Source organism: Elaeis guineensis, chromosome 1 (genome assembly GCF_000442705.2).
Source record: "Elaeis guineensis isolate ETL-2024a chromosome 1, EG11, whole genome shotgun sequence".
NCBI classification, from domain to species: domain Eukaryota; kingdom Viridiplantae; phylum Streptophyta; class Magnoliopsida; order Arecales; family Arecaceae; genus Elaeis; species Elaeis guineensis.
The window spans coordinates 161,926,371-161,998,459 of record NC_025993.2 but is presented as its reverse complement, the minus strand read 5'-3'; the positions used below and the strand labels follow the sequence as shown (position 1 = coordinate 161,998,459).

Genomic DNA, 72,089 nt, shown 5'->3' with positions numbered 1-72,089 from the left:
CCCCGGACTACTCCCAGTAGAGGAAGCCGACTCCGGCGAGTAGTCGGAGCTTGTTCTATCTTTTTATTTTTGTTTAGTATACTTGTAATCAGGTTCGGTCCAATTTTGTAAACTTAGTTCAAATTTAAATGATATTGAAAATCTTTCAAGTCTTCTTTCTCTTTGTGTGTCTGAAATGTGTCTCGCATGTTTCGCCGAAACACCCTTAGGCGTATAAGTCGCAGGCCCGACGTAGCTAGCTAGGACGTTCGGTAGGATCCCGGATAACGATCCAGAATAGTCGGTAGCATGCCATGGTAAAGGCAAAGCGAGCTCCGCTTTAGATCGGCCTCCCGATGGTCGTATGACCCGACGGTCGAGAGCTTATGTCGAGCGCTCGTTGCCCAGACTAAGTCGGGCATGTTCGTCAAGTCGGACGTCGTTCGTCGAGTCGGGCGACGTTCGTCGAGTCGAGCGTCGTTCGTCTTTCGGGCGTAGCTCTTTGACCGATCATTGTCGGGTCCAATAGTTGGACAATGTCTGGCATGTTTAGTAGATGACAAGTCGGTCACCCTGTGCCCGATTCTCTGTCGGGCATATGCATCGCGACGTGCGATAAACGGTGGCAAGCCGAATACCCTTCGACCGATCGAGACCTGGTCGGTGTGTTGCAAACGCGACATTGGTCGCATTGACTTTTTGCCTTTCTTGGCCGGAGCCAAGTCGGCAAGTTAGCCAGTCACCTTGCTCGAGTGCTGGCTATGGAAGAGGCATGGCTTAGACTTAGGGAGTTCCATCGCCATCGCGGCCTTCCACCAACATAGATATTTCGATCGTCGCAAGAGTCCGACGTGCCATCGGCGATCGATCCGTAGAATTCCAGTGGAATGCTGGGCCCAAGTCGTGGCATCGGGGTTCGTACTACTAGCAAGCACCGACGCACCGCTGGAGGGTTGAGATTCTAGACTCCGAAGTTTTGAAGCTGAGTTTGCATTCCGAACAAGGGCACACAGAGTTTACTGGTAGTACAACTTCAGATTATCAGCATTCCAATTCGGGAATGGCGCTCCCTTCTAGAGTCTCCAGTCGGTAAGCTCTCAGCCGTAGGTGTCCGCTACTTGTAGGGTCCTTCCCTGTTCGGAGCCAACTTTCCCTGGTCTAGGAGATTCGAAACTTTGCCTTCTTAAGACCAAGTCCCGGGCCTGAAAAGCTTCGGCTTAACCTTGGTGTTATAGTATCGGGCCACCCTCTATCGGTAGGAAGCCATGCGGAGTTGAGCCTCGCACCGGAGTTCGAGTAGGAGGTCCATGTCGGCTCTCCGACACTCGGAGTTGCCCGGCTCTTGGTACTGCTCGACTCTAGTCGATGGTAGCCCGATCTCGAGCGGGATCATCGCCTCCATTCCATAGGCCAAGTTGAAAGGAGATTCTCCGGTCGGGAACGGGGTGTCGTCCGGTACGCCCATAGGACGGAATTCAATTCTTCGATCCATAGGCCTTTGGCTTCATTCAGTCGGGCTTTAGTCCATGCAGAATAGTCGGTTGGTCACCTCAACCTCGCCATTGGACTGTGGGTGCCCGATCGAGGTCAGTCGGTGCGTGATATGAAATCTCGTGCAGAACTCCTGAAAGTCTCGGTTGTCGAATTGTCGTCCATTGTCGGTGATGATGGTATGCGGTAGTCCGAACCTGAAGATGATAGACTTCTGAACGAAGTCTTCCATCTTCCGCTCAGTGATCTGCGCAGAGTTCGGCTTCCACCCATTTAGTGAAGTAGTCAATTGCGACGACTATGAACATCCTTTGGCCGGATGTCGGAGGGAAAGGATCGAGTATGTCGATCCCCACTGGGCGAAGGGCCATTAGGCGACAATAGGAGTGATTTGGTTGGTCGGTCGGTGTTGTAGGTTAGCATACCTTTGACATGGCTCACACCTCCGAACCAACTCGACCGCATCTTTTCTCATGGTGGGCCAGTAGTAACCCTGCCGTAAAATTTGTAGGCCAAGGATTTACCCCCCAAGTGATTTCTAGAGATCCCTTCATACACTTCTCTGAGAGCGTAGTCCACGTCAGTCGGTCCCAAGCACCTAAGCAAGGGAAGGGAGAATGACCTTTTGTAGAGTCGGCCATCCATTATCACATATTGGGAGGCCACCCATCAGAGTCGCTTGGCTTCCGTGGGGTCTTCAGGACTGGTTCGTCGGTCAGATATCAAACGATCGGATCCATCCAGCTTGGTTCGGCGCTAGTTGCAGCACCTCCTCGGTCCTGTCGATGCTCGACTGCTCAAGACTCTCCACCAATGTCCGACCCAAGGCATCGTAGGCTGATGTCGCAAGCCTGGAGAGTGCATCGGCTGAGTGTTCTCCGACCTAAGAATGTGGGAGATCTCGAAATACTTGAGGTGTGTTACGAGATCTCTCACCTTTGGAGATATTTTGCCATGGTCGGGTCTCGCGCCTCAAAGTCACCTTTAACTTGCCCCACGATCAGCTGGAGTCGGAGAAGACTCTGAGGCTGTCGATCCCGAGCTCCTTCACTACTCTCAAGCCAGCGAGGAGCGCCTCATACTCGGCTTGATTATTGGAGGCTTTGAAGTCGAACCGGAGGGCATACTCGGTAACCACACCCTCCGAGTTGGTGAGCAGGAACCCGACCCCGCTCCCTCGAGCGTTGGAAGCTCCATCGATGTGCAACACCCAGGTAGACCCGGGGTCAGGTTCGGAGATTGCAACTTCTCCGGAGCTCCCGCCCTCCGATCCTTGGTCGGTCGTCGGGCACTCCGCAATAAAGTCGGCCAGGACCTGGTCTTTCAAGCAGGTCACGGTCAGTACTGAATGTCGAACTCACTGAGCTTCATTGCTCATTTCGTCAGTCATCCTGATGTGTCAGGCGATGCAATATCGCCTCAGGGGCTGGTCGGTGAGGACACGATAGCGTGCGCTTGAAAATACGGACGGAGTCGTTGTGCAGACACGATCAAGCGAATATCATCTTCTCCATCTTTGAGTATCGAACTTCAGCTCGTGGAGTACTTTACTGGTGTAGTATATGGGTTGGTGAATTCGGCTCTCATTCTCCCGGACAAGCACTGAGCTAACCGCCTCTGGGGAGGTTGCCAAATAGAGGTACAGCATTTCTCCAACTTTCGGCTTTACAAGCAGTGGCGGGGAGGTCAGATACCTTTTCAGGTCCTCGAAGGCCTGCTGGCACTCATCCGACCAAAAGAATCCTTCACCTGTCTCAGGGTCTTGAAGAACGGGAGGCATCTCTCTGCCGATCGGAGATGAATCGGTTGAGCGTGATGATCCTTCCGTTAGCTGCTGTACCTCCTTTTGGTTCCGGTGTCACATGTCGATGATTGCCTTTATCTTCTCAGGTTAGCCTCAATTCCTCACTGAGAAATGAGGAACCCGAGGAACTTCCCCAAATCACCCCGAGGGCATTTAGTCGGATTTAACTTCATCCGATGTCGTCGAAGAGTGTGAAAAGTTTCTTCGAGTCTTGGACATGATCTGAGCCTGCACATTTTTACAAGCATGTCGTCCACGTACACCTCCATGTTGCACCCGATTTGGCCTTTGAAGACCTTATTGATGAGTCGCTGGTAGGTGGCCCCGGATTTTTCAGTCCGAAGGGTATTACCCTGTAGCAGTAAAGGCCCTTGGCGGTTACAAAGGCCGTGTGTCCTCGTCTTTGGGCACCATCCGAATCTGATTATATCTGACAAAGGCGTCCATGAAGCTAAGCAGTCGATGGCCGGACGTCGTGTCTACCAGCTGGTCGATTTTTGGAAGTGGAAGCTGTCCTTCGGGCAGACACGATTTAGGTCGGTATAGTCGATGCAGATCCTCCACCTCCCATTGGCTTTTTTCACCATGACAACATTGGCGAGCCAATCAGGGTACGTGGTTTCTCTGATGAAGCCGTCTCGAGTAGCTTGTCCACTTCCTCGTCGATGGCCTTCTGTCTTTCAGGAGTGAAAGACCGCTTCTTCTGCCTCACCGCCTCATTTCAGGGTTGATGTTGAGTCGGTGAGTCATCATCTCCGGGGGGATGCCGGACATATCTGCTGCCGACCAAGCGAATACGTCGGTATTGGCCTTCAGCAGCTCTACTAGCTGCCGTTGCTCAGGTCGGATAACTGAAATCCGACCTAGACCACTCGTTCGGGATTCCCGCTATCGGGACGAAACCAGCTGTTCGCCGGTTCGCCCCGTTCTTCCTCCCTCCGCTGGTCCAACTTGTCGGCCGTCAGGGAGTCCTTTGCTTCATTACTTCGAGCAAGATTTGGAAGTATCGTCGAGCGAGCTGTTGATCCCCGCGCATCTCCCCACTCCATTTTTGGTCGGAAACCGAACCAGCAGGTGGTAAGTCGAGACTATAGCTTTGAGGGCGTTTAGCCCGGGTCTTCCAAGTATGGCATTGTAGGCCGAAGTACTCGGACGACTGCAAAGATCAGATAGATGGTACTTTTCGTGGTTCGGTTCCTGCCGTCATGGGAAGAGTAACTTCTCCTTCCACCACGACGGCTTCCCCGGCAAAACCCACCGGGGCATGGAGACTCTTTCGAGCCGATCAGCCGACAGTCACATTCGGGAGAAGGTCGAGTAAAAAAAATATTAGTCGAACTTTCATTATCAACAAAGATCCTTCTTACATCATAATTTACAATTATTGCCGAAACAACAACAGTGTCGTCATGGGGAGTTTGGATTCCCTGAGCATCCTCATATGTAAAAGTAATTATATTTCTTGGCGTAGCTTCTTCATCGGCTCTCCTCCATCAGTCGTCCCGGGTCCAGTCGTTTGGAGATCATGTTGATGACCCCAGCCGTGGCCTGATTGTTTGCTACCTCCTCAGTCGGTTGGGGTCGTCGATCGGGACGGTCGAGTCGGCGGTTTCCTTCGAATTTTTTGAGATACCCCGACGTATGAGGGCCTCAATCTCATCCTTGAGTTGGATGCACTACTCGATGTTGTAGCCGTGGCCCCGATGAAATCGACAGTACTTTCACCGGTCGAGCCTTTTGCCTTCAAAGACAGAGGCCGTCGCAAAATTCTTCCCCTTCGATCTCCATCAAAATCTGCGTACGAGGAGCAGAGAGGGAGTGTAGGAGTCATACCTGAGATGCATCGGCCTCGAACTTTGCCGTCGGGGCGATCTCGGGCTCCGTGCTGGGGTGAGACCTGTCTGTTGGTCGGGGGCCTGCTAGGCTGGCAGGGCCCGACCTTTCCTTCGCTTCTCCTTCGGGCCCTTGGCCTCAGTCAGGCCCGGTCGGAAGCTCCTTCGTCTGCACGTATGTATTTATACGCACGCTCTAGCAGTTCGGCGTATGTCCGGGGAGGTCTTGTCCAAGGAGTATGTAAATCGGGACCCCCTTAGCCTCCTCTTCATGGCTGAGACAGCCATGTCTTCATTGAGGTCCCGAACCTCGAGCGTGGCCGCGTTGAATCACGTCATGAAGTTCGGAGCATCTCGTTTTCTCCCTACTTGAGGAAAAAAGGCTGTCCGAAGTTCGTGGGGGCTTCCGGCTGGTGCTGAAATGGGCCACGAAAGCATGCTTGAGCTGTCCGAAGGAGTGGATGCTTCTGAGCGGAGGCGGAGTACCAGGCCCTGCGGCCTTGCGAAGTGTGGGGGGAAGCCGATGCAGAGAAGAGCATCGATTGCCCCTTGAATCGTCATGAGAGCCTTGTAGCTCTAGATAGTCAACTGGGTTGGTGGAGCCGTCATAGGGCTCCACATTAGGCATCTTGAACCGACTAGGGATCGGCTCGTCGAGGATGAGTCGGGAGAGAGGTTGGGCGGTCTGAAAGTTGACATCGTTCGAAGACTTCTGCTGTTCACCTGAAGCTGGACGAGCGACGGTCGATTTCTTCGAACCTGCATTCGTAGTCGTCGGCCCGTCGGCGCTGGGAGACCCCGGGGGTGGAGTCTCCGACGAATCGAGAGAGAGGCAGACGGTGTTTGCGGTCGCTTCTCCTTCCTCGCTCGTTCCAGCTGGGAAGGAGACGGTCGTCGGGACGATGGGTATCATGCCGTGGCCGCCTCTCCTCCTCTTGATGGGAGTACTGTGACAGCTGCTCCCGAGGAGGAGACGGAGACCGACACGGGTGTCGGTGGCTGCTCCTGGAGGGCATCGGGAGTGCCGCGGTTGCCCCATCGGCGAGTGCGGCAACCGAGTTGGTTGTTGTTGAAGGCTCTTGACTGCATCCGTCAGCACAGTCATCTGCCGCACAATCGCCGCGATTTGCACCTCCGTGGTCACCATAGGATGCGGAGAGCTGGCTCGCCATGGAGGGTGGAGGAGAGGTCTCTTCCCGACGGGAAGAGTGCCTCGCCGATCCGGTGGCCCTAGATCGCTGAGCCCTGGTTCTTGTCATTCTGAAAGAATTTTTTCAAGCTCGGTGGAGGTCGGACCAGTACGCGGCGCCCTTCCCCTTCCTGGCGTGCCAGAACCTGTTGCGGCCAATCCCCTCTCGCCTGGTCGCCGGGAATGAGCACCTGCAAGAGAAGTCCACACTGACCGAAGATGCCTCTGGCGGGGACCCTCCAACGGTCAAGTCAGAGAGGAGACTAGGCAACAGTAGAAAAGAATCAGGAGAACTCAGCGAGAGAGGGAGAGAGAGAGAACCAGAGAGAGTGGTTCAGGGATTTCGAAAGAACCTCTTCAGCACTGTTGCCTTCCTCGTTTTATAGTAGAGCATGGCATGGTGCCGTCATTAATGGCGCAGACAACTAGGGAGTTGTCAAATCGTCGGAGGCTGTCAGAGTCACCGCGGGCTGTCAAGTCGCCGTGGGTTGTCAAATCGTTGGGATTAATCTATGTCCTTGACAGGACAATGTCCCAGGCGATTATGCCGCATGCCTTTGTCAGGACGGCGGCCCTCACAGTCGTACGGCGTTTGGAGGAGCCGACCGGTCATACGTCGACATTCGGTCGTGGGATGTCGGGTGAAAACCCAGGGACCTTCCGATGGTCAGTCTGGCGCGTTGCGGGAGTCGGAGAAAACTCTGTCGTTCGACAGTCGGGAACGAAAAGGTCTTCCCGACCGACATACCTTCAGTCGGACGGTGTCGGCAGTCGTCGGTCGGTGCGGTCGGTAGAGTCAAGCCGGTTAGGCGGGCCCGATGGTGAGTCGGCGTGAGAGGGACCGCGGTATATCCCAACAGAGGCAATATAGTTTTGCGTTTGTTGCTCCCCACATCAAACATTCACTTGTGAGGTGGAGACCTCATGGTCACCCCATTTTCTATACAAAAAAAAAAAATCAAATTTTATTAATCAAATCATAAAATCTATTATCAGGATATGGTTATGATTCGATGGTTTCCGGTTTTTTTAATCAAATCATAGCTAGTATGCTCTAAGATTCACTCAAATGCAACAAAGAGATTTCACTAAAACCTATTTAGAGAAGGAATTCAATCACCACAACTTAATCCACTTATCCACATGCAATGTTAGCACAGAACCCAGGCAGTCATAGTAAGTGATGCAAATCCGTTCTGCATGAACTACAAACATCAGACACACAATTGTTATAGCTAAATAATATCTATATTTTGTTGAGACTCTACACTATAAAAGAACATTGATTAATATTACTACAAATCAACTCCAGAGCTTGCTGGCCAACTGACTAAAGTTGATTATTCTGCAGATATTTGTACAAGCAAACCAAACTGAAAGAACAAAGAGTTAGTGGCTGCAGAGTTGACAATAAAGTAAAATGAAATATTAGCCGTAGTGAGGACAAACGATTTATTCTGGATAAAGAATTTCGCAGATTTGGTTTCCAAAATTAGAAAACTAATTAATAGTGAAGAAATCGAGAAGATATAAAATTCATTCAAGGGAAAAGGGCTCCTAAAGACTCCTGACAATCACTACTCACTGCTGTGAAAATCTAATTACTTTAACTCCATGTTGATAGACAGTATAAGAAGTGTGCATAGAATTTTTGATTTCATGGTTCTAGGTACGAGAATAAGAGATGACCCAACAATCCATTGTAAGAGCAGCATAGGCAAAGGAGGGTCTTATCAAAAAAAGATGGTTACAAGAATAGATGAAAGAAGCAGGGGCTTTCTACCTTCCTCTTCTTTTTTTTATTGAGACTTTGGAATGAGAAGAAGAGAACAAGAGATGAGAGATGAGAGATTTGGAGAGGAAATAGATGGAGAGAGTTTTATGAGATGGAATAGTAAGAGATAAAAAAGAAAGGGTGACTATGAAGGGGAGGCGGCAAGGGCAATGGAGGAAAGAAGACTTTTTCTCTTCTTCTTTTTTTCATTAGAATTTTATGGATGAGAAAAATATAAATAGGAAATGACAGATCTAGAGAACAAGATAAAATTAGAGATTTTGGCCATATCAACAATATATTTTTTAAAATATTTTAAATTAATCAGTGTCGGTTTAGCCATTCGAGCAAAAGATATTCCATATAAGCGTCAGAGATTGTTATATTAAATTTTTAAAAAAAAAATCGTCAGAATTGCATCCGAAGATAATATTAAATCGGATCACATAATTTAGAAACTAAATTTTAAATTTTTATAATTTAAAAATTATTTTAAAAAAATTAATTTAATTTAAAAATTAAAAATATAATTTATTTAAAATATATATATTATATTTTTTATTTTATAAATAGATCAAAATTTGACTAAATAGCGCAACCACATCCAACTAAACAGACAACCATAATTGCACCAATACTCAAAAATCCGAACCAAAATGCGGTCATCAATCCTATATGGTCCCGAAAATGTGGAGCTTGAGAGAGAGCTGATCAAATTGTAATAAACCTGGCATAGTTCCGGCATGCTAATATTTAGCCGGTGATCGCTTCCATTCTTCACCATCCCTCCTCCTTGAATTAGACTTTTAGAAGCCTCTGCCTCTCTTTCTCAAGGAAGGAGGTTGACTTAGAAAATGGTTAGATTTCGACCTATTTTTTCTTTTTTGGTAATATGGGATTTCTAGCACTTATTTAAGTATGTTTTCCGTGCCTAGACATCCATCCCCTATCAATTATGCCCCGTTTTTAGGCAAGGGGGTCCCACCAATATTGCAGGCTAACTTATGGAGAAAAGGACGAAAAGGCGGAAACCGCAGGAGAAATAGAGATGGGTGGTGGGCCCGACGACAGTGATGATGATGGGATGCAAGATTAAGCAATCTCCAAAACGACCACCGCGGATCCTTCTCACGAATCCACCGTTGGCACCCACCGGTCGCTTTGAGAGCTGTGCAGACGGATGAGTGACGGATTACGGAGTGTTTTGAGATATGTGCAGTGGATGATCCAACGGTGGATCGGTGCGAAGGAAAGTAGATTTTTAATTTTTTATGCGAAAGATACAACCCTGGTCCCACAGATTGGCCAGCAGGACCCGCCCACGCCGGGCTGCTTCAGAATTTATGTGCGGTTGCCAAGGACTAATTCGTTTCCTGAAATAGAATTTACGTTCGCCCTCCATCGCGCGTCCACCGTCGAACCACCCACCGGTCGCTTTAATGGCTGTGCAGACGGATGAATGATGGCGCAAGGAGATATCTGTGCGATGGGTGATCCAACGGTGGAATGACGCGAAGGGTGGTGGAATAGTTGTGAGAGCCCTTAGAGGGTGGCCCTCCGTTGACGTAACTTCCCAAATAGCATACAAGTTGTGTGTTTCAGGGCAATCTTTGTAGGCTAGCGTTTGTTTAACATTTTCCAAGCCACAATTTCCATCATCCTAATTCACCATCACAAAAAATAGCTCTCAATATCATGAGATGGGCATGGCATTATGGTACCTAATAACAAATGGTTGAAAAACAATTTAGCAAAAAAAAAACAATCTTACAACTTGAGGGGCACCTTCGATCATTTGAAAGAGATGATGTGAAAATTATACTCTCTAGGTACCTCCAAACTTTTGAACCCGAACTCGAGATGCGCACACCATTTCTGTGTTTCAGTTTTGCTGCTTGGTATTCATCAGAGCCAAGGGGAGTGCCGCCCTGGCCAAGTCATGTTCAAGAATTTGAATCATCTTCCCAAACTAGAGAAGTCAAATTTAAATAGCATATTATCCACGTATTGTGAAATGGGTTTATTTGCATGGGGCTTGTCATCCATGATTTGCAGAATAGGTGAGCATCACCTACCTAATCATGATCATTTTTCCATACATAGACAAACTATGATTTAGATACAGAGGTCTTCAGTTCAATCCTGAATTAGAGAGGATCCTACTTCCAACATTTTCTAAATTAATTTATCCAATGTTTTCCTTTTTACACTATTCCAGTTTTAAGGGAAAGATGAGAACGCACCCCGCTTGGATGAATGACTTCTTGAGTGATATTTTTGAGTTACGGAAGCCCTTTTGTTCAAACAATCATCTTGCACCTCAAAGGCCGTGGGCATAACGTCCACCACAAGAATTAAGAGGTGTTTGATTTACGATCAAAATCAAAATAAAAATCGAAATAATTTGAAATTGAAATTAAAATTAAAATGATCAAATTTCTCAAAATATTTGATTCATGATCGAAATCGAAATCGAAATTGGAATGAAAATTTAAATCCATAGAGAAGAATAAAAATTGAGTTCTATATAAATTGAGCCATTCTTATTCTACTCTGAAATCGAAATCAGAATGAAATTCCTCCCAACTAAATGATTAGAATGGAAATCACCCATTCTGATTCCGATTCCAAACCCCCACCCTCTCCAATTAAATACCCCCTAACTGCAAACGCTCCAACCTTACGAGCGTCAAATGGATATTGTTCATGTAGCGGTCGCCATTGTAGCCACTATTAATTGTGAAACACATTTTGAGTGTAATCCCAGCAAGACTCAATTCCATGCGACTCATGACCCTCTTGATCAAGTGTATTCGATGAACAGCAATATTAGCCATTGAGCCTTCACAAATCATAAGTACCCATCTGAGTTATACGTGGGAGGCAAGTTCTATGGCGTCAAACAGGAACTTTTTTTTTTTTTTTAGAACTATTTAGAGAGTGTTTGATCCGTAATCGGAATCAAAATGAGAATGAAAATTGAAATAATCAAATCTCTCAAAGCGTTTGGTTCGTAATCGAAATCGAAATTGAAATAAAAAAATTGAATCCATAGAGGAGAGTAGGGATTGAGTTTTATATAAATTGATCCATTACCATTTCACTCCAGAATCAAAATCGGAATGAAACTCCTTCCAACCAAATGATTGGAATAAAAATCACCCATTTCAATTTCAGACCCCCACTCCTCCAAACCAAACATCCCTTTAGTTGAGTTTTATACTCTTCCAAATATAGCATGCATGTGCGGTATATGATTATACTTTTTGTGCAAAAGAAGAATTCATCTTCCTTCGCACAATCTATCATTGAATCCTACAATTGTTGTTTTGAGATACGTACAAATAGATAAATTGAGCAAGATCCAACCATCGATGTAGTGAAATAAACACCAATCATTATTTTTTCATGTGAAAAAAGAAAGAAAAAAAAAAAAAAAAAAGACCATTCACGGTATGTGGATGCATGCATATACACATATGCATGCTTAGGTGTTTAACTTTTAGTATTGGATTAAAGGGATTATCAAAAAAAGGGTAAAGGCATGTTTCAACCCAAATCAATGATATCCACTACTCCCCTGAGCAGCTCCATAGCTTTTTAACAACTCACTGATCATCTTTGATTTGTTCCCTCTTTGGAGAAAGAAAATCACAATTCGACAATTCCTAACCGTCCATCACTGGTTTCTTAGTTTGAACCTATAATCTAACTACTTTCTCTAATCAAAGCATATCTATACCTTTTTTTTAAGACTAATCTTCATCCGATACCTACCTCAACTTATCTAGCTTAGAGACCTATCTGTACTTTCTTTTTTTTTTTGTGTGTGTGTTTTGCCGAGACGAGGAGGGACTAATCTCCACTTATCACCCCATCTAAGCTAAAGCCTAAGCTCCCAACCAAGCAACAAAGCTAAACGAGCCATCGCTTAGAAACTCTTTAATTAATTGGATAGCAATGTTTAACCTATTTAATTCGATTCAATCCATTGTAAATTAAGTTAGATTATCTATCTAGTAAAATAATCGAGTTCAGATTTAGGCCTTTGACCTGCTGAATTCGAGGTGACAAATTTTTAACCTATTTTGTATCCAACCTATTACCACTCTTACAACAGGGTTGAAATGGGAGGCCGAGGCCAGCCAGTTTCAGAGGTCAAGCAGAAATGGTATCCAAAACTGAGGTAAGGTACCATCATCCATACTTCAACCCCTACTAAATATTAGAAAAGGAAAATTCACTTCTCCTCCTACCCCACTCACCTCCTCGCTCGGTTCCGCGACGGTGGTGTCCTTCCCAACTCATCCTTCGCCTTCTTCGCCGGAGGCGGAGGAGGGGGAGCCGCCGCTCTCTTGGGCGGCCTCCCCACGCTCCTCTTCACGGGAGCACTATTCTCCGCCGCCCGTTTCGATGACCGACGGGAATCACGGTCCTTCCTGCCATCCCCACGCCCTCCCTTCTTCTGCTGCTCGCCCCCTTTCCCACCGCCGGCGCCGGAGGAGGCGCTGCTCCTCAGCGTATTCCTTAGTTTCCCGTTCGACGTCGGCGAGCTCCGCTTCATCCGAATCAGGAACTCCGCCGCTCCCTTTTTCTTTGAGGCGGACACGGCTTCGCCACCTCCGTTCTTCTTCGCTGATTTAGCCGTCGCTTCCGTCGAGTTCTCGACCGCGGTGGATTTAATCCTCGGAGAAGAGATGGAATTGGGACTCTTTGATACTCCGTTGACCCTGTTTCCGCCGTTCCCAGGGGTTTTGTTGCTCCTCAAACCTCTTGGCCTGGACACCGAGAACCCCTCCTTCGTCCTCTTCGTGGTCAGGGTTTCGTCCTCCTCCCGCTCCTTCCGATCTACTCGGTGCTTCTCGTTCTCCTCCTTCCCCTCCTTCCACCCCGCCGCCGCCGCAGCCTTGCCAGAGAGGGAGCTCCGTTTCCGGCAAGCAGTTAAGGGGACCAAGGGGGTCTGCTTCTCAAGCGGCTCGCTCGCACGATCCGGATCCGATTGAAGCTTAGAAACCGGTGGCGGCGGAAATGGTTGCGCTGGTGGGGCGGGTTCCTCCGGTTTCGGTGGTCGGGCCGGCTTCCGGATGGTTTTGGCCATCTCCTTCGTGACAAGCCCGCGGAGATGGACGGCTGCGATTGATTCGGGAGAGCTCTTCGGGTAGAAAACGATGGCGTTGTAGCAAAGGAGCAGCAGATCCCGGAAGACCTCCGCGCGCGTGTACGCCTTCCTGCCCCCTCTCCCTTCCAGCTCCGCCCGCACCATCTCCAGATCCACGTGTCGCCGTATCATGCTCCGGTATCTGACGCTCTTCTGAAACAAATAGATAACCTTTTAAAACAATATAGAGAATATATAAGACGCACCCTTGTGCTCGAGTTCTCCTGACAATCCGTCACTCCCAGGGAGAGACAGGGACAAATGGGTGCACGTATTTAAACAATGATTTGCCGATAAAACCGATTTTGGCAATTGAAATATTTGGAGGGAAATGTTTATACACGTCAGCAGGTGGAGTTAGGCAATCGTCTTCCCGTTTTCTATATTTTAATGTGTGCTCGTGGGTGTAAGTTATTTTTAGCTGTACCCCAACACCATCTTTTCGCGCAACGGCGATATGTAACCACCCAGGAGAAGAGGAGAGACGGCACGGGGGCCAAACGATCCGGGGCTAGCGTAAACTCCTATTGGCCGATGGGTTAATGGCTATGAGTCTCCACCACACGCATCATCCGCGTAAGAAAGAAGAATATACGCGGAGTGTAATGTCAAATATTCCGTTCGTGCAATCTCTTATAACCCCCGTTGCTTCAAGAATTTATGGAATACTCGATAAAATATCGCGATATCTTAAAATTATTTACGATATCCTTATCTTTATTTTTCATCGGGAAAGCTGAAACCATTTCCTAATTCCTACAGAGCTTCTATATAGGCTTTTCGGTCTTTCTACCGTAGTCCCGCGCGAACGACGTGAAATATGGGGTTTTCATTTTTTTATGTTCCTCCTTTTTTCTTCCGTTTCGAGACGGATATCCGATTAATCGCGAAAAGAACGCGAGGAATTGGAGTTACCTGGCTCTCCAGGCGGCGTTCGAAAACGGATCCGAACTTATGCGCCCGGATGAACTCGACAAAGGTGATCAACGGCGGGGATTCAGCGGCAACCCGCTCGCCGCCAGGGGATACGGCGTCGGCCTCCGGCTCGTCTCCGCCGCTGCTACAGCCAGAGAATCCCTTCGTCCGCCCACCCCGCCGCCGCCGCCGACGCTGCCGCCTCGACAGGCTCGCTGAGCTCTGCACGTCGCTGGTCTCCTTCGCCCCTTCCCTTTCCGCCTCCGGCTCGCCGCCTTTCGACTCGGCCATGGACTCGCCAGAGTCGCCCAGAGGCAGCGGTCGAGCCGTGTTGGCCACGACCGCGGCCTTCGCTATTGTGTCGGAGCTCCCGTTATAAGACGCCTCTCCGGCGGACTTTACGTCCCCACCCATGGCCGATCGGCGCTCTTGGTTTCTGCGCCGGGCGCCGCCTCAGCCTCCTCGAGTCCAACACGGGGTTTCTCTTCTACATCTTTCGGATCGGTTGAGTTGGACTCCTCGCACGAGCGGCCGGAATCTCCAGAGATCCGGTTTCCCGGGATGTTCCCGGGAGTAGATCCCGGTGATTCGCGGTTCTTTCTTCCCTCCTTTTCCTTCAGATCTGGTCTTCGCTTCCCATCGTCCCCTTCCAACAGACTCTGTTCGCGCTCTTCCTGTAGCTTTTTTACTTTTAATTGTAAAGACCTAAACAATATTAAATAAATAAAAAACTTATCATTTCCGAAAACATCTAATTGTAAAAAGATCAAGCCGTCAGATCTTCATCCTAGCGCTAATAAAATATAACCGAAAAAAATAAAAAAAATAAACTAAACAAACGGAACACCGATTTCATTACAAAATCGAAACGTCGTGGCGCTGGACCTCGCGACGGAGCTCGGCGACGCGGAGCTTCCGCAGCTCCTCGAGCCAGGGGATTTCCAACCCCGGCCCGCCACCCCCGCCGCCGATCTTTCCGTCGGAGGCGGAGAAGCGGCGCTCGAGATGGCGGTACCGTTCGTTACAACCCTCCGGCGTGAGGAGGAGGTGGTGAGCGGAGGGGCTCCGGCTCCGGACCTCCATGGCCACCGAGTCCCACCTCCGTGTCCCGTGCCGGCTCACGGCGCACGCGAGGAGGAGCTCCTCCAGCGTCCCCCAGATCTCCGACGTCGCCTCCGGATCGCCCGATCTCACCATGGTTCATCTCATCCCACACCCCAAACCCTAGGGTTTTCCCACCCGGTCTCCTCCGTTCCTAAGTTTAGGGTCCATTTCTTGTTACCCTTCTCCCTCTCAGGGGGCTGCGGAGGTATATGCATATAAATAAGGGGGGTCGAGAATGGGCACGCGAGAGAGAGCCATTTCTACTGCCCCTTGGCCAGGGGAATAGGGGTTTCACCAAAATTACCAAATAGCCCATGATCTGGGGCAGTTTTACACGGCCTACCTTATCCTTTTTGAACGATACGTAAAGCGGTTATCCTTCGAAATGACTATATTGCCTCTTGGTAATTATTTGTCGTTTTGTTATGGTAGGTAAAGATGAGCTTATCCATGAGCGGATGCGAAAACCTAACGAACCCGCTTAAGGATTTGGGGGGCCTTGTCGCCGGTGGAGGGATTATGGCCGTCAGATTAGTAGGTTTGTGTTTTGAACCGTTGATATGCTGGCGATAGATATTTGGACATCTGATAGGCTTGGTGATCCCAACGCCGAACATCCAGCGCAGCAAATCTTTACCCCGTTTTTTTTCTTTTTTTTATTATTATTATTTTTTTTTTTTTTGCCGGAAGTGGACCAAGTGGTGCATGGGGTATACCTGGAACGGAGTCGCATTCGTGAACGGTGTAGCTGATATAAACTTTGTAGTCACGTAATCAAACAACGTTATTGGAGAGATAGATAAATTGTTGATGAGAGATTAGACAAACTCTGATGTGGAAAGGAAAGTTAGTGATAATGGAACTCTTCTTATCCATGCATCCTCGTAAATCCGGTAAACAAAGAAATGCATAGACAATTTGATATAAAGAGGAAGAATCCTGATCTTAACATATATAAATATTTAAATGTTATATGATTATCGAAAAATATATCATTGGTATACTGAAATATTATAATTGTTGGTCCCTTTTTTTTTCTGAAAAAAAAAAATTATGATACTGGCAATTATCTAAAACTAGAACAACGCAATTAAATGCATGGAGCTTAAAAGGTAGATTCGAAACATATGTTGTTAAGGAGGATTTGCATAAGTACTTTTGCATTCAACACATACAATGATGGAGAACAATTTGTTATTTAAGTGTGATTGAAATTATTTAATCAGGAAGAAATTTTTCTATATGATTAGTTATGATGAAAATAATCAGCATTTGTACCAGCATTATTATGGAAAAATCACTTGCACCAGGACAGTTGATGTCTTATGCTATGAAAAAATAATACTTCTAAAATGTATTATGTGTCATTTTGAAATAATGATGATATGAGAAGATACAAGTGTAACATGCTAATATATAGAGTTGTATTCAAATATTAATGCATGTCCATTTTAAATGCAAAGAATGATGAAGTAAGATTCAACTTTTTTTGTCATCATAACAAAATCCAAAACAAGTCAAAATAGTTGGTTAAGTTAAAAAAATTAACCATTTGCCTCATGCTTCTTGACGGATCAATCTTAAAGAATCTTGGTTATTTTTTGTATAATAACACAACTTGCAATGTAATCGGTATGACCATGTCCTATCTTTTGCTCAAAAATAGCTTACAATGTAGATCGTTTGATATGCACCTTGTGAAGCATTGAAGCTCATGATATATTACACATAATTGCAGTATTTATTCAGCAAATCAAGCTGACATCGGATCTTAATAATGAAATGGGTCAAAATTTTATATATAAATACTTGGTGACCAAGGATTCATTAAAGTCAATCCTAAATAATTGGGAGAAATAGATAAGATAGATGTATTTGTGTCCATAGAAAATTAGAATATAAATTCTGGATGAATTCTAAAAAATCAGTTTGCACTTCTTTACGCACGCGCGCATAAGCACACTAGAAAAATATGTGTTTTTGCACTCATCCACACAGTACATACATTACACAAACATATTCGTGTGCAAATACATTAATTATCGAAAAATGACATACTAGCAAGCAAAGGATGCACCATGTTGCTTTTTTTTGCTGGAGTTTATATCTAGAAAAACTTAAACATCTCAAGATGAAGAAAACTATTAGATTTACAAGCATATAGTTGGTCAAATATAAAATCTTGTTCCAAAGAATCGTTATGTGAATTGTGTTTTAGAGTTAGTGATATGTATTAACAAAAAGTAGTAACATGGTTTGGTCATGTAGAATAAATACACGTCACTGCAGTAAATTACTATAGTGATTTTGTCATTATTAACCAATCAATGAACCTCAAAGATGAGAATTCTTTGCCGATAATAGATATCAAATTTGGACCAAATTGTGTTGACAAATTTGCAAATATATTAATTATCGAAGCATTACATATTAGTAAACAAAGGATGCACCATGTTGCTTTTTTGCCAGAGTTCATGTTAAGAAAAACTTAGATATCTCGAGACGAAGAAGACTATTAGATTTACAAGCACATGATTGGTCAAATATGAAATCTTGTTCCAAGAAATAGACATGTGAATTGTATGTTTTTAGGGGTGGTGATTATGTTAACAAAAAGTAGTAACATGGTTTGATCAGGTAGAATAAACGCACGTCACTACAGTAAATTACTGTATCAATATAAGTGATTTGGTCATTATTATCCAATCAATGAACCTGAAACATGTGAGTTCTTTGTCGGTAATAGGTGTCAATTTTGGACTAAGTTGCATTGACAAATTCTCGGTGGAATTGATGTTGGCTTAGCTCAATGCAACACTATCTCATGGTCAAGACTAAGAAGCTCGTTTGAGTAACTTAATACAAGTATTGATCCATGAGTCATTATGCTTTCAATTTATAATCAAGAGAAGCTTGGAACACAAACATCTCAAGCTGTCTTGATGATCATCATTCTAAATGGACTGTTAGTGATTAAAGTCTAGATTTCCCTACATCACCAAAAAAAGAAAAAAATCTAGATCTCCCTAATTCAATATCATTAATAGAGAATTCAAACTCTTGCTCGACGTGGCATGCCCAACCATATTAGCTATTTAATGAAAGAATACTTTTGGGATAACGTACTAACGATCACCACTCAATTCATGTAAATATGCGGCAATCAGTGATTGGTGCCAAATACAATAAAGTCTGTGGAGTCAATTGGGTCCTGTTGTACTCCTTCCATATTTATTGGTAAACTTGGTGGTAAGCAGTAGTAGTGATCTGTAGCTTTCTTCTTAACTAAATTTATAACAAGCAATAGAGTTGAACTTGTCTGCAACGTGGTCGAATTCATTAAGTTTTAATTAAGGAGGTTCACGCCTAATTACAAGGCTAAGTACCAGTTTATTATTATGCATTTCATTAGGACGAAAATCAGTTATCTATCTTAAAAGCAGGTTCCAATTGGGCAGTGATGGGTGGGCTATCTTAGCTTCGCAGTTAATAAGACTTTCAATGTTTCAACAAGCTCACATGAAATTTCCTTCCCATCTTTTTGTCGTCATCATCAAATGCCCGATAATTACCGCATGCTTTATTTCTCAAAGCATGTAATTATAAATTTGATCATTATTCTCAGGAAAAATAAGTAATTATAATTTCGATCGGCAGTTACTTCTTCGTGCATGGCCTATCAGGATCCATCAAAGAGGAACACCAATCTATGGTAGATTGCTTTGGCCCATGAAAATCAAAATCTTGCCTGTCGGTCGTAAATCCTGTCATAAAGATTGAATCATTATCATCATGTCGAAATCAGACCTTTCATTTAGATGTATAGCCGTTCAACAAAGAAAATATCAGAATGTTTGACCCACGTTTGTAGGCTATCCTTTTCCCAATAGGACCAACCCACACGCCTTCTACTAGTCTAACACTAGTCACAGACGTTTTACACGGTCAAGTCATTTTGTCACCTCTTCTCAATCTAATAGGTTAGTATAAAAATCCTAATTTTTTTAAGACTCTTCGATTTGAAGAAAATATTTTTTTCTAAAAAATTATTTTTTAAAAATTATTTTTTGATAATAAAATTTTGATTGACCATAAAAAAATAATTTATTACAGAGTAGCTTATGTTTGGTTGAGCATTCATTTTTCTGAAAAAATTATATAAAATACCTATTATATCTTTAATAAATACAAAGTCGTATCTTTTTATTCTTAAACTTTATATAAATATAAATATTATAATAATATTAATATAAATATAATATTAATATATTATAATATAATATTAAATCATAATAATTTATTTTATTAATATAATATTAATTTTTTAATATAATAAATTTATTAATATAGATATAAATATTATATTATATTAATATAAATATTATATTAATATTAATAAAAATATTATATTAGTATAAATATTAAAATAATATTAAAATATAATAAATATTATAATATTAATATTATATTTAGTAAACTAGATAAAAAAAATTTATTTTATATTTACAATTAAAAGCAGCTCTCCACTTGAGTTTAAATTAAAAGTAGCTCCTCATTTCAAATATAAATTAAAAGCAACTCCCTATTTCTAACTGAAATGATTGTTATATCCTTATATTCTCATACGGTTATAGAACAAGACAGTATTATTTTACAATAATGCAGTACTGATTTATAATAAGACAGAACTATTTTCTAATATCACAGTATTATTTTATAATACGTAACTTAGTATTGATTTATAATAACGTAGTATTGTTTTCTAATATCGCAGTATTTTTTATAATATGGCAGTACTATTTTATAATAAAACAGTAATATTTTATAATAGTATTATATTACAATAAGACAATACTATTTTATAATAAGATAGTACTGTATTATAATAAGGAAATACTATTTTGTAATATCCTTACATCATAATAAGATAGTATTGTTTTACAATAAGACAGCATTATTTTATAATAAGACAGTACTATTTTCTAATATCACAGTATTATTTTAGTGTTGGTTTATAACTACAGGAGTAATTTGGTCATTTAAACTAATTGGAGAGCTGCTTTTAAATGAAACTCAATTAGGAAGCTACTTTTAAATTTAAACTCAAACAGAGAGTTTTTACTAGTTTACCCTATTATATTCATATAAATATTAGAATAATATTAATATAATATTATATCATTATTCAGTATTTTATTCTAACCATCTATTGATATTTTGTAAAATTTTAGCCGTGAATCTAAAAAAGTATTTTGAGAAAAAAAAAGTACCATCATTTCCATTGTATGGGAAGTACCAAAATTCACATCCCCATGAGTTTTCACTTCTCATAAAATATAGAAAGTGACTTTTCAGAAAAAAATTATTTTTTATTTTTTTTTTAAATTCTAATCAAATAAGAGACTCCATTTCTACTTCTCAAAAAATATATATTTTTTTTACTTTCTGTCAACCACCCTCAATTTTTCGTCAACTAAACGAGTCTTTGGATTACCATGGAAGTCTAGAGATTCTAAAGCAGGTAGTTTACAACTGGTAATTTACAAATAAAAAATAATTAAATGCAGGACAAAGCGAGGGGAAAAACTATTGAACCCATATTCATCTTGTGAGCTGCTCGCACTCGGAATCCCTGCTTATGGATAACCATTTGGTGTTCCCATGAGGGTAAAATTAGTTTCGATATCCGGCGCCGCCACTCAAGGTTTCCTTAATTAGCTTCTTGCCGTTGTCGTCTGGCTTCCTTGACCGAATTCTCCGACAACTTTTCTTCACTCCGACGATCTCCAACTTCAATTCTCCCTACGTACCTCCATCCCTACGGTACCCTTCTTCGCCATTATCCTTTTCCCAATAGGACCAACCCACACGCCTTCTACTAGTCTAACACTGGTCACAGACGTTTTACACGGTCAAGTCATTTTGTCACCTCTTCTCAATCTAATAGGTTAGTATAAAAATCTTAATTTTTGTAAGACTATTCGGTTCAAAAAAAATATTTTTTTTCTAAAATTTTTTTTTAAAAAAATTATTTTTTGATAATAAAATTTTAGTTGATCATAAAAAAATAATTTATTACAGAGTAGCTTATATTTGGTTGAGCATTTATTTTTCTGAAAAAATTATGTAAAATATCTATTATACCTTTAATAAATACAAGATTGTATATTTTTATTTTAAACTTTATATAAATATAAATATTATATTTATATAATATAAATATAATATAAATATATTATAATATAATATTAAATCATAATAATTTATTTAATTTATATAATATTAATATAATATTAATATTTTAATATAATAAATTTATTAATATAGATATAAATATAATATTATATTAATATAAATATTATATTAATATTAATAAAAATATTATATTAGTATAAATATTAAAATAATATTAAAATATAATAAATATTATAATATTAATATTATATTTAGTAAACTAGATAAAAAATTTTATTTTATATTTAAAATTAAAAATAGCTCTTCACTTGAGTTTAAATTAAAAGTAGCTCCACATTCCAAACATAAATTAAAAACAACTCCCTATTTCTAACTGAAATGATCGTTATATCCTTATATCCTCGTACGGTTATACAACAAGACAGTATTATTTTACAATAATACAGTACTGATTTATAATAAGACAGTACTATTTTCTAATATCGCAGTATTGTTTTATAATACGTAACGTAGTATTGATTTATAATAACGGAGTACTATTTTTTAATATCGCAGTGTTGTTTTATAATATGGCAGTATTGTTTTATAATAAAACAGTAATGTTTTATAATAGTATTATATTACAATAAGACAATACTATTTTATAATAAGATAGTACTGTAGTATAATAAGAAAGTATTGTTTTGTAATATCCTTACATCATAATAAGGCAGTATTGTTTTACAATAAGACAGTATTATTTTATAATAAGACAGTACTATTTTCTAATATCACATTATTGTTTCAGTGTTGGTTTATAACTACAGGAGTAATTTGGTTATTTAAACTAATTGGAGAGCTGCTTTTAAATGAAACTCAATTGGGGAGCTACTTTTAAATTTAAACTCAAATAGAGAGTTTTCACTAGTTTACCCTATTATATTCATATAAATATTAGAATACTATTAATATAATATTATATCATTATTCAGTATTTTATCCTAACCATCCATTGATATTTTGTAAAATTTTAGTCATGAATCTAAAAAAATATTTTGAGAAAAAAAAAGTACCACCATTTCATCGTATGGAAAGTATCAAAATCCACATCCCCATGGGTTTCTACTTCTCATAAAATATGAAAAGTAATTTTTCATGAAATTTTTTTTTATTTTTTTTTCTTTTAAAATTTTAATCAAACAAGAGACTCCATTTTTACTTCTCAAAAAATATATATATATTTTTTTTTACTTTCTGTCAATCACTCTCAATTTTCTGTCAACTAAATGAGTCCTTGGATTACTATGGAAGTCCAGAGATTCTAAAGCAGGTAGTTTACAACTGGTAATTTATAAATAAAAAATAATTAAATGCAGGACAAAGCGAGGGGAAAAACTAGTGAACCCATATTCATCTTGTGAGCTGCTCGCACTCGGAATCGCTGCTTATGGATAACCAATTGGTGTTCCCATGAGGGTAAAATTAGTTTTGATATCCGGCGGCCACCACCACGGCCGGCCCTGGGACGGGTCAAAACGGACGACCGCCCAGGCCCCTATTTTTTTTTTTTTTTATCTGGGTAAACCAAACACCTTCTTCCTCTCCCGAGTCCCAACACCCCCAACAACTTTTTTGGATAAACCAAACGTCTTCTCCCTCTCACAACCTGTAGCTCCTTTCCCCCGCCTCCTCCTCCGTCTCCGATCTTTTCATCCTATTCTACTGTCCATCGGTGATTCTTCTTTATTTTGGACGTCAAAAATCAGATCAAAATCCGTCAAAAAGTCAAGTAAATCTCTTCAATCCTCCTCTTTCAATCTGCTATGAATAATTAATATTTAAAATATATTAATTTTTAATAAATTTTTTTTTATTTGCCTCAGGCCTAAAAAATATCAGGATCGGTCCTGGCCACCACTCAAGGTTTCCTTAATTAGCTTCTTGCCCTTGTCGACTGGCTTCCTTGACCGAATTCTCCGACAACTTTTCTTCACTCCGACGATCTCCAACTTCAATTCTCCCTACGTACCTCCATCCCTACGGTACCCTTCTTCGCCATTATCTTTGTCGGAGCTCCAAATCCCGATAGATGGATTGTTCTTTTTGGCACCGATCTTCAACCGAAGTTGCAATTAGAAAGTTCTTCTTTTAGATTAGGAAGTCTTTTAATTTAATATCACTATCTTATCTTAATGATTTAATAAATGGTTTGCACATTAAGAGCAAATAAAATAAATTAATTATATATTTTATTTGTTCAAGGCATGCCAAGGATTTTTTTTTTTTTTTTTGTTAAGAATAAAACAATGCTCAACGGGCGCACTTGAGTCCGCTTATTTGGTGCTCAATTTACTTTAGCAATTCTCTGATTAGAAATGTTATGTCGTTGAGATCCCCTGCAAGAGGATGAATGTGAATGGGTGTTTATATATTTTTTTATTCGATACTTCTCTTCATCATACGATCCATACAATCATCAAGAGTCGCATCTTCAAGGGATATAAAATGAATACATATGATTTTAAGAGAAGAGGGAGGAATAAAAATAAAAATTGATGCTCATCCACTCAACAAATCAACTGATTTGAATGCACAAAATAATAATTTATATTTTAAGTAAGTTATTGTTTAGTTATATATTCAATATGGAATTATTCTTAAAATATCAAAAAAAAAATATTCTTAACAATGAAAAATTAGTATGCATTGCATGCACTAGCATCGTCGTGCACGCCACCAATCGGATGGGCCAATCACACAAAACGAGCGTGCGATGAATAGAATCCATGCCAAGATGCCATGGTGATTTGGCTGCATGCATGACTTATGATGCCCGGTGCATGCAACATGGGCAATAATTTCTTCTTTCTTTCCTCTCCTCGCGTCTCGCTAGAGTGGTTATTGATTAGACTGGATGGCAGAGTATTCAATATGGATAAAATGGAAAAAAGCGTCACACATATGGCTCCGTACAAGTTGCTTCACAGCTGGCTGGTGGACCTCTCGAACTAAAAACTATACCTCACCAGTGCGCACGCCTCCGCCACGTCAGCATTGAACATCCCCTTTGATCTTCCGTCACGCCTTCTATCTGGTCACAGGCCGTAAAATCTCCAGAGAGACATCCCAGCTGTCGGATGCACGTACCAGGGTGTATGGAGCTCCGCAGGTACCCTTTTTCTGCATTTGAATCTAAAGCCATCAAAAATATGATCCAACCTATCAATTCAAATCATATTCGATTTATTATAAATAAATTTAAATTTATTGAAATAATCAAATCCACTCTCTTCGATTCAAAATTGATCTCTTACTCCACACTTATATAAAAAGAGCTAAAAGATCCTAAGAGGAAAGGTTCTAGAAGGGAATAAACTCCCACGATTCAACTCTCATGAAATAAGGTTCTAACACCTTCATCAGTCATCCCATTTTTTTTCTAAGTTTGCAGGTCATGTCTGAACCAGAGTTGTCATGGCCGAAGTAGAATCATTATAGCCGACTGACACGACCGATTACTATGGCTGACTGACATTGCCGATTGACACAACTGATTGCCATGACTGACTGCCATAGCCGACTAATCATCATGGCCGAAGCAGCATCTTCATGGACAACTGACCATTATGGCTAAAGCAGTGTCTTCATGGCCGACTGACCATCATGGCCAAAGCAACATCTTCATGGCCGACTGACCATCATGATCAAAGCAATAACTTCATAACCGAAGTAGTATCTTCATGACCAACTGATCATCATGACCGAAGTAGTATCTTCATGATCGAACCAACATCATAATGATCGACTGGCTAATGACCGACTGTCTAATTTACAATAACAATATCATGGATAACGACTGCATACTACGATCGTTAGTGGGCATAAACTGCCCACTAACTCTATGATTATGGTCCAATAATAGAGGTTAACTACCCTTTAGTACCATAAAAAGCGAAACTCCACGTGTTCAATGGTTACATCTGAATTGCTTATAAAGGGGAGGTAAGGAGACAGCAATGGTAAGGGACATTTTACGGGGCTAAACACTGTCAAAATTTAATTTTAATTCTACTGTTCATCACTCTTCGTTGACTTAGGCATCGGAGGGTCTTTATTGGATATAACTCCGGTCAGTGGACTTTTTTTGTAGGTTGTTTTCCACCGAAGTTAGGTGCACTCGAGAATTGGCCGCAACAGATTGGCGTGCCTGATAGGGAAAGAAAATCCAATCATCATGGCGAAAATGAAAGCCCGAAACATTTCCACCAGCTCTATCCGGCAATCTTTCCGTCGGAAAGATCTCCCATCTCCACCAGCAGAGCCCAGATCCTTCTTTCTGGTCATCACCGCGGACCCTCAGCAATTTGCTGCTTTAGTGCAGCAGGTGAAAACACTGACGAAGGCAATACACAGCTTTCAGCCTCCAGCAAACACAGCAACAGCAACATCTATTCTCTTCTTGCAAGATAGCAGTCTCAGGACATCTGATCCAAAGTCAAAATCAAACTGAGATAAAACTCAAAGCTGAGGTGAAGACACTCATCGAAGTTGTTCAGTCTTCAACAGACTGTAAAATAGTGACAAGAGCAATCGAAGGAGCTGGTGCCACAAGCTGTACCTCCAAGGCACAATCGTCGTGCCCAACTCCGCATCGATACTACTCTCGACACATAGCGTGCCAACTCCTAGCCCCTAGCATTTATGACATGCCAACTCTCGACATATTCGGCATTCGCAATATGCCGAATTCGAAGAACAGCGATCACCTTCTCCTCAATAAGCACCCAGAAAGGAGAAACATCCACGTTCTCTCTTTAGTTCTTTCAAGGAAGATTCTACGTCCGGATATTTTTGTCATCTTGACAAGTCACAATGATGGTTCGATGACTACGGCCGCAATGAAGTTAAGTCTATCAAAGAACTTTTCATCTACAACATCGTGCTTAAAGAAAAATGATGATGAATCAACAAATGATTCGACGATAAATACGAGCTCTAGCTCAAGCTCCGAAGGGCCAAAACAGAAAAATACTGATCTCCAGATCGAGATGAGTCCCAAAAAGATTTACATATCGACTCGACTATGGTCGGACAGAATAATATACCGACTCGACTACAGTCGAATGGAATAATATGCTGACTCAAGTATGGTCGGACGAAATAATATGCCGACTTGACTACGGTCGATCGAAGGATATTCGATTACTAGTTGACTAAATTAGCAATAGTCATCAACAATGAATAATGATTACATTTAGGAAGAGACAACATTTAAAAAAATTTCTTTCATTATCAACTGAAACAACCGCAAAATCGAGACTCGAAGTCATGGTAGAAAATACATTAACTCCCATCATCCAACGTGTCAAGCCACCTTGGACTTGGGAATAGAGGGTAACTGTTGGGATAATCAGATCTACTCCCCTCGATTCGAGATTGGCCCCTTGCTCTACACCTATATAAGAAGAGCTAAGAGATCCTAAGAGGGGAGGCTCTAGAAGGGAACAAACTTTCACGATTCAGCTCTCATGAGGTAAGGTTCTAACACCTTCATCAGCCATCTCATTTTTTTTCTAAGTCTATAGATCATGGCCGAACCAGAGTCATCATGACTGAAGTAGAATCATTACGGCTGATTGACACGACCGACTGCCATGGCTGACTGCCACGACCGACTGATCTTCATGGTTGATTGATCATCATGGCCGAAGCAGCATCTTTATGGCCGACTAACTATCATGATCGATTGACCATTATGACTGAAGTAGTACCTTCATGACTGACTAACCATTATGGCAGACTGACCATCATGACCAAAGCAGCATCTTCATGACCGACTGACCATCATACCGAAGCAGCATCTTCATGGCCGACTGACCATTATGGCCAAAGTAGCATCTTCATGATCGATTGATCTTTATGATCGACTGATCATCATGGTCGAATCAGCATCTTCATGATCGAACCAGCATCATAATGACCGACCGCCTAATCTACAATCACAATACTACAATTGTGGATAACAACTGCATACCACGATCGCTAGTGAAAATAAACTATCCACTAACTTCATAATTATGATCCGATAATAGGGGTTAACTATCCTTTAGTGCTATAAAAAGTGGGACTCCACATGTTCAATGGTTACATCTGAATTGCCTATAAAGGGGAGGTAAGGAGACAGTAATGGTAAGGGGCTTTTTACGGGGCTAAACTCTACCAAAATCTACTTTCAATTCTACTATTCATCACTCCCCACTGACTTAGGCATCAGAGGATCTTCGTCGGACATAACTCCGGTCAGTGGACTTCTTTTGCAGGTTACTCTCCACCGGAGAGGCGCACTTCGAGGTTGGCCGCAATAAGACTAAATGGGTTCAGATAATAAATAGATCGATCTGTTTAACCTGTTTAATGTTTGAATTAGATTTGGATGTCAGATATCTGATTCGTTTAATTCGTTTAACCTATTTAATAGTCAGATCGGATTGAATCAGCTAATTCATTTAATTTATTGAACCCATTTAATCTATTTAATCTATTTAAAAATTATTTAATTTATTTTTGACTCATCTAATCTGACTTGTTTAATCTGTTTAACCGATTAAAAACTCATTTAATCCGATCTATTTAATAAATAAATTAGATTCAGATATAAATTTTTGATTAGTTTAATAAATAAGTTGAATTCAAGTTGATTTTTTGACATGACCCACACCGACTCGACCTATATCCGATCTGATCCAACCCAATTGCCACCCCTACTTGAACTCTATCGCGGTCATACAGTTTGATTTTGACATATTTGATTGATCATAAAAAAATAATTTTTACAAAATGGCTTATGTTTAGTTGAGCACTCATTTTTTTGAAAAAAAATAAAATATCTATTATATCCTTAATTTATATAAAATTATATATTTTTACTCTTAAACTTTATATAAATAATAATATTATATTTATATTAATATAAATATAATATTAATATATTATAATATAACATTAGATCATAATATTTTATTATATTAATATAATACTAATATATGATAATATTATATTGACATAAATATTAATATATTAATATAAATACTATTTAATATTGATAAAAATATTATATTAATATAAATGTTAAAATATAATAAATATTATAATATTAATATAAATATAAATATTATATTATATTTACATAAAATTAGAATAACCATCAATTGGTATCTCACTATTTAGTATTTCATTCCAACAATCCATTGATATTTTACGAAATCTTAGTCATATATCTTAATAAAATATTTTTGAAAAAAAATATTATCAATTTTCATCCTGTACGAAGTTTCGAAACCCATCCTCTCATGGATTTCTACTTTTTATAAAATGTGGGAAGTATCTTCCTATGTGAAGAGGTTTTTTTATTTTTTCTCATCTTAAAACTCCAACGAAATAAAAGGCTCCCTCTCCACTTTTCAATAATTGCCTCTTCCCCCTCCACTTTCCATGGACCAAACGAGTCCAATAGAGAATCTTGGGCTCCCACCATGGCCAAGGTGGTTGAAATATAGCACTCATCCTCGTAGGTGGCGGATGGGAAATCGAGAACCCCAATCACCATCTTCAAGACGCAAGGTTAAAGAGATTCTAGGTAGGGATGCCAATGAGTCGAATCGTTTACGAGCTACTCGAACTCGACTTAACTCAGTTATTATCGAGCTCGAGTAATTCAAATAGCTTTTCAAGTTGAGTTCAAGTAGCAAGATACTCGGATCGGAAGCTCGCAAATCTATTCAAATATATATATATATATATATTTGTAATATTATTTTTATTTATAATATATATATTAATATATATATTAATAGTAGACTAAGTTTCGATTTCGAGTTCGAATATAGTTCGATTGGTAATCGAATCGAGTTGATCTCGAGTTTTACCTATTTTTCATCAAATCGAATTCGAGCTTAGAATATTAAGGCTTGATCGATCTCGAATCGAATCGAATCTGAATATTTTGAGTCGAATCGAGTTCGAACTCTAACTACTCGGTTCGCTTCGACTCGATTATATTCTAGTGAACTAGATATCTTTCGGTGTGTAAGAAATGCGAAAGGAGAAGGTGGACTGGAAGGCCAGTGCTCAGATGCAGCTGGACTACGGGAGATGAATGGGAGGGACCTTAATCCTCACTAAGGCTCCTGATTCTCCCGGAGTTGAGAGAGGCCTTCATATCATCTTACGTTTTTGCCCTCTCCTTGGAATCGAACCCTAGATCGCCATAAATGGATAGCTTGGGCTGGGATAGCACTTTCCGGTCGTGTGTCGCCAGACTCTTCACATCACATTGTGATCCATTTCTTCGTTGAAATGTGTTTTTCGGAAATCGGAACGGCTCATGTGAGAAAAGTCGGTATCTTGATTCTACCAAAAAAAAAAAAAAAAAAAACCGGTGTCTTGATCTATTCCAAATAAACAAGAAAGATGTTTTTGACATATGGCAAAAGAGTAGCCGTTTAAGCTAAAACAGTTGAATTCGCGGTGGTTAGGAAAGAGGATTTGCCTTTGCTGCCGCTGGAAAAGCCGGGGACGGAAAACAACTTTGACGGTTCCACCAATCGAAAATACGCAGTTTTCCTACTTACGTCTCGGGTGATTGGCAGTTGATGTGGGGTCCACGAGCCTGGATGAAAGTGTCCGGAAACAACTTTGACGGTTCCACCAATCGTATACACACAGTTTCTTTCTACTTACGTGTCGGGTGATTAACGGTTCATGTGGGTCCACTTCCGAAGCTGTGCAGCGGAGAATGACGGAGTTTCGATACCTTCGGATCTGTGTGAAATACGATCCAATGTTGACCAATCATTCTTTTGAGTTTTGTCATGCTTTTTTTTTTTTGGGTATAATTTGTCATGCAACTTGGAAGACAAACAACCCGACCATAATAGATAGTCAACGAAGAATACCAATGATCATTGTGGATATATATTTGATGCCTCCCTTCTGATCATTCACATCATATTGCCATTTGCCAGTACAACGGTTTTTTTACAAGAACTTTCAATACATATTAATCAGCGATAATGACACGTGGTCAATCACCAAAAAAAAAAAAAACTATATTAGGGTGAAAATAAAGTTCCATATTAGTTACCATAAGACCAGTATAAACCTTTATAAGTTGGCAACTAAAATTTATTAGCTAAGCAACAATAGGGCAAATTTTAGAAGCTCTCGGAATGTCATAATGTAGCACGCATCTCTGTGACAAGATCCGCTCACTTCTACTAAAAAGGAGAGGCAATAATGTTTTTAGAAACAAAATAATAGGAATATACTAAAACAAAAGTGATAAAGCAACTTTTTTTTAAGAACAAAACTGCATATAATTTTATTAATAAAATTTAAAAAAAAAACTACAAGCAATAATAAAGACTTTTGTTTTAATCATTTTATATCACTATAGTGAATTATCAAGGCCCCCCAAAAAAATCGAGAAACGTATTCTAACAAGATGGAAATAATCCATATGCCACCCTTCTTCTGTCCATATGTAATATAAGGTGGCTGTAGAATGGAACAAATAAATACATTATTCTATATCTAATTTAAAGTCAATTTCAAATTCAATGGAGAACTCGAAGCTTAGAATTTCTGATGTATTATCCTTCTTCTAGCATTATCTTTCAACTCAATATTTACTTAGAATTTTCTCAAAGTCCAAAATAAGATTATTAAGAACTAACATGTTATTATCTAGGTAATTGCAAGCTTAACACAATTTTAAAACAACTCAGAAATTTTTTAGCATCCGACCCAACAGGCTTGGTGTTTGGCACCTTTCTTCAAAAAGTTTGCTCTCAGGAGAGGCCTCATGTTCAAATTTTGGTGGGGCATATTATCACCCATGTCGTTGGGAAAAAAATTAAGCATCCCCAAATTTCCTAAAAAAGAACTGTTGGGTTGAAGTCAACGTTAACAGCTTGATGGACTTGACAAAGCAAAATGATGGAAAAAAAAAAAAAAAAACATAATTCCATACCATATTTGTTTGAAAGGACTATCTTAGGGTGAAGCAAATCATCAACTTATCCGATGAAATGCATAAGTTATCATATTAAATCCATCAACATGGAACATTTTAGAGAAGCTCATCTATTAACGTGTCAAAGTATGGTTTGTTGGGTTTAGACCTACAGAAATTGCTGGCTGATTTTTCTTTCCCATCTAGAGATGGTTATGTTGGATAACTTGTGACGGATCTTATAGTTGAAAGTAGATATACAGGCATACCATCATATTGGAGTGGTATGACATAAAACTACGAATGGATGATCATAAGGATGATAATGAGAGTAGTATGGATGTCCAAATGTCTCAACCTCCAAAGATTTTCACTATTATTATACGACCTATTCAGAGAAAGATAGATACGATAAGATGAGATGTACCCAGAGCTACAGTACAAATATTTTATTGCTAATTTTAAAAGTAATTAAATTAGAGTCTCACAGGTAAACCATGAGTAAGGATTTTAAAGATAAAGCAAAGATAAATTCATTGATGTGTTGAAGGATCAAAAGTTCATTCTTTCACTTATATATCCACTTATATACATATGATAGAACTATATAATAACTGCCAGAACCATGTACTTATCTGGGCTAGTTCTTCACAAATTCTGAAAATTCGCCTCCATAATTTTATGTACCCTTATGTATGGCATAACTGCAAAGCAGATCCTATCTGAGATAAATAACATCCTTTGACCTGTACCTCCAAATGTCATGAGCGAGTCTCGTTTTTTTGGCTTGTGCTCCTATACTTGGATTGTAATGCTCAAACCCTATTAAATTTAGCAAGGGTCATATGACTTCATCAATTCTAATCCTTTAACTTTATTCACATGGAATTTGCTCAGAGATGCTGACTAAGATGTTTAGATGGGAGATAATTAGGTCTACACGATATTCATTCAGCCTAAACCTTTGGTATTTCGATCTATGTGTATTAGTTTTTGGATCACAATTGGTTTGGATGTAATGTAAGCAGGAACTAAATTTAATCATCTCTATAAAAAAAAAAAAAATCTTTTTTTTTTTTAATGTCTGGGAAGGAGGCAGCCCCTATATAAGTACATGGGATGATCCAAGAAGCGAACCAAGATTTTTTGGGAAAATTCCCACCCATATTCAGGGCGAAAATCTTGAGGGATAACACCACTCAACCTTGGACGTCATGCTTGGAATAGGTGTAAACACCAGGCTAACACTTGGATCATAATAAAAAGACTGCTATAACCAAGTTTAACATCACATGTGTCAATTCTTGATACTATAAGATGGCCTTTGGATCCATCAGTGTGCCGGGCCAATCTTTTCTTGGATAGTCTTGATATGGAATAGGTTATGCATCAAATTTAGTTTTAATTAATCCACCAGTTTAACCAAAAGATATGAATTTTCTTTCTAAGCTCATAAATAGAAAGTCAATGAATTCCTAGATCTCCAAAATAAATTACTTGTCATGATGGAAGATCGTGAGAGGAAAATGGAAACGTATTTTTCATTTGGTGTCGATTATTTAAGTTTTAAAAAATATAAAATAAAATAATAAACCAAACAACCAAAAACCATCCTGAAAAATTAAATCCTTTAATGACACCCCAAGAAGAATAACTACAATGGAGAAAGGAAGAGAAAAAGATAATAATATATGAACTTCTAAGAGAGAGAAGAAATTAACCCATCTCGAAAATACTATATATTCCTGAGCTGAAAGAGTAACTTCCAAGAAATCCTTAAAAATAATAGAAAGACCTTTTTGGGTTTAAATTATATGCTTCTCTTTTAGGGAATCAGCTAGAAATGAAAATTAGATGGAAGGAACCAACCAACAACTACTAGCATTTTTTATGAGCACAACGGCGGAGAAGGCCCTGACAATAAAGAATCTACCTCATGGGAAGCTAATTAAGAATTGGTGTCAATTACAGCTAAGATAGTTCAAAAATATAGCCAGTACTATAGCTCGTATATAAATCATATTTAGGTAAGTAGTCTTGCATATAACTTTTATTGATATGACCTCAAAAATTATTTTTTATATCCGATGAGAAGGATATCAGTTGCTTATCAAATTACAAAGGGTCTTTTAGATATTTTGCTAGACATCACCAAAACCTAATTTATTTATATTTAAAATTATTATTGATCGAAAAATTCTCCGTGCACTGCAGGATTGTATAGAAAATCTAATATAGAGCGCATCATCTTATTTGATTGATCCACATAGTTATCACTTTCTAACACGTATTTAATGTCTATAATTTTATTTTTTTCATTTAAAAATTTGAATAACAAAAATGCTATTGCTCTTTCAAAAAAATTATGGCATCTTATATTTATATTATGATATCCTGCATGCAGGAAGTTATAATTTGATGCAGGATATCCTAATATACCATAAGATATCATAATTTTTTCTAAAAAGTAAAGATATTTTCATCATTTAAAATTTTCAATCCAAAAATTGAAACTGCAGGTATTGAAAAGTGGTTAGATAAAAATATTTTTTTCATATTATGACATCCTAAATCATATTATGACATTCTGAATGCAAGAAATAATAATTTAATTTAAAATATTATAATTTATTTTGAGAAAAAAAATATTTTCATCATTTAATTTTTTTAAAAAATTAAAATTATAAATATTAAATATATATTAAAAAATAATAATTAAATAGATCTAACATGATGTTGTATTTTGTATCGAATTTTTTTTGTACCGTCCGCGGTAAAATATTTCCCCTGATATACTGTTTGGTGTTTATTTTCTCGTGAATTCGGGCCAGAACAACTTTAAATGGGCCTAGCTATTTCGTGCCTTCCGGGGCACACTAACACTCACATACGTGCTTTTATAAAGTCCCTGTCACCGCCTCCACCCGTGAACAATTTTTTTAATGAAAACACGCGAACGCTTTCGTCACCGCTTAGATTAGAAGGCTTGTGCGCACGGAGGGCATTTCCGTTATTTCGGAATCTCCCGTGTGCTTTTCAAAACCCCGCGGGCTCTTTGTCGCGTTGCCTTGCCTTTTGCCGTGCGGACATGAAGCCCCCCGATAAACCCAATTTAAATCCGGCCCTTGACGTACTCCCTATAAATATCTTCGCTCCCGTCTTTTTGCCCTCACGCGAGGCTGGGCTGTTTCTTCTGCCGCAAACGGTAGCTAGGGTTTTTCTCTGGCCCTTTTCGCCCCGATCCCCTCGCTAGGGTTTTGCTGATTTCTCTACGCTTTGTCCCGCGAGGGCTTAGGAGATCCAGATCACTTGGTCGCCATGGAAACAGCTCGCAAGAGGGGGAGGCTGGATGCCACAAATGGAGGTGCCGCTGGACCAAAGCGGCTAAAGGGTAAGTAGAGCTTAGGGTTTTTAGTTCTTCTCCTCTCCATTGATCGTTTCTTGTATCGTGAGGCTTCTTTTGGAGCTGAGATGGATCTGGCTATAGCCTGTTCGAGCGATCGGAGTTTCCAGGGTTCCAGATTTTGGATCTAGGAACGCAAGATCGTGAAGAGATGTCTTTTCTTTGTGCTTAGTGGTGATCTGGTCGCTTGATCTCGGGAAATTTTTAGGGTTTCTTGGTTTGCTAGAACGGTCGCGTGGTAAGCTTATCGAGAGAGCGGATATTCTAGAGTTGTTGGTCGCGTTTGGTCTGATATCGATTGCAATGTATTGTGTCTGGAAGTATAAAATCTCGTTGTAATTTAGTTGTTGGATCTAGAACCAAGATCATGATGTGGGTCCAACAGAAGATCGCATGTGTTGCATAATGATGATTTATTTTCGTCGAACAATGTATTGGAGTTTTTGCTCTCTTTTTTTTTATGTTTTTGTTTTTTTTTTCCTTTTAACTTCGTGATAAGAGTACAAACTTTTTGTGTAAAAATCATGGTTTGGGATATTGACTACATCAAAAAGACTTTATGATTGATTATTGATGGAAGAATTTCCTTCAGAGTTTTAAAGTGTTTTTTTGAGGAAGGTATTATATTTATAATAAATTTTCTACTTTAGTTGTACTCTCTGCGCCTCGTATTGTGACGGCAATTGTCTGAGGCTTGACAAGAAAACTTGGATGAACTTGTGAAATGGTTTAAAACGAAATCATCTCACGAGTTTCTAATTTTTCCTCGGGCACTTTGAGGAAAAAAAATTCACGTAAAGGGTATTTTAATCTGCATCATTTCCATATGAAGCCACTCAAAATAAGAATCTTTTTTTGTTTTTTTATCGATTTAATAAGTGGTAAATCGAATTTTTCAATGTTCGAGGGTTTTTCATAATGTCCTGTGATGTGTAATTGGCTTTCTTTGCCATTGCAATTTTCTACAAAGTACACTGCTTTGTTAATGCCTTCTTAAGTGTTTTTGTTCTTAAACTTACGTATTCTTTGTAAAATTATATGCAACAGAATGGGTTGAGTTGTGTTTTTTTTTCTTAATGATGATGCTGGAGGCATCATGCAGTGTTGATTCTAAATTGTGGTCATACTTCAGAGACCACTACTTGTTTTCTTGGAAGATGGTTGTAATTGCACCACTTTTTGTAAAGATTTCCTGGTGTTTTGTTAATCTTCACTTTATTGAAATGGTTTTTAATATGTTTAATATGTACTTGAACAATGAAGGTTAGTTAATTAACAGGATTGTAACTGAGAACACAAAATTAATGTCATGTAACAGAAATGGAGTCGTTCCAACATGGTCTAGGAAGCAAATCGAAGCCTTGCACCAAGTTTTTCAGGTTCTAATCTTAACTTATCTAAAATCAACATTATAACAGCAACCTTTATTTTTTCTGCAATTTCATATCTAATTGGAAGAAGTGTTTTCCCTAAAGTAGTATTTTCAATGCTAATGAATCAGGCATTTAAGATTGTGATACAGGTTCTTGTGATCTAATCAAGTTAACAACATTGAACAGAGTAAATTGGAAGCCACAAGAGTGCTTTTGGCTATCAAAATTGGACAAGCTATATGCAACTTCATGGCAATTACGATATGAAATGAATATGCTAAATAATGGTTATATTTATAGCATTGTTGTTACATCCAATTTTCATATTGGTTATTGGTGTTTTTTCTAATATATATATATATATATATACATATATTCTACAATTCTCTATTTGCCTATTTTTTTTGCTAGTCATGTTGACGTTTAATAAATAACTGATATTTGGTAAATGATATCTTGCCTTTGTCGAAAATTAATATTGCTTTGTGACAGGAACATCGAACTGTTTTGTACGTCTTTCCTGAACTGAGTTGATATTGATATACTTTATACTCAGACTAAATAAAAAATATTCTGACAAGGATCTCGTCTAAAATCAATAAAATTTTTGTGCAAAACAACTTTTTTGTAGTTATGCTTGTTCGAAAGTGTAGAAATATCGAAGTGCAATGGCAATTCATTTTGGACCTACTGAGTTGTACGTAGGCAAGTGATATAAATAAAAATGCCTGTTCTAGAACTGGAAATTTTATTGGCTTGAACTGTTGATCATGCTCAAGGATTTTTTTTGTTTGTGGACAATCATAGTGTTGAATTATGAATGTTGAGTCTAATGTTCGTATGTTACACATATAGGTTGTGATAAATTGAGGCATGGTTCTTGTGGGACATATTGGTAGAATTTATGACAATGTGGATCCCTAGAATTGTGATGTTAAAGACTTCACGAATTTGTTTCAAAGGAAGGGATTCTTTTCTACTATCAGAGTAAAATTGGTGACATCTTCAAAAAATGTGGTAAAGTTTAAGTGGCAGTGTTTTCCATATAAGTGCTGAGATATGATTTCATCATTTGCCAGTACGATGAATTTGATCCAACTAAAAGTGGTCAAGTATGGTTGAAATATGATGCAACATTGTTTTATCTATGCTTGGTTGTTTATGGGAAGTGGGCATTCATGGGCTTGGATTCAGGTCCCGATGTTAGACCTGTCTTGCAGTTAGGCTGGGTTCGGTCTTCTCAGTGCAGTGCCCAAAGACTCCTTGTATTAAATATATGTATAAAACTTCTTGTTTTGACCTATAAAATACTGGCTGCTCCCAATAGTTTTCACAATGTGTGGAAGACAGCTGTTTACTCTGTATGATCATGAATTGTTCTTCCTCCCTCTTACTTCCATGTAATCTTTTGCTCTCATCCTCGTTTCTAGGGCTCTCTCGATGTTCATATTGTTCAAGCCTGCTATGATATGTGCAATTGACTTGTTAAATAACCTGTATGTTGAGATTGGCTTGAGAATTCTGTATTTATTGCATGTGGACTGCCTCAAAATGGTTCTTTGGTAAATAACCATGTCTTGATCACCAAAATTCTAATCATCTGAGCAGTGGAATCCTGATTTATAGCTTGCATTCATGTTCTATGCATGTGTAATGTGCTTTGCTAGGTAATGGAATCTGCCTACTAATATGAACTAACATTTTAATGGTTTAGCCAAATGATGGCAAAGATAATGAACTTAAAGGTCAGGAAGGGAAATTGAAGAATTGAAGGATTGGGAAGGCAGGGGAGTGGTGGAACATTATAATTTAATCCGGCTGATTGTGGTCCACATGCTTAGACAATACACAACTAGTATGCTGTGATTGGTCTGGTTGATTTATACTTTCTGCATTTAGCTACTACCAATTGATCTTTTAGTGGTAAATGACCATGTTTTGAGTGCTGAATGTTGTCATTTGGCCCATCCTAGGAAGTATGGCATTCTTAACCAAACTAAATAATGTGTTGATTGTTGATAGATGTGTCCTAGACATTTTTTTTGGCTATCTGGAGTAATGTTTTCTGCCAACTAGTTTGAATTAGCATTTTGTGGGATTGAGCAAATAAAGACAGACCATAAACTTAGATACCGGGAAAGTTTGGGAGTGGGCAATTCCTTGAATGAAATAAGGACCTCCATGTATGTTCAACCAATTTCTTGTGTGGTTCAATTGTATATCTGTGCAGTACAATATATACTATCAGGCCTTCCAAAAGGAATAGTAATTCTGACAAAAAAAAAATGCAATGTATGTTCCTAGTAATGAATTTGTTTCTATCAATACATATAATTCTTTCGCCTTCTGGTGTTTCTATAAAAGAGCATTACAGAAAAATTCACTCAGGTTCTTGTGTGTAGCCAAATGTTCTACATTGTTCCCTTGTTGGTTTGCTATGCAAACACATTTGCCTGTGCTTCTGCACAAATGCCTAGTCTGATGAGCATCGATTCGTAATTTGATGGAAAAATCATCATCTTTTAGAAATTCAGGTGATGAAATTGCTTTTATTTGTTAGTTAATCCATGAATAGAAGGTGGTATTTGGCAAATAGAAATATGATTTCTGATTGTGTTCGAGGTCTTAAGTAATAAAAAGGTTGCACGAATGATATGCTTAGAATATTGGTGGAACAAAATCATCGCTGTGAATTTAGAAAGTCATTGTGATGAAATGGCTGACATTATGGGATATCTCAAAGACTGAATATTATACAAAGTGCTTTAGTGATGATTAACCTGGTGAACTCTCTTCACTAATATTTGATTTCACAATGAAAGATAAATTTCTTTATAATGAGTCATTGAAAGTTTGTGTTATAGAATTTTCATTATTTAGTGCTTTGCCTTAGGCCTGCGTGGTCAAGGACTGGTATTAGAAATAGTGTTCTCGATGTGCTGCACGGTGTGAACACGGTGCACACTAACTTGCATTGGTGAGTGTGAGAGGATAACCTGTTTCAGGGACTCTAGTGTATTTCATTTCAGTTCCATCCTTCCAGTCTTTGCGACTGTCACTATCTGGAAGTATCAATACTTATGGTCATAGATGTGTTGGTCAGATCCAATCAATTATGATGTATCCATCTTATTATGTTGGGGATAATTGATGTGATCATAGCAGCAGGCACGCACGCACGCACACACAGAGATATATATATATATATATCTGTTATTTTATTTTTTAAAAATAAATCTTCTTTTATTGAGTACTACATTAGGCAATGATGTGATATGGAAGATTTAGATATGGGGTGCTTTCATTTTAGGCTATGCCAATAATGGTTTGCATGTTTTGGATGATGTGCTCCCTCTTTTTTTTCTCCCCATGTTCAGTGCTAAACTATCACGTGATGATGTTTTTCATGAATATTTGTAATGTGAGGGTATTATTTTTTTTACCCTGCACTTGCATTATAACAATAATCTATTTTATGCAAATCTTTTGTTGAATCATTAAGGACTCGTTGGGTTCGCGGGAAGTGGAGGGGGGAAGTGGCGATTCTCAGGAAGTGAAGGAGAGTCCTCTTGTTTGGTTGGAGTCTCAAGAGGAGGGGGAATGGAAAAAGCTTTTCCGATGGAAAGATACTTCCCATGTTTCATGAGTAGCGATTGTTGAGCAGTAAAGGAAAGTCCTCTTATTTGGTTGGAGTTTTAAGAGGAGAGGGAATGGAAAAAGCTCTTTCGATGGAAAGATATTTTTCATGTTTTATGGGAAGTAAAAATCCATGGGAGAGGTAAGTTTTGGGACTTTTCATGGGATAGAAATTAATGGCTTTTTTTCTTCCAAAAATATATTTTTAAGATCTACGGCTGAAGTTCTAGAAAAGATCAATGGATGGTTAAGATCAAATACTGAAAAGTGATATATGGCAGGGTCTCCATTTTCTCTTCACAAATTAATATAATATAATTTTTATTTTCATATATACTATAATATTTATAATATATGAATATTATTTTGATAGTTATACTAATATAATATTTTTATTAATATTAATATAGTATTTATATGAATATATTAATATTATATTGATACAATATTATATTTATATCTGAATTAATAAATTTATTATATTAAAAATATTAATATAATATTAATACATATACATTAGCATTATATTAATAAAATAAAATATTATGATCTAACATTATATTATAATATAATATTGTTATATTAATATTAATCTAATATAATATTATTATTCATACAAAGTTTGTGAGTGAAAAGATATGGTCTTATATTTATTAAGGATATAATAGTTATTTTACATAGTTTTTTCAGGAAGATGAATGCTCCACCAAACATAAGCCATTTTGGAATAAATCACCTTTCCATAATCAATCAAACATGCCAAAATCATATTCTCTGGAAGTTACTTCCAGGAAGTTGATTTCTGAGAAGAAAAGTTTTTCTTGTGAACCAAATAAGTCCTAATGATGGTTGTTATTTCTTTCAAAAATATAGTTTTGCACTATTCATGGATGAATTTGTGTTAGTAAGTGTGCTTTATTTTCTCTTCTATTCCCGTTAGATATGTGAATCAAGCTCCCTCCTAGGAGTGGGTGACATTATTTCCTGTATCAGGCATAGTATGAGCATACTTTGATGGATGCATCTGTTGATGGATGCTATATTATATTATCACATCATTTTTTCTTGGTTGTATCCATTGCTGCAGGCTTAGAACTGATATTTGAGCAACTTTTTATGATTCAGCACTGCTGGTTGCCCTTTTGGTGAGGGTTGTCATTTCCTGCACTATGTTCCTGGTGGCATCCAGGCGGTGGCACAGATGACCAATCTAGGCAACCCTGCTGTCCCTCCTTCAGTGAGAAACCCGATGGTGCCTCCTGCCTTTTCTGATGGCCCTCCTGGACCTGCTGTCAAGACCCGGCTATGCAACAAATACAACACTGCAGAGGGATGCAAATTTGGGGAGAAATGCCACTTTGCCCATGGGGAAAGGGAACTTGGCAAGCCCATTATACCATCCCAGGATGGCCCTATTGCACCTCCAACTGGGGGAAGACTGGCAGGCCGCCTGGAACCTCCTCCACCTGCTGGCTTGCCAGCTGCGGCAAGCTTTGGTGCCTCGGCGACTGCCAAGATCAGTGTTGATGCTTCTCTTGCAGGTGCCATCATTGGGAAGGGCGGTGTGAATACCAAGCAGATTTGTCGAATCACAGGGGTCAGGCTGGCCATTCGAGATCACGAGTCGGACCCCAACTTGAGGAACATTGAACTGGAGGGTACCTTTGACCAAATAAAAAATGCTAGTGCTATGGTTAGAGAATTGATCGTCAACATTAGCTCTATGACCTCTCTGCCTGTGAAGAACCCAGCTGTGGTGGCACCTGCTGGCTCTGGTAACAACTTCAAGACCAAGTTGTGTGAAAACTTTGCTAAGGGTGCGTGCACTTTTGGTGATCGGTGCCACTTTGCTCACGGGGCAAGTGAGCTCCGCAAAGCTGCTGCATGAGAATGCTGCTGTGCCAACATTTTCCTGATAGGTTCGCCTTCCTTTTTCTTTGTGGAACTGGATTTAGAGGCTCTTGTAATGATGGATGAAATTTATGTGGAATGACTATTTCAGAGATTTAAAGTCTCTTTCATTTAGTATGGCTGTGCTAAGATGTTTAGTTCTAAGTCAAAAATGCTTGGACCACTGATCTTTTTAAATCGGGTATTCTTTGCCATTATAAGTGATGGTTAGGCAGTGCATGACCTATTCATTGGTTTGGATATTTATTGTTTTGTGAGAGCCCTGCTCTCTAGATGGCAATATGGTCCTTGTTGTACTCTTTGCGTCTCTCTGGATGAACAGCATCTCATTCTGGTTGGTTGTAGAAAAATGTCTTCTGTGACTACATGCTTGGCACTCCTGAAGGGATTTGCTAGGACGCCGTACTGTTGTCTGAGCTTTCTGGTTCATATACCAAAGGGCGCTACTTACTCTGTTTTATGGGTATGGTATGATTCTGTATATTCGTTATGTTTTATTCTCAATGCTGTTGGATGTTTTTTTTTGTTTTCTTGCTGAATTTGTTTTTTGGAATACAAAAATTGATATTGGGTTTCCCTCCTTGGTTTCCTGTGAATATTTCCAAGCTTTTAACAAGCAATCCTTTTAACGTCTGATAAACCCAGGATCTATTTATGACTGCTGATCTCATGAGGGTCAGGATGCCTCTCTTTCATCTTGTCTTTACATATTTTCTTATTTTATATGTTGGCGTTCATCTTTTGAGCACGTTCTCCATTTTAATGCTTTGGGGGTAAAATAGAACCATATGCACGTCAACGTCCGGTAGATATCAAAGCAGGATGTCTGGCTGTGTTGATGCAGTATGTGATTCGGGAAGATATTTTTTATCTATTTATGATTAATTTTAAAAAAAAATTATCAAAATAAAATTGAATTCAAATTATTTATAAAAATATTGTTCAAAAGAGAGACATCTTTTCAAAGGGGAATTTTTTTTGTCAATTCATCGATCTGACTAAGGGTTAAGTGGATCAGAGAATGGGGTATTTTGATAGGGTGGTTTTATCAGCCGTCTTTTGATAGGGTAGTTTTATAAGTGGTCCATCAAAGAGTGATTTTTTGTAATTTTTTTTTATATTTTTTGTGTCTTATTTATATTTTTTGTGATGTGTCTTATTTATATTTTTTTATTTTAAATTAATATTTTATTTATTTATTTTTTATTAATTTTAAAATATAAATATAAATAAATAAATATTTTTTATTTAAAATTAATAAAAATATAAAAAATTTTAAAAATAAGAAGTCAAAATTTTTTTTCAAATCCAAAACTTTTAAAATTTTCTTTCTTCGAATAGATTAAAAGATCTCAAAATTTATTAAAAATTATTTTATCACTATTAATATTTAAAAATTAATTATTATTAATTTTAAATTTCAAAAAATATATATTTTATATAATCTTCCGTATAGATGTTAGTTTTCTGATTTAGAAAATTTTCAGAATCCATATTAGCAGATAGTCACAAATTGTGCCAACTGGCTTCAACAAATTTTGGCATCTTGTCAAAATTTATTGAAGCCAGTTGGGCACAATTTATGACTATATGCCGTTACGGATCTTGAAAATTTTTTAAGTCAGAAAACTAGCATCCATATGGAGGATTATATAAAATATATATTTTTTAAAATCAAAATTGATGGTAAAAAATTTGTTTAAGCCAGTTGGACACAATTTGTGACTATTTGTCGTTACGGATTCTAAAAATTTTCTAAATAAAAAAATTAGCATCTATATGGAGGATTATATAAAATATATATTTTTTAAAATAAAAATTGATGGTAATTAATCTTTGAATGTTAATGAGTCATAAAATAATTTTTAATAAATTTTAAATATTTTAATCTATTTATTTCGAAAAAAAAATAAAAATTTTGAATTTGAAAAAAATTTGAGCTAAAATCAAAGTTTTGACTTCTTGTGCTTAAAGATTTTAATATTTTAGATATTTTTATTAATTTCAAATAGAGAAATATTTACTTATTTATATTTATATTTTAAAATTAATAAAGAGTAAAATAAATAGAGATATTAATTTAAAATAAAAAATATAAATAAGATGCAGAAAATCATAGAAAATATAAATAAGATACAAAAAGTCACAAAAAGTCGCCTTTTGGTAGGACTTATAGAGTCTAAAGAACAACTTATAAAACCGCCTATCAAAAAGCGACTCATTCTCCCTAGCACCGCCCTATCAAAAAGTGACTCATTCTTCCTAGCTGATGGCATATAAATAAAACACAAAAAGTTATAAAAAATTATCTTTTGGTAGGACGGTTTATAAAATCATCCTATCAAAGGGTAACTCATTTTTCGTGATAGTTGGCAAAATCATTTTTTGAAAGGATGATTTTTTCTTAAACAGTATTTAATTTGAGCTTGATATTATTTTGATAATTTTTATTAAAATTAATCATAAATAAATAAAAAATCTCCCTTATGGAATGGATGTCGATAGTCCTTTCTGGTCATGGATGTCGATAGTCCTTTCTGGCAATGCCAGCGTATACCACCGGCAATGCTAGCGTATACCACCGCAGGAAAACTGAGAAGCCTCGGCGAACTACCAGTGCAACACTATGGTTTCTAAAATGGCCAACTAGTTAACCGGCTCATAGTTAATCAGATCACAGAACTAACAGTGACTAACATATCATGGCATGCGCAACAATGTCTTGAAACTCCAAATCTAGAAATGACCGAGTAACACCACTGGATTTGTCTCCAGAGCCGCTGGATCTGAAATTTGCACCTGTATCTGTTCTTATAGTTCTACAAATGCCGTTGCTAAACCTAGCATGAAGACCGGTTGAATTTGTCTTTTAAACATTCCCAGAATACCTTTCTTTGTTAAACCACTTAAATTTCTTGTTACCAATTCAGCAACCAATATTGGCTTATCCTATCTTTCCTATTAACATTATTTTCCCAGTACCATAGGTAAGCTTCCCTCTGAATTCCTGCTTCAGGCAACCGGATTTTAATATTCAAATCATAATGGTGGCAATAGACCTACTTAACGAGAGAATGCTAACAAGTTATTAAAAAAGTGAGACGGCATTGAATGACAAATTAAAATGCCACACTTAAGCAATATTTTGATGTGAAACTGTTAAATTGACAGAACAGATATTCTTTTGGCAATCATCGTGACGAGGGGCCTACAAATATTCTTTGGCAATCACTGGGACAAGGAGTCATGGATACAGTCGACAAGATGTGTTACTCACACCTTTGCCATCCTCCATCATCGGTCCTCTTAAATACCCGTGGTTTCCTTCCTACAAATGTTTGTCTCCAATCTGGATACCGGATCAAGTAGCTCCATACACTGCATTCAAATGGATAGGACTGTGAGGTTATTCAAAAGCAGAAAAAGACACTGAAGCTGGAACTTATCTCTGCTAATTTAGAAAGGATATAGGAAAAAGAAGGCCAAAACAACTAAAATAGGCAGATAACACGAGTCTCTAAGTATCTGTCCTTAATCATACACTTGAACATAAAGAGCAAATCTTAAACCTCTCTCTCTTTTTCTTTTTTTTCCTTCTTTCTTTTTTTGCATTCATGCATGCATGGGCCCACGGGGTTGGGCAGGTGGGCATGGTTGGGTGGGTGAGCGGCCGTGGTTGATTGTTGGGGGAGGAGGGGATTCAGGCGGTCAAATCAATTTCTTAATGGTGATTGTTCAGGTCCAAGTATTCTAGATGGGAAAACATTGCCCACCATTCATCCTTTTCAGGTATAAAGTGGTGCAATGTTAACATACAAGGCAAAATCCTAACGGTCTCTACAGGAAAGACTACATAGAAATAAATGGTTTTATTATGATCTTCAGTGGTATATGTTTGTGTTGTATACATTATATGCTGTATAAGCAGTTGCCGTTATTTGCATTAGGCCTACCTCAATGCATCAAAATACAAACTTACCCAAATATTATCTGGGTAATGCTGGTAGCCAAACATGTCAGATATATAGGAACATACAGACCAGCTTGCCATTTCATTTACTTTCTACAAAGATCAAGTGATGCTAAAGCAGTGTGATAAACAAAAGAACTAAAGGAAACATTCAGGAAAATGTTAAAGGAGTTGTTAAAACAAGGTTCCAATTCAAAAGAAGTGTCATTAGAAAGCCAACTGTTTTTCCAGCATGGTTCCTTAAACTTTTGAGTGTAAAGCTGGCAATACATCACGCTGCAGATGCTGCTGTTATTTGTGTTTCTATTGGCTTAATATTTAACCTTGGTACTGCAGCCTTTTCAAGATCTTTCTCATTTTCTGGAACCTGCTTTTATTGCTTCTGACACCCTCCTTAATCAGGCATTTTCCATATCTATGGTACCATTTGAAGACTAAACTTTGTTTAACTTATACGCTTCATTGTCCAGCTATTTTAAGTAAGCATATATTATGTATTTTTTCTTAAGAAAGTGAATCTCAAACAAAAATGTGATCCTTTGGAATTCACAGAATACAAAATTAGTTACATGCTTCCTAGGCGCCTTTTACATTTTTCAGATAGCCCTTTTCTTTCCTCGTTTTCTTTTTTAAATCTGCTTCTGCACTGGAATCCCATATAGAAGACTACAAAATAGATAATTGGGGCTCTTTCTAAACAACCAGTAAACAGATGGTACATGTCCTTCTTCCCCAAGACCGCATCAAAGATGAGTACATCAACTGGATGGAGATCGATGAAGAGTAACATGCAACCAAGTTCATATGGGTGTCAAGCTGAAGCTAGTTTATTTTGTATTTTCCTTCCAAGCGTCTCATAAATTAGCATTACTATCCTTCTCAATTTCTTTAAAAGGGGCAATAATAATTAAAAAAACAATCAAGGAGAAAATTTCATTTTTTAGCTATTCACATGGTTTTGACGTGCATAGGAGATGCTGACATTGCAAGGAACACATTAATGGTATATATATAGTCCATACACTCACTAAAATACAACAATCACCATGAGTGCACAATAAGAACAAACATGATCACTTCTTTTGAGGAAATGATTTTTTACGTATATTTTATGATACGTCACTGATCTAAGCTTATATATCTCAGTTGTCAAAGATGGAAATGTGGAGCATCATTCCTGCAAGTTGCTAATTTGGGTCTCAACTAATGCAATTAAAAAAAACGATACTCAAAAAAGAAAAGCTAACAAGCCAGTCATATGCAAACCTTCTTTCATTCTCAACAAAATCAGGACCCTCTGCAGAAGGTGAGGTAGAGCATCTAAAGAGGATCTCAGAATCAGAAAGTTGCTGCAGCGAAAAAGCAATTTGGCCCCAGTGCGACAGCCTATACCAGCAGAGATAAAATATCAATTTTTTCTGAATGAAGAGAGGTAAAATAGCATCAATGAAGGATCAACCAAAAGGTTCAGAACTACATATGACACGATTTTATTTGACTAAAGACAATTATCCTTATTGTGATCCTTCAAATCCTCAGACAATATATAGACAAAATTTGTTTGTTTTTATGCATAACAAACAACTTCGGCTGTACCATGCATGAACTTTGATATATGGCACCTACTAAAACATGATATCACTGTGAAAACCTTATAGCACTCATTTATGCAATAAAAGGCTTCATTTCTCAAAAATTAAAACTAGCTTGTAACAAGCCAGACATTTAGCAGAAACTATCAAGTAATAACAGACAATAAAAATGACCTCTTGAAACGACTCAAATATCGAGAGATCTTTACTATCATGTTTTATATTGCACATGACATTACTAAGATATATGAATCTTATTGCGCAACAAATACATAAATGTTATGCAATTGTAACAATTACCAATAAAACAAGCTGATTATATAAGGAAATATCAGAACTTGGATGGGATTTTTCTTCCCTTTCTGAAAATAGAAACCAAGGAAGGAAATCATATACCAAGAGCAAGGGGCAATGTGAAATTTATCACTAAAGGTATCATATGTCTTTAGCAACTCCCTTCCCAACTAGAATCTTCGGAAGATACAGTCACTCGAATCCTCCTGACAATTTCGTCTGGGCATCTTGAACTTCTATCGAAGCTGGCAGGCATGATTGACCCAGACAAAGTGTTTACCTAAAATAATCAGTAGTGATTGTGTTCGAATGTCAATTCCTTTTTCAAAAAAAAGAAAAAAAGAAACGAAAAGGAACAAAAGAGGTGGTTGTTCAGTGAAATACTTTGTGGAGGAGAATCTAGAATCATAACCATGTGACATGGTGCACGGCAACAGAAGGAATCTGAATTTTCAATTGCTACCAAAATTTGATACACAAAATCAATTCAGGATAGGTTTTGTAAAGCTGATTTAGTTCTTAGGGGGTATGAATTAGGTGGGTATAGGTCGCTTACGAGATTAATCTAGGCTGCAAATGAGGGTCACCACTCACCTGTTCTGGGCATTATATCCTAAAGATGCTAGGGTAGTAAAGCAATGTAAAATCGGCATGTTTAGAGTTTCTGATTCATAAATTTCTAAAAGAACAGAACCTCCCAGAAGTCATGTCAAAGTTTATATTATTTGATGTGCAGAGATGGGCATGAACTCACCAAAATGCCACTGATAATTGGGCAAGCATTTCCATTTGAATCACTTTTGGTGTTATGCTCAAGAACACACAAAGTCTGGAGATGAAAGTTTTCTTGACTATCATGCAAAGCATCAATTATTTTGGAACATAAACACATTGAGTAACCGTCCTGTTTCTGACGTCCTTCTGATCCAGGAATATCATTGTCATCCTGCCATCAAGAGTTACAATTGTCTGATTTTAGGAGATCATCCTCTTACAACAATTAAAAAAAAAAAAAAAAGGAGCTAGTCAGGTGATCTGGAGTCAAACTTCATTTGATGCGTCATTGAAGGCACCAACCAGGTGAACCTGTAATTCAAATGCCCATCGAGTGTTCAGCTGTTGTAACAGTAAAACTTCTCAAGTACACAGAAAAACAGCAATGCAGATGGCCAAACAAGAAAAAAAGAAAGAAACAAACATCCAAGATAGCTTCACGATCAACAACTAATGATAACATTTGGATGAGGCCCTTATCGACAACTCCTGGAAAATCCATATGGCTAATGGAGGTCCTGCGCATAAAATACAAAAATCCAACAACATCAGAATCAACAATCATCATACGTACTATGTAATGTGGAGGAGGACACCCATTCTTACATTCCATTATTCCGGTTGCGAATCACAAGGCTCGCGCATGTAGTGGCCTCATCCGTGCCGACCAACTGTCAAAGTAGAAAGACATGAAGATTGTCAGAAGCACAGAAATTCCACTCATGAATAATCGGAAAAAGCTAATTTGTATCATTTTACAATGAGATAATGCAAAAAAAAAAAAAAAAAAAAGCGATGAAATTAGATCAATGTAAAGTGGCGTCCACAAAGAATCCTCAGAATCACAAGTATCCCTGTCAATCAAATGCTTTGCTTAGGACAAAAGCCAACTTGAAACCAAAAAGAACAATCTAAGAGTTGATTCAGAAAAAGAAGCTATACAAACTGCTAATATCAATACTATCAGAAGTAAAATTGAAGCAATTCAGCAACGTTCATTAGGCATACTTCAATCCAAAAATCTTAAATCCACGTGCGACCCAGTCAACCAAGCAAGCCGAAACCGAACCCAAAACCATAGAAGCCAACAATCTGACAGTCCGCAAAGAGAGAACATGCACAAGATACAAAATTTCATAACAAAGGAAAGTACTTGCGAGAAACTCAGCAACACATCCTTGCAATTAAGCAGGCAATGGACCACAACCCAGCTTGAAACCAGTAGATAAAACATTTTTTGATATGTGATACTAAGAGAGGTGATCCAAGATACCAACGAGCGAGTGAGCAAGAACCAACGGAGTACCTCGACGAGGGCGGGATCGACGGTCGCGTACTCCCTCTGGAACACGTAGACGTGCTTGACGGGAGGCGACTGATCGGAGACGGAGACCTTCCTCTCCGGCGTCGCTTTGAGGCGATTCGAAGCGGAGATCAGAGCCGGGTGATCCAACAAGGAGGCCAACAGTTTTCTCCCCTGTAGAAGAGAGAGTAAGAGAGATGCCGAGGACCCAAAAAAAAAGAGGAAATGTGAGAAGAATTCTTCTTCGATGGATAGGAGAGGAGAGGGATGGAAGAGGGAATACTGTACGTGTACCCGAGATTGGGACCCGGAGGCGGAGAAGGGGTGGCCGTCGACAAAGATCATGGCTTCTCCTTCACGAGGGCCTTCTTCCTCTCCTCCAGCGCTTAAGCCCTGAGGCCAAATACGACGCCGTTTACCATACGAGGACCGAGTTCGCTGAGGGAGTTAGCGGTCTCGAGATGGAGGAGGAGTCCCGTCACCGAGGGTGGGAGAGGGTGGAGGAGGTGAAGGAACCGCAAGGAGACCGTGACCCGTGACCTGAAATTTGCGTGATCGGTACGCGCAATAATGCCGCGAACCCCAACATCCGCTTGGACAAGATCTCACGGCCTTTTTTTTTTAAAAGAAAACACAGCTGGGCTGGCTTGGAGGCAATTTGTCTCAAATTTGCGCACTCGCTCTGTACTTGGCTCATTGACATTCTTAGTCGTGACTAGGATAATTTATGCAATGAAGATCTTGCATTGGCTTATACTGGCATTCAAAAGCATCCCACGATGTCACGGTGACGTATCATCTACAATGATATAGTAAATGGTATATACGAAGCCATTGTTGTGCATGAATCATAAAAAGATGGCATTGTCTCGAGAAAATAAATTTTTTTATTTGTTCTATTTGTGATATACATTAGTTGGATATTTTCTTCTAGATGTTATTAAGATTAATTTTAATATTTTTGTTATTCAAAATCATATGACAATAATTTTTATTTTGAGGAATGAATAGGGTTGATTATTGAAGGCTGAGGGATTGAGACTGAATATGTGTACTGTGCCAATGTTAGAGCTTGTGGGTGCATGAGTTGGTCTTCAAGTAGCTGTATTTGGTTTCTATACTATTTAGATCTAATTAGATAATGATTAAATATAATTATTAAATAAATTAATATTTTTTTTCATAAATATACGATCAATTACTCATCAAAGATATTTGAAAGCATTGTTGTCCTATTTTCTGTCATTTTACATATATTGTGAAGCTAACTAAATACCAAATAGCTTGTTATATTGGTATAAAAGTCACATTATGTATTTAGTAAGGAATTTTTTTTATCTATTCATTCTATCCAAAGTGACTATGCTGATTTTTATCGATTCACTCTATCCAAAATTGATACTATGTTAATTTTTTGAATAATTATTTATTTTTATTGATCTTAAATAATTTTTAGATAAAAATTTAAAAAATTATAAAAATAATCATCCTTACCAAACAAACCCCCTTATCATTTTTTCTTGCCGCAAAATGAACCCATCTTCGTTCAGCCTTTTTTAGCTGCACATATTATTGAGCTTGTTTATTTAATTGGCATCATCATCTAGCGCAAAACCATCTTGTATTTTGCATAAAATCATCAAAACCATTTTGCATTGATTTTTTTTTTTTTAAGTAAAATCATATGCTATATTTCTTGCTTTCATTTGTCACATAAATGTGCATGTCAACTTATCAACAAGTATATTACAAAGCAATCATGATCGAACACGAATCTCAAAACTTGCCTTGTCCGGTTGCTCCAAGTAAAATAAATTTAATTTAAATATTGTATATGTTACATGCAGATGGAGACAGGTTTCTCGCACGAAAAGCTCCTACGTGCCCCGCACCGAATCCTACGTCGGCACCCGCAGCAGTTCTCTCACCGCATGGTGACCGTACCCGATACCGTCCGCCAATTAATTTTTGGTAAGCGACCGCCGCTTATCTAAGGTCTCAGGGAGGTAATCGCGCACCAACGCGGATCCAAGCCGACCGACCGACCGAGAGAGAGGAGGGAAGAAGAATCAAGAAGAAGGAGCAGAAATCAGAGCGCATGTAGCCAGCGGTAACCTAACCGCATCCTTTTGGCTACATTCGTTGTCGCCCTCCTCTCCTCTTTCGCCGCTCGATTGCCCCCCATCCCTCCTTTCCTCAGATCTTAGGGCAATTCTCCGATCCCATCCATTTCTGGATTCTCTAACCTCTTCGATCCGCTAGAGCTCGATCTCCTTTCATCTGGACCTTGAATCTAATCGCTGTTCGAGTTCTCGGAATTCTTGGAACTGGAACTGTCCGCATTGGTTCGCACCGATCGTCGTCTTTCAAGAGATCCCCGGTTTCTGAGGTAATTATCGGGTGTTATCGTTGTGTCAATCCCTAGATCTAAGCGCCATTCTCGTGAACTAATCATGTGTTCGGGGGTTGATTCTGTAACTTGAACGAGTAAATTCTATTGACTTGAACGAGTATTCATGGCGTATGAATTCTTTTATTTCGATGTTTCTTGGAACATTTCGATGCGCAAGCCTCCTTGCCAAGTGTTCCACCCCTTCAGCATTACTAGGAATCTTATCTCGATGCTCCTTTTGTACTTTTTTTTTGGATTGTCTTGCGGAAATGATTGGGTAGTCATATTTGATTTCTGGTTCTGTTGGTAGTTGTTTGTTATAATGGAAGAAAATCTGATCTGTTCAGGTTTATTTCTGTATAATTGCATCAGAATATGTTCCCTTGTTTCTCCAATGGCCAAATGGCTCATCTGTTAACTGCAAGTTATATATATGCAGGATATCTTCAAGTGGTGGGCAAAACTTTTGCTTCATGCTAATTCACAAATCTTTTTGATGGAATAATGTAATACCGACGATGATGGATCAAGCACCAAGCTGTGGACGACTTAATAATTCTTTGTGATGAAGAGAAAGTGACCCACCTGTATGGGCATTCGGTGTTGAGGAGATGTCACTGAAATTGCGTCAGGGGTTCTCCTTATTTGGAAGCGTTGGTTGGTTTGATGACAGGAAGGGTGATTGGGCTGTCAAGAACAAATTTACTCCTTCCTTCAAACTCCAAACAGATAAAGAGATATACAGGCCTGGTGACTCAGTTACTGCAACCATAGAAATTTGTAGTCCGAAAATTTCAAAGGGGTCTACTGGGGCAGAGCATTCAAGTGATGGTATCCCTTCGCTATTGGTCGATAACCTTACATTTGAAATTAAAGGTATTGAGAAATTGGACACTCAGTGGTTTGCCACACAGAAGCCATTACCTGGATCAAAGCAAAGGAGAGGTAGTTTTCTACTTCCTTTAAAATACTAACACTGATATAATTCAAAAGATTGTTTGGTTAAATTGGTTTATACTTGATAGTATTGGTGATTATTAGGGTTGCATATCCTTTCTTTATTCTCCACAGATTAAAAATAAGACTCAAACCAAACACTAGTGATCTTATAATATGAAAAACTTGTACTCATGCCATTTCCTTATATGTGATTGTGCTTGGAAGATATAAGTTCACTACTATATATAAGTTGTGGTTCTGTGTCAAAGATTGCAATGCCTATATGACATAATTTAGCTTATATAGGAATATGGTCATTTGTCACAGAATATAGATAAACGTTGGAAAAGACAGATACCTTAAATAGATGTTCAACTTGATGGCCCAAAAGATATTCGAAGTCATTATTTTTGCCACATGGAACAATAAAGAAGTAGATGAAGACATTTCTGACATATAACTAAATCAAGGTGGATGAGTTTAAGTATGTGCCGGAGGAGTGTTGTGCACCTAGCAAGTAGGGGAGGCACATAGAAATATCACAAGAGATTAGTATGGCAAGTATAATATTCTCATAGAAAGATACAAAAATGTTGAGCTGCCTATTTGGTAAAATTGGTAGCGCAAACTTTAATTAAAAGTAACTTTGAAGGAGTTTTAGGAGTTGAACATCGCAAAAAAAACGTGGAGAAATGATTGAGATGGCTTATTCATGTGAATGCATAACAACTTTGATATGCATGGAAGGGTGGCAGGGAAGGGGGAGCTAAGTACACTGAAGGAAGAGACATTAGATGTTTTCCTGTTTATCAAAAACACTCAGAAGTCAAGTCATTCTTGGATTTTAATCAAGAGATTTTCCAGTTATATAATTCATCATTTAAATCATTATTACTCACCTTGGCTCTCAACATTAAAATAATTTGTGAACTATAGTAAATAGATTTATGAAAACCGTCTTTTCTAAATTCTGTTAAATTATGCCTTCTCATTGACATGCTTCACATATATTTCTAAATTGTTAAATTTTGATAATTTATTTAATATCTGCACATTTCCTGTTCTGTTACTTTTTTTAAAAAAAAAATTAGTCACACTAATTTCTTCCCTTTCTTAACTGATCTGGATAAGAATTGCAAGGAAGAATTTGAAAATGCACGCAGTGATTGTGGATTTAGCCCTCACAGGTATAGGTATAGATATTAGGATGAAATATTAGGTTTAATGGGACAAATTCCTAAATGGCAATATGAGACTAGTTGGCGGAGGCTTTTTAATTTAGCTCTGTGACACTTGAATTCCATGTTTTCTGCATTATTTTTATTAGCAGCTGAACTAGTAATATAATTAGTCCAATATTCTAATTTCTTTGACTTGATACCATGTGGTGGGTCCAACATACTAAAATGTGTTTCTCAATTCACCATCTGTCCTTGTTGAATCGCAGGTGAGCAATTGTTCCTGGACTCTTTGGTACCATCGATGGTATCAAAAGTGATTGTTTCTTCTGGGGTTATCAAAACATGTAAGTTGACTCTCTATTCTAGGTCAATATCTATTAATATACTAAAGATTTGACAGAAAAATGGATCTAGTTTGTTTAGCGTAGTTTAGAGCCAAAGCAGTTTGTTCATATTCTTCTGTCGTTTTTAACTGAAACTATCTACTATATTAAATGCTCTGAGAAAAAAAAGATGTTTTGATTCAACCTGACATTCTTATGATAATTAGTAACACTAAATTTTCATATAAGTTAGAAGCATGATATCAGAAAACCATCATTGATGCAATAAGCCTATTCCTGTTTTGCTCAAAAAAAATTAAAGGCTCTGTACATCGAAATGGTGCTACATTTTGTTGTGTTCTGAGTTGCCTTAAAACTAATCTGTTTAATTGAACCTAATGGTTGAGAGGCTATGTTGTTGGCAGATGGCTAACATTAAATGCCAATGAAGAGTGTAAGTATGACACACTGAAAATTAATATCACTTACAAAACTCAAAGGAGAAAGTTCTAGGGATGATGACTTGATGGAGTTGTTTGACACGTAGTTCATCAATAAACATTCTTATCTATCCAATCACTTCTTTTTGATGGTCAAGTTGATTGAAAAAATGTTATGGAATTCGGGCATGAAATTCATTTTGCATGCATCTATGTATTTGATTCACGTGCACCTTGTAAGTTGGGAGCCACTGAAAGTTGTTTCGATCTCTATAGGAAAGGGAGACGGGCTTGCTGGCATGTGGGAAGTGGGACCAACAAGATATGTGAAATAGATTATCCTTAGATAATGGAAGAGAGGATGAGATCTGTTATGTTCTTGTCATTTTTCTTTTTTTAGATAAACACCTAGTTGTCACAAAAGTTGATTGTCGGATGGCATTTTCAGGTTCCTGATTAGACATTGTGGTGTGTCTGATTCTGATTAATGAGTATAAGACCGTTTGTTTTGAGTTAGCAATTAGGAGGCTTCTTTTGGATGTCCAATAATTTATAGGCATTGTGAAAGTTATGCTTATTACTTTTTTCAGCATTCTATGGCTTAAGGCACAATTTTATTCGATATAATACTGGTTTCTATATCTTTCTCAAGTTAAATGTGTTCTTTTTATATGCAGATTTAGTTCGAGTTGAGCTGCCAAAGATTTTACCACCATCTTATAGGGGTACCAGCATTCGCTATATATATTATATCAGAAGTACTTTGCATGGACGCTGGCTTGTATTGGAGAATGGTGATCATAATAGGTCCACAAATCATTTAATTCAATTGGTTAGTTTGTCTATCACTTAAATATTTCAACAAGGTTTTTAGTAGATAATTTTTACTGTAGATTATCTACTGTTGTATATAGTATTCATGGTTTACTTTCTGGAAATGGCATGCTCATATTTTGAGCATTCATTTTTTTTGTTTAAATTTTTTCTATTCTCTTCTCCATGCTTATGTAATTATTCTTTTTGGGAACGGTTAAGGGATCCCCAGTCCATTTTCAATACACATATAATTATTTATGGAGTTGTTGGTCTTTCTATCATTTTGTGTATGTGTACATGTCATTGTGCTTCAGTTTCATGTACCTATCTCATATGTTTTGTTTGTTACAAAAACCAATGGATAATAAACTTTCTCCATTGGGGTTCACTGGATGAATTATGAATCTATTTTATGTTTTGCCCCCGTAAAGAAAAATGTCCTTTAATAAGTAGGCCATCTGAAAGCCTTCATCACAAGTTCCATCAATGCCTCATCTGGATCTTCCCATTTAAGCAATTATAGGAAACCATCTACCTTGGATTTCCACCCATTGGTATCTCTTCCCCCCACCCCCCTCCCTCTCTCTCTCTCCCTCTTCCTCGTTCCATCCATCCTTCTTTTTGGTGCTTCTAGTCTATCTAGTGCAAACATTACTAAGTGTTGCTAAACATACATTCTAATCTTAATATCCCTGGTTTACCTCTGTCATATTCAAAAATAGTAAATAGTAACCACTTTTGACCTCAACTTGTTGTGACACTTGACATTGTACCAACTATACTGGACGTCTTATATAAAGTTAAGCCCAACTGTATTCATCTAATAAGCTTTGATTGTGAAATGTAAGTAATCAACCCATATTGGACTTAGTAGCATGGCCATTAAGGTACATTCAGTTCACATTATCTATTATTCAGTTGAATACTTGAAGAGGGTTTAGTGGAGAACTGATCTACTATGGACTCCATACACCCTTGAGGTTGAATTCCTTCTTGCCAAGGTGCAATAGTGCAGGAGGAGGTTGCATTGCCACTAGAGCTTCACGTCATTATGGTTGAAGAGCAAGGATTTTGAAATCATATGTATCTGAGTATGTTAGTGCATGGAGCACTCACACTTACAGGACTAAATGATATGCCTTGTGAAAGAGTAGTCTATAGATATGCTGGCCATGATAAGATAGGTTTATTTCTTCCTACCATTGTGATTGAGATAGGATTCGGAAGATCAATTATGTTTTGAACTCTAAAAGTGCATGTATAGTTGTTAGAAAACATAATGTACTAGGTATTCTATCAGTTATGTTCTTGCTGCCAAAATAAACTTTGATACAGAGTGAATACCCCCACCCGGCCACCCCCAAAACCCTTGCCTTATTGTCTTATGAGGAATTTGAGATTGCTTTTTGTAAGTACCCATAGACATACTTTGAACTCTATCAATACAAGTATGGTTGTTGCCTTGTTGGAAAACATCATATAGTATTAATTTTCTTATAGATGCATTATTGCTAGTAAAAAAAACTTTGAAACACAAAACAGGAAGATTGAACTCTGAAGACAGACTAATGTGAAAGAACATGATTAAGTAAACTGATTTTACAGTATTATTAGTATGGGTATCGTGTTTTTCTTGAAATGTAGAAACTGTCTCTCCACACCTGAGGGTAAGCCTGCATCCATTTGACCCTCTGCAGACCCCAGTGGCAGGAGCTTCGTGCATCGGGATGCAATTTTTTGTTTTTCTGATTGCTTTGTCATATCTTATGTTAGTATTTGGTACTCTATGATATGGAGAATAAGCAAATGTTACTAGGTGGATGTGTGCTCCTGTATATGTGGATAATATGTATTTTGCTCGTGAGTCCCATCACTGTACATCTCCTATTCTAATTCATGACGCACATGTCATCTAGACAGGATGATCGCCATATCTTGGGTCAGTACAAGAAGAGTCAACACCTTTTCTAGCAGAGTTGTTATCTGACTCGCTAGATCTATCTAGTTGATCCCAACTTCTTATCTTTAGGTAATGATTAAATTAGCCTTTTAAAATGTTCAACCCCTTGACCATCGTAGTACGCTAATTTACTCCAACATATTCTTTAAGAGTAAAGACCTATCAGTAAGTGATAAACCGATAATCCCTTTCCCAAGTGTCAATCTTTGTTCGGTGTCATATGCAACTGCATTTCTGCTAATCTGAACTAAAAGTAAGCCCTCTTCTCCAAGCTTAAAATGGTATCAGGTCTCTAAATGGTTCTACCAAGGAGGCAAACATATCTGGAGGAATTGTTTGCAGCCGGTGAAGTTATTAGTAATTTTAGACCAGTGGGAGAATTCCAGCAATTGATATTTGAGTACTCAGTTGTTGCAACTCAACATATTTTATAAATCTTGCTAGCAGGTGATGTTTTTTAAATGTTTTTGTTGTCAAGTGTGCATCCATTTTTCTTCCCCTGAAAATGGTGCCACCTTAAGGTATATGGTGATCTATTTCTTGCTTCATTATGGTCTAATTATGCTTAACTTCATTTCTGCAGGAAGCTCGAGCTCCTTTGCAAATATGGGTCTCACAAAAGAGCAACAAATTGCTGAATGAAGGTCAGGGCAGTTATATACTGATTTTGGATGCATGTACTTGAAGTGCTTTTATTATGCATTATTTGTTTTATGTGTTGTTTGCATGTGAGCATGAAACATATGTAGTCAATACAAATTGACAATTGGTGTTTGGCTTTATGAATCTAGTACCTCATATGTTATCTTATATTGATTAAGAGGAGAATTGGACACAGAAGCCCTTCTCATTTTTGAAGTTTTCTATACTTGCCATGAGAACCAAAAGCCTTCCCTTGACTTGCAAATTAGCTATACAACGCCCTTTTTGCCCTTATTCTAGTACCATACGTTCTACTTTTTCTGGTATTTTTTGTAACTTCAATACCGTGTCATTGAAAGCGAGTCATTTTATTGTGATACTTTTCTCCTATTAGCTGGTATGTCGGTAAGGGGGCTCTTTAATTATGGAAGGTGGTGCTTAAATATTGTGGGTGTCTCCTTTTCCATTCTTTGTTATTTTTTATTGTTGTTGTTGTTTGCATGGAATAAGAATTCTATTTTTCCTACCTTGTGGTATAAGGTCTTTTATTAGATTGAAGTTTTGGATTCAGTACCTCTAATCCTGCAGCATGCCTATATTTGCTGGGGTACATTTGATTAGTGATGTTTCTTTATTGTGTTGTGGGATGCTAATATTCTGGCATGCATTGAAATGGAATGCTGCTTAAAAGATTTACAAAGGTAGGGAGAACTTTTAACCCCCACTTTTAGCATGTTGGATTCTTTGAATTTGTGTCTGTGGGTTTTATAAGTTATAACAATACGTTAAATATGGTTTATTGTTTCTTATAAGCATCAGCATAAACATAAATACTACAGCATAGTATTAACTTTGAAACACTAGACAACAAAGATTATATTAAATCTGATTTATCAGAAGTGAATTTTTTGACATCCTAGGATCAAATATATGTCAACTGTGTGGCCACCTATCCCTTTGTGTCTTTGGATGCTGTATAAATTTTAGATTGATATTCTATGTAGAGAGCTGTACTAAGTCTACTAGGTCGATAAATACACCTAGAAAGATATGGTTGATTTGTGTCATTTGGTGAGGCCATGGCAGAGCCCATGTATGGGGACTGCCTATTATAGTTCCGGAGGTACATTAAACATTCAAATTGATACATTTGATTATGACATAAGAATACAATTTCTAGCGCTATCACCATGTCCTTGCTTGCCAAAATGTCAATATGATGACAACAAAAAATGATGAATTAAGTTTTGACAATTTTTCAGGAAGTTTACCGGTTGCAGCTGATCAATTGGATATTTACTGGAGAGAAAAAGATGCAGATTCTGAATGGGTAGGTTTGAGAAGGTTCATGTTATAGTCCATTATTTTTTTCCCTTCTTTTAAGGCTTACTTTCCCTGTGTTTGAATTAACTTCTAAGTCTGAAAGTGCTGTAATTTTATATGTTCTGTAAAAGAAAATTTTGATTTTGTGTGGTCAAGTTATTGAAAAAATCATTTAATTTTAGTATCTTGAAAATTCTCTTATGGTTTTGCAACCAAACCTCCCAAAAGGTTCAACTTTGAAATCGCATAGTTTTTTCTTAAGAAATAGAAATAAAGATTTTGAAACATTGCTGTTGTATGGATGTTTTATTTCTTTGTTGCCTAGTTTCCCTTGTATAGATGGCATGGACAAGGTTTCAGTATTTGTCACCACCTGGTCATTGGTATGATACGTCATAAAGTTTCGAGGAAGCCAAATGGGTCCTTTTTTTTCTCTTTTTTTGTGAACAGCTGGTGAACTTTTTTGAAATTAACAGCTGCTGTTTACCCATATATGTATGGTGCAATCACAAACACAGCAACACAAACACATAAAGAAATAGAGGTGCTCTGAGATCTTCAATACCTTCTTGCTCAGCATGAAAGTCAAATTACTGATCTAAGATGTATATTTTGAAGAATTTGGTGATTGAAACATAAGCTTTGGTTTACTAGATTCTTTGCTGAACCTGTACCATAAGTGTATCAGAGAGAACACCCTTTATTCCTGTCTGTTCCAGAATCATTTGTTTGTAAATTAGTTAACATGTGCAGGATCCATGCCATGTAGTTCACGTATCCAAAATCAGTCATATATAAACATTATTCTACTGTAAATTGAAGACTCAATTTCAGCTCTGTATTTGTATTAAGGAATGTAAATCTCTTGGCAGGTTCGAGCAAACGAGAATTTAGATGGATTCGAAGAAGGATATGACAGTTCAAGAGATGAAGTGTCATCTGTTTCTTCCTACGACCCAACCAAAGGAAATGCTGACCTAACCCTTAGAAGCTCTCTATCCTTGCAGTCAATTGCATCAAGGTTTTCTAACAACGAACTCCAGTATTCTCATGGAGGAGGCTCGGGTTTCCCTTCATATAATCTGCTTCCTCAACTGTCCATAGCAGAGGTCTTAGATGATCCTGGTGGAGGTAAGCATTTTCATAAAGAAGAGAGGACACATACATGTTCGTGTCAAAGCGATCCATTACGCAATGTGTACTTCCCAAGTACCTGTAACGTGTGGACCCACTAGCATTTGATGTGGGGCTTACACCAAGGGGTTATGTGGTTCACATGCAATGTGAATGGATTTTGTCTAGTCATGCCTGTTTATTAATTTTTCTTCATTTTGGTATATTTGCTATATATTGTCATGCTAGTTGTGCTACTTTTTTCCAATTATTTTTATGCAAGAATATCTCATTCGGATGGTGCATTGTCTCAGGATTTGTGTCACCACAAAAGAAGCTGGATAATTCATCATCTCCCTCTCCAAGTCAGCAAAGAAACTCTCTAGATTCGTATTTCTCGAAGGATGATATTGGATCACCTCATGCATCTAAAGCTGTTGAATCTTCAGCATGTAAGTCACCGCGCTATCTTTGTGTAATTTTGCCTGTGTTTAACACCTTTGCTTCGTAATACGGTAAAGTTAATCTGCAGCAAACATTTTCTGCAGCAGAAGGCTTCATTCGAGGAAGATCTTACAATATCAGGATAGATGACCAAGTTTTGCTTCGGTTCTCCCCAAGGAACTCTGACTCAACTTATTATTTTGGAGATATGGTACAAGTCTGTTATCCATACTTCCATTAATTTCACACTTCTAAGCAAAGTATGCCATACTATACCGAACCAGACGGTATGGGGCATAGCACACTATACCTGTTTGGTACCGGTATGTGGTACAGGGGGTGTACTGACACTCGATACATCGAACCAGCCCTGTGTTGACATAGTAATGGGTTGCGGGCTTGGTACCGAGATGGCATATGTTGCTTCTAAGAGCTGAATTTTGAATGAATTATATATTTTGAAAACAGATAGGTGGCACACTTACCTTTTTTCATGGAGAAGGGGCTAGAAGATGCCTTGAGGTACAAGCATTTTGTTTTTATTGACTCCATACCCTTCATGAAAGTTCCATGTCCAAGTCCTGTTGATGTTTCCAGGTCTCAGTAACCTTGGAGACTTCAGAAACAATTGACCAGCATTTTGTCCATCCTTCAAGAAGGACCTCTCCTACAATCAGAAAGGTAATTGGACTGTTAATCAAATATTATGTGTTTTCATCAGCAATTTCTTAGATCTTTTGTGCTGGATTTTAATTTGATTCACCTTATTTGTGGAGAAATAATTAGTTAAGAACTTTTAAGCTTGCCTTTTGTTACACGGAAATTTCTTAATCATTTTTTCCTTGTGCATTTGTATTACAGATACAGAGCGAGCATCATGAGGTAGTTGCGGATTTGGTGCAGACAAGCTTTCTTTTATCAATTCCTATTGATGGGCCCATGTCCTTCTCCACCCCAAAAATTTCAGTGCAGTGGTCACTACGCTTTGAATTTTTCACCACTCCGAAGGATATGGACTTGACTAGGTACTGCTACAGTAGTAGAACATTCTATGGACATTATCATTCACAAGTGCTCGCTGGATGTCTCTCTCTTTAAAATTATTTTGATTGCTCTCTGTTGTATATGGTAATAGTTTCCTTTTATGGATGCTGGTTTGACTCTGCACTGGAGGTAGTTCATTTTCCTGGCCAATTGGCCACATGGTGATATAGGTTTCACTGCAGGCCTCTCTTTTGCCAAAATTTGCCTTGCCAGGAATTTACACCAGGTTTAGATGGTTGACATTGGGCTGACAGCTTGTTATAACATCTGCTCAACTCTTTTGTGGAGCCATCTCCACTTACAGTGGTGCTCTATAGCTGACCCTCTGTTTGATTGCTAAAGGACTGGAAGATGATAATGAATAAAGTTAAAACCACTCTAACAACAAGCTAGTAAAGTCAATATTTTTTATTTCTTTTCATTCATAGGTAAACAGGGTGTGAATCAGTATTCAATAGGTCAAACAAAATTTATCTCTTACCTTATATTTCTTTCTGTTTTTGTTTCTAAAGTTATTCTCAGGGCATACATTAAGTCACAGCAGCATAGGATATCTTATTATTAAATTCTTTTTGGCCAATATATTTCTTGTGACGTTTTTTGTCTTTTGACCGCACATGCACCTCTTCATGATACTTCCCAGCATCTGCTTGTGTGTGCTAGTAGTTATATATATCAACATGTCATGTAGCAGTTACTTTTGCAATTTCTTTTATAGAATGTTGGTCTAATTTGTTAAAGTGGCAGGTACGAACATCCTCTTCTTATTGAGCACAGAGAAAAAGGGGAGTGGGTACTTCCTTTATCTGTATGTGTGCCTCCTCTACGGGCACAGGCTGTGCAAACCAGAAATGAGAAGCCCTTGTCTCTTGGAAATTTTTTTCGCACTTGAAGGTTAGCAAAATGTTAAACCTGCAAACCATTTTCAGGACTTTTTTTTTTCCTTAAAAAAGAAGAGGCTTTTCCATGCTTGTTTTGCATCTGTGACTTGCCACTTGAGGTTTCATGTCAAATTGATGTTATAAAGGCTGTAAACTGCTAGTAAAACATAAACAGGTTGTAAAAGAATGTCCAGTGCAGGCTATTATAATTCTTTATGAAAATTAATGTGGGGGACCACATCTGTGATATTCGAGAAACTACTGGTGAAGTACATTCTCTTCCTCATCCTTCTAATAGATATCTTTTAAGTGGCGGCAGTCTTCCGGCAGTGGAATATTCTTCTTCAACTGGGTTTTTCCTGGGAAACACTATGGTTGCATCAGAAATGTCCACCTAGCATTTGCAGTATATGATTTAGAATAAGATCTAGAAGAATGTGCACCAAAGCGTGAATTTTGTATCATTTTGTGACTATGCAATGAATATTTATATAATTCAAAGAAGAAATGGAATATATTGCTCTACATTATTTGAATGAAAAAAAAAAAAGAAGAAAAATAGAGAGAAATTGTGTTTAGATAAGAATAACCAAATGTGTCTGTAGAGATTGCTTTGTTGCATAGGACATATCACTTTATCCACTTAGGCATTCAATGTCATGGCTGCTCCAATGATTGCTTTTGTAGCTTCAAGAATTTCTTCCAGTTTAGTTTGACTGTTTGAGATACTCATTTGACATGATTCTTTGGAAATTGGCTCTGATCATTATATCGTTATTTAAATTGTTTACATATTGCTGTGTACATTTGATGATGACACCTTAACAAGAAAAATAAATATAAATAGGAAGAAGTCACATGATCTTGGCCAATGTATCTAGCAATCATGCCACAATCCACGACGTCTAACTTGTAGGTTTCTGCAACAAGCTGAATCTCTCTCATGTCGCTTTCTTTCAATGTTTGACGCAGATCCCTTAAGGATCTTGTCCTTGGCACCTTGATCGATTTTAATCAAATAAGTCTGGAAACCGTTTTTCATTAGACTAACTTAACAACCTTAATATGTTCGATTTGATAAGGGGAAGAAGAGGGGAAAAAACTACTAATGGCCACTTCAATTTTTCATATAAGCAAGTCGTTAGTATTATGACCTAACAAATGATAGTGGAAAAATACTTCTAGGCCACAGTATTTCTTTTAAACAAACACTGCAAAATGTTGATTGGCCATTATCATACTAAATCAAGCTAAATATGTTTGTTAAGAACCAATCTTCTTTTATGTAATGTTATTTTCCTTGATCTTGCACAACGTATGACCTGTGGAAGTTCCGTTTTTGTTTTCTTCTTCAGCTTATTTTATCGGAATATTATGGATTGCCAACCAGAGACTTGAATGCTGAATCCAGGGAGGTCGTGTGGGCTTTCGCGTGGTCTCCATTTGTCAGAGCACCATCCAGCTCTGCGGAGCTTCCCTTGAGGGGTGGTGTGCCGCTATAATGTACGGCCGGCAGTGTCAAGAAAAATTAAACTGGTTGAAAATGAGAGTCTACTAATCACCAAACATGATGGATTTGTTGCTATCGGATCACTTCTGTTGGCCTTTATTTGTCAAAATAAATTGTTCCATGTAAAATCCAGATTGGGCGTATGACGCCATGACGTTATTTTCATTTTTCTCAGAGCATAATGTGGAAACTGTCCGGTATCTCGTAGAGCATCAACTAGTTTCTTGCAGAACGGTACGGCCAAGGAAATCAACTAATGATCTCTGCTTGTGATTCTATTTTTATAGACAGTCCATTGACAATGTCTATAGGTTGACTGATGTGGCTGTTAGCTACGATTGGCCTCCATGTCAGACACGACGCAACTGAAAATTTCAGTAGCTGCGTTAATTACGTTACTGGGTACGTTCCAGTGCAGAACGTAGCACCTGGGCCCGTTAAAACTGTTTCCTTGTTCTTCTTTTTCCTTTATTGTTGCGCATGTGGGTATGCGAATGATAAATAAAAAGCTGTGATGGACCATCCAGATGGCAGCCTAAATGGCCGGGTTGCAGAAGTCCCCCCATTGGTGACCAAACATCCCTGCGGTGCCGAAACAAGCATTGCATCTTTCCCGTCGATCGGAGGTGCTCCCTCTGAGTGGTGTGGGGTAAGCCTCCATTTCTGTTCGAAGATCGCTATTGTTCGTTCCAAAACCTTTTCAAAAGATCATTTTGACTAATTTTTTTACCATGAATTTGTTTAGACATTGTTGACCTCAGGTAGTCTCATCCGATAACTAGCAAATTAATCGTTCTCATCTCAAAGATGCGTCCGCTGAATAAGGTCCGCATGCCGTTCGAAGAGCATCAAAAAACTTCCTTACAGGACAGTAGACGTAGATTTTCATAACTTAAACGTACGCTCATAACGTCATATATACTGCTAAAGCCGCTACCGGTACTCATACTTCACGGGTCGCGTCAACTCGAAGTCTGGAGAAACTATGAGTCAAAACTCAACCTGGTTTCATATATTCTGAACTCACTCTATAAAGTCCATGGGTTAAATTATGGGCGAGTTCACAATATGCAACCAGGTCGGGTTGGTGCTAGCCGGAAAATATGGATTAATTCTCTTTATCCATTATGGATGTAAGTTATTTTTTTTAAGCGGGGCAAATGACATATCTACCACGATTAGCTTTAATATCGCTGTCGGTTCGAATGAAGTCTTCTAGTAGTTTAGTCCCGTGAGGTTGCAAATATCCATCAAAATAGTTTCGAATATAGACATGGCTATCCATCTTACATCCATTACATACTTCTTTTTATGAAGATTACAAGCTTTTTTAAAGGACACACTATAAAAAGAGCATGACATGGATTCTATTCCTTTCTCTCGAACCAAAGAATACCTTTTCACATAGATGGAGAAAAATCATGGTGGAACCTTCTTCGAATCTCCGCTTTTGAGAAGTGGTCGGTCGGTTTCTGACATGATTGCTCAACTAGCTGCAACTTTCTATTAAATAACTTGGTTTTCTTTATATTTATTTATTTATCAAATTTTGGTATTCTTTAGCGGGAACTGGCGCATATATGACGCGAACTTTAAGGAGATGCCTCTCATCAAATGTTCCATGCATCTTATGTGATTACAAATTTAGATGAGAAATTTAGAATTCCAAATTTAGCTTCCAAATCTTGCTCGCAAAAAAAAGAGAAAATCTTAAATTCTCTGCGACCTTCCTCTTCTTGATCAATTAGAGGACTAGAGCCATTTATAATTGGTAAAGATGTGCCGTATGTGTCAAAATTTTGTAATCAGAAATCTTGCATAATGACAGTGGACAATTAAGAGAGGGAGGAGTAAAAATAACCCAAGGGGAAGAATGTGCTTGTCAAAAGTCTCGACATAGACCTTTACCCTATATATCTATTTACAAACCATGCAAGTGCCCCTACCTGTGGTGCCAGGGCTCTATGCCATGAAATTTACTTGCATCAACTGCATTTGAAATGCGGTTGAACAGCGTACTCTTATATAATTAAGAGCTGTTTAATAAGGTTAACCATGCCGTGTTTGATCAAAAACATGATATAGTATAATATCAATAAAAAATATAGAAGCACCGCTCTCATAAAATTAGCAATTCAAGCAATCTTTATCCATTAGCCGAAACACCAAAATAAAATATTAAGTTTTGGCGAGAAACATTTTAATCTCAAATTTTAAAATTTTTTCAATTATATCCCAAAACTTATTATTCGTCGTAGCTCAATAGTCCGTCTGAGCTCACTACTAATGACTTATCCTCGAAGAATGGTGGGGTATATTGCACAAAAAATTAAGTTTTAGGGTCTTATTGAAAAAGTTTTAAGTTTTGGTGTTATATAACTGAAGCTCTCAAGGGGAGTTTGTTAATTTATGAGGCTCCATGCCGTTGTATGGTCATATACATTGATTGCAATAGCCATATATTAATTCAGGTCAATGGAAACCTCAGCGGCACATGATATTAAAATGCCGACAGTACATATGTGACAAATGTATGCAATTTCTTATGCAACTCTCTATGCTCAAGATGTATGCAATGACGCTCCAATCCACAATTTAATATCATTGGACTTTGTAATTCTCCTTGCATGCATTCATGTTCTATGCTAGACACCCATCATGCACACATTTTTAAATTGGAAGGCAAGACCGGAGACGCTTATCAAAAACGATCCTTGGCGTTTGCATAGCTGGCTCCACGAGAGACGTGGTGGACCAGCATCCGTACAACGAGGACCTCGGAAAACCATGGGCCATAATGTAGAGGAAGAATGTGAACACAGCGAACGACTGCCCCCTACACAATGCAACTTGGGCAAGTTGGATGGATTTATGTTCGATCCTTAGTAATAGTACTTCAACTTTTCCAGCAATACGTGACCAAGATAAAAAATTTCCAAGACCAGCACATTTTGACTAACATGTGGTCTTGCCGCATTTTGCTAATATCATCGGTAAAATTTTGAATATACATATACGGTCATTTAATTCATGTTCAAGTAATTTTGATGATAAATTATATAAAATATATACAAGCTTATTTTGTCAAACCCAATCCATCACAAGACATTAGTGCGTAATATCTAGCTACCAGCACGTGTAACAAATAAGTTGCAACTAATACCAATTTGTATTCTTATAAAACAAAAAAAATCGTATAGATTAAATATCTGCTCATGGCAGATGACTATATAATGTTACTTTAAATTGAGGACTCCTTTGATCCGTCGAAAAAAAAAATTATTCAAATATTTTTTTGAGAATGAAATATGATAATCCGGTAGAGTGGTTTGATATGTTTAGTTGATCTAAAAATAATGTGCTTCAGAATGTTTTATATTTGGTTGGACATCAAAACTGTATAAATTATTTATTATATTTTTAATAAAAAAATTATATATAATTTTAAAATATTTTTTTAAAAAATAATTTTAATTGTTTAATTAAAAAATTAAAATTTTATTTTTTAAAGAAAATATTAAAAATTATTTTTATGAGAATACTTTTTTTTTTCTTAAGACCGTACATTCTTCCGCCCTTTCCCTGCAACCAAACAGAAAAAAACCGAGTCCTGAAAGAGAAGTCGTGAAGGTTCAGGACACCTTCCTAAACTGTTCCAGATTTGTCCTCCATCCGGGTCCGGGGCTTCCTGTATATATCCATCTGTGGGTTCCGCTCAAGGAGCAGGGTTTTCGAACTTTTCTTGGTAATTCCTTGGAGCCTCGAACAAGAATTCTAGTATCCACAGAGGTACTTCCGCTCCCCTAGTTTTGTATTTGGACTTGGTAGCAGGAATAGCGGGGCCAAAGGGCTTTGTTTTGTATTTTAACTTGTAACATGGAGTAGCGGGCTGACTTATTTCTTGCCCATGAATTGTTTGATATTTTATTTATGTGGATTCATGATGGGAATCGGGTCTGTTAATCTTTGAATTAAACTCTGTTTATTTTGTTTCATCTCTTACTCATTTTATTTAAAAATATATGTATTCTTTTCTCAGAATTGATGATGCCACGATGCGTCTCAGAGATCAGGGGGTGGTTGGGTTCTCGGCGATCGAATGATTTGGTGATTTGAAACATCTAGATCTTCTTCTTCTTCCTTGTTTTTTTTTTTCAATTCTTAATTGATAATTTATAAGTAAATTCTATTTTGGCAAATACGTCGTTTGCTGTACGCCTAATTCGAGCGTTACGGCTCGTTCTGTCAGAACTGTCTTACTTTTTTTCCCCCTTTGCCCATATTTGGGTTTGAAATTTGTGGATGATATATATGTTTGTCAAAATAGAATTTTGTGGATAATATAATTGGGCTCCATGCTGGCACTGGAAAGTGGAAAAGTTTCTTACCGAACAAAGGGGAAAAACAATGCAAAAGCTGGATTCCAATTTTTCGGACGGTATACCGATGAAACTTTGTCGTTTTAGTTAGGTCTGTCTGCTTCATCGGTGCTTTCTATGATATGCTGTCCATCTTTGTTGTTTTTGTTTGTTCGTCAATTTATCTTGCGATTCATATTTTTCTTTGTTTTAAATTATATTATCAGTTAAATTGAAATTTTCTCACTTTTTGTTGACTTATGAAGTGCTTATTGTTTGTTCCAAATTTCTATCGTTCGCATCTCCCCAAAAACTTCTGCTAAGACTTAGTGCATTGCAGATGTTAGATTGTTGCCTTGCTTTTGTATAAAGATACTCTTTTACGGATGAATGATTTTACCAGTTCATTATGAATTTTATAATCATGCAGTTCTTTATCCCCTTAAAAAAAAGCATCATTCGCACAAACATCATGATTGTAGTTTTCACAGTGTGATAAATGCATCCTTTAGCAGATGGGATCATACACCGTTTGTTTTTTTTCCTAAATTGTGATATATTTTAGTTTTATGTTTCTGTTAGAAGTTCTCTGGCGTCCTGGTTTTTGCGTGCTTTTTATGACTAAAATAAGGGATTTTTACACTAATGATATTGACTTGTAGAATCTTGTGATCAGGTTGGTGCATGTAGATACGGAATTGGTTGTATCACCAGTTTCTTCTCATCCAGAACCAGATATGGATGCAGTTCCAGTCGTGATATTCCAAGCTGTTACAGGACAATGGCATATGCAACTTCATGTGCTACTTGGTCTGAACCACCACCGAAAGATAATGCCTCCGCTGATATGCTAATTGATTCTTTTGGGAGATTCCACAACTATTTGAGGATCTCATTGACAGAACGATGCAACCTTAGGTGTCAGTACTGTATGCCAGCTGACGGTGTTGAGCTGATACCCAGTCCTGAGCTCCTAACTCATGACGAAATCATTCGACTTGCGGAGCTTTTTGTCAGTGAAGGGGTGGATAAGATTAGGTTGACAGGGGGAGAGCCGACCATTAGGAAGGACATTGAAGGGATATGTTTACATCTTTCCAACTTGAAAGGACTAAAAACACTTGCTATGACCACTAATGGGATTGTACTTGCAAAGAAACTTCCCAAATTGAAAGAATGTGGGCTCAATGCAATAAACATTAGTTTGGATACGTTAGTTCCAGCAAAATTTGAGTTCATGACTAGGCGTAAAGGGCATGGAAGGGTTATGGAATCAATAAATGCTGCTATTGAGCTGGGATATAATCCTGTTAAAGTATGTGCCTTTTCGCTGATATTTTTGCTGTTGTTTTATTGCTTATTTCCTGATATGCTGTGTACCAGCATTGTGTTATTCTTTGAAGTTTCTCAGTCGTTTTAGCTTCTTTAACTGGTATATTTACTCACATGGAATATCATTTCTGTCTGTTTTCCTTGTTCTTTTTTTGATGTTTTCCCACAACATAAGTTTAAATTTTTGTTGTATTTGTTTGTACCAGGTGAATTGTGTTGTAATGCGTGGAATAAATGATGATGAGATTTGTGATTTTGTCGAGTTGACAAGAGAAAAGCCAATCAATGTTCGATTTATTGAGTTCATGCCGTTTGATGGAAATGTTTGGAATATAAAAAAGTTGGTTCCCTATGCAGAGATGTTGGATAGAGTGGTAAGGTAGAACTCTTGACAGACGCACTGTAGCTTTGATTATTAGGATATTTGCTTATACAAGCACGTGTGTGGCGCTTTGTATGCTTGTGCACATTTATGTGCTCCATATTCACATAACAAGATAGAAAATTATATCCTTTAGTTTGTCTGGAGCAGCGGCAACGATTCAAGGATGTAAAGAGGCTTCAGGATCATACTACAGATACAGCAAAGAATTTCAAGATAGATGGACATTGTGGAACTGTCTCCTTTATTACATCAATGACCGAACATTTTTGTTCTGGTTGCAATAGATTGCGGCTCTTAGCTGATGGGAACTTTAAAGTATGCCTTTTTGGTCCATCAGAGGTATGCTTACTTCTTGTATGTATGTTGTACCTTTTACATATAACATACAGAATGATCTCAATACATTTGATAGTTCTCTCTAGCATCTTCCGTTGATTCTGCCTTTCAATTTCTTGCTGTGTTATGATACTATTATGTTGAGAAATACTGGAAAGATGTTCTCAAAAAGAAATACCACAAAGGTAAGATCATGCGAGTTCGCAATCTCATATACACTTGGTAGCTGATTTATTCCTTTATTTATAAATGGTATTGTCTGATACTAGGACAGGCATTAACCACCCTTTTCAAACTTGCATCACTGATAGGCCTAATTTTATCTCAGAAATGCACCATAGCTTAATATTCAGAGTTCTTGGATTAGGTTAATCATTTGATTATTTGAATGAACTCAATTATGCAGTAAGATAACTGCCCCAAATCAAATAATTAATTCAGTAACTGGAAACAAGCATGACCAATTTGAGTACTACAGGTCTATGTCACCATCTATGTACCAGAAGATGAAGGTCAGTGCAAGTATCTGACGAGCATAAACAGTACATAGGCTTTGAAAGCCCATAAAACCCACATGGTTGCATCTGAATAACACAAAGAAAATTCAACTTCAGGCCTATATCGGGGCTAGATTTGACCAGATTTCTAGACATGTTAACGTCATTCAAAGGCTTATTTGCTGTTGCAATCATAGGAGTGCAGTTACACAAATCATGCTTGTCTGTCCATTTTACAAACCATTCAGATCTGGTACTATCCTTTCTGGGTTTTTTCCCTAGTACTGCTTTTTTGTTGCTTCCATAGTTGCATCGCCCCTGGTTTATTTTTGGTTTGCAAAATATATTATTGTCAGATGAATATTAATGTCTGATACTATAAAACCCTCCTTCTTTGGCTCCAAGAGTAGGTTGATGAAGTGTTTAGATTTGTACACCTGCTCTACATGCTTTGCCATAATGTATGTAGGAGTTATAAACTCCCC

The 72,089-nt window shown here is 38.0% G+C and overlaps 5 protein-coding genes across 8 annotated transcripts in view; 3 read left to right on the top strand and 2 right to left on the bottom strand.

Annotated features, from left to right (window-relative positions):
* Window positions 1-12,137: 12,137 nt before the first annotated feature.
* On the bottom strand, window positions 12,138-15,466 carry LOC105039452 (uncharacterized). Its single transcript, XM_010915602.4, is given in 4 exon segments — window positions 12,138-13,380; window positions 14,143-14,561; window positions 14,564-14,847; window positions 15,002-15,466. Coding segments are annotated over 4 exon segments (2,091 nt in total). The 5' UTR covers window positions 15,340-15,466; the 3' UTR covers window positions 12,138-12,330.
* A 19,119-nt stretch (window positions 15,467-34,585) lies between these two features.
* LOC105039451 (zinc finger CCCH domain-containing protein 31) lies at window positions 34,586-41,869 on the top strand. Its single transcript, XM_010915600.3, has 3 exons — window positions 34,586-34,823; window positions 36,154-36,214; window positions 40,970-41,869. The coding sequence occupies exons 1-3, from the start codon at window positions 34,751-34,753 to the stop codon at window positions 41,730-41,732; spliced, it is 897 nt and encodes a 298-aa protein (XP_010913902.1). The 5' UTR covers window positions 34,586-34,750; the 3' UTR covers window positions 41,733-41,869.
* A 2,993-nt stretch (window positions 41,870-44,862) lies between these two features.
* On the bottom strand, window positions 44,863-50,205 carry LOC105039450 (protein N-terminal asparagine amidohydrolase). Its single transcript, XM_010915599.3, is given in 10 exon segments — window positions 44,863-45,133; window positions 46,992-47,111; window positions 47,714-47,771; window positions 47,774-47,891; window positions 48,366-48,557; window positions 48,659-48,697; window positions 48,810-48,903; window positions 48,992-49,056; window positions 49,692-49,862; window positions 49,983-50,205. Coding segments are annotated over 10 exon segments (1,017 nt in total). The 5' UTR covers window positions 50,034-50,205; the 3' UTR covers window positions 44,863-45,024.
* Window positions 50,206-51,710: 1,505 nt separating this feature from the next.
* On the top strand, window positions 51,711-64,752 carry LOC105039448 (uncharacterized). Of its 3 annotated transcripts, none has more exons than XM_010915598.3 (14): window positions 51,711-52,077; window positions 52,520-53,025; window positions 54,467-54,544; window positions 55,641-55,795; window positions 58,323-58,383; window positions 59,644-59,711; window positions 60,577-60,835; window positions 61,132-61,269; window positions 61,366-61,472; window positions 61,730-61,783; window positions 61,859-61,942; window positions 62,123-62,286; window positions 63,053-63,199; window positions 64,598-64,752. In XM_010915598.3, the coding sequence occupies exons 2-13, from the start codon at window positions 52,692-52,694 to the stop codon at window positions 63,195-63,197; spliced, it is 1,647 nt and encodes a 548-aa protein (XP_010913900.1). In that variant the 5' UTR covers window positions 51,711-52,077; window positions 52,520-52,691; the 3' UTR covers window positions 63,198-63,199; window positions 64,598-64,752. The 3 variants fall into 3 exon arrangements, with proteins under 3 accessions (XP_010913900.1, XP_010913896.1, XP_029118673.1); XM_010915594.3 differs by having other exon boundaries at window positions 64,542-64,752; XM_029262840.2 differs by lacking the exon at window positions 64,598-64,752 and adding an exon at window positions 63,386-63,444.
* Window positions 64,753-68,277: 3,525 nt separating this feature from the next.
* LOC105039447 (GTP 3',8-cyclase, mitochondrial) overlaps window positions 68,278-72,089 on the top strand; it is a 4,174-nt gene continuing 362 nt past the window's right edge. The window contains exons 1-5 of one of the 2 annotated variants that reach the window (XR_012135674.1): window positions 68,278-68,485; window positions 68,736-68,803; window positions 69,731-70,369; window positions 70,593-70,765; window positions 70,905-71,110. Coding sequence is in view for 1 of the 2 variants with exons in the window: in XM_010915592.3 (XP_010913894.2) it covers window positions 68,741-68,803; window positions 69,731-70,369; window positions 70,593-70,760; window positions 70,919-71,110 (1,062 nt within the window). In the remaining variant the exon portion in view is untranslated. The remainder of the gene's footprint in view (window positions 68,486-68,735; window positions 68,804-69,730; window positions 70,370-70,592; window positions 70,766-70,904; window positions 71,111-72,089) is intronic. The other variant, XM_010915592.3, reaches the window with a different exon arrangement.

Bases quoted from the DNA above. Each gene is read 5' to 3' on its own strand.
- LOC105039448 (XM_010915598.3), top strand. From the start codon at position 52,692: ATGTCACTGAAATTGCGTCAGGGGTTCTCCTTATTTGGAAGCGTTGGT. The intron at 55,796-58,322 runs GTTAGTTTGTCT...TCATTTCTGCAG, and splicing joins CAAATCATTTAATTCAATTG to GAAGCTCGAGCTCCTTTGCA. The intron at 62,287-63,052 runs GTACTGCTACAG...TTAAAGTGGCAG, and splicing joins AAGGATATGGACTTGACTAG to GTACGAACATCCTCTTCTTA.
- LOC105039451 (XM_010915600.3), top strand. From the start codon at position 34,751: ATGGAAACAGCTCGCAAGAGGGGGAGGCTGGATGCCACAAATGGAGGT. The intron at 34,824-36,153 runs GTAAGTAGAGCT...GTCATGTAACAG, and splicing joins TGGACCAAAGCGGCTAAAGG to AAATGGAGTCGTTCCAACAT. The intron at 36,215-40,969 runs GTTCTAATCTTA...TTTATGATTCAG, and splicing joins CCTTGCACCAAGTTTTTCAG to CACTGCTGGTTGCCCTTTTG.